At 46.3% G+C, this 72,089-nt stretch overlaps 2 long non-coding RNA genes across 2 annotated transcripts in view; both read left to right on the top strand.

Annotated features, from left to right (window-relative positions):
- LOC139051926 (uncharacterized) overlaps positions 1-972 on the top strand; it is a 1,952-nt gene extending 980 nt beyond the window's left edge. Inside the window, exon 2 of the long non-coding RNA XR_011509616.1 lies at positions 1-972. This exon is cut by the window's left edge and continues 106 nt beyond it. This is a non-coding gene — a long non-coding RNA (uncharacterized lncRNA).
- Positions 973-27,813: 26,841 nt separating this feature from the next.
- LOC135901715 (uncharacterized) lies at positions 27,814-48,933 on the top strand. Its single transcript, XR_010564238.2, has 3 exons — positions 27,814-28,328; positions 45,341-45,694; positions 48,594-48,933. It is a non-coding gene; the product is annotated as an uncharacterized lncRNA (long non-coding RNA).
- Positions 48,934-72,089: the final 23,156 nt, after the last annotated feature.

The following is a 72,089-nucleotide window of genomic DNA, read 5'->3' as shown; positions in this document are numbered from 1 at the left end:
AGCGCAAGACGCTTTACAACGGCGCGCGATTTTTTCCTCCTGTTCTTCACCGCAGAAGTAATAAATACTATCTGCAAGAACACGAATAAATATGCTTGGATGCATATTTTGGAGCTTCCAAGCTATGCTGAAAGAGATGGGTCGTGGAAGGAAGTGACTCCCGACGAATTAGTGAAGTTCATTGGACTGCTCATTTATAGGAAAGGAAAGAGAAGGAAAGAAGAGAAGAGGCGGCGTGTGGACTATCATCCCAATCGAAAAGCCGGTGCTGATTGACGACTATAATTCCGGGATGCTTGGAGTTGATAAGTCGGATCAGCTGATTGCATCCTATAACGTTTTGATGAAGTGCGTGAGGTGGTGGAAGACGCTCTTCTTTCATTGTATTGACATGGCTGTTGTGAATAGCTTCATTCTTTTTCAAGAGCACCGCCAGCAACACCTCTCAACACCGGAATTGCAGAGGAGCGCCCACTTCGACCAACTTTCTTTTCGGATGGAGCTCACCCAACAGCTGCTCGAGCTTGATGATGAAGAGGTTCCCAGAGTGCATCCTGTCCCAAAAGAAGTGCCGCACCATCCGCAAAAGATGCCGAAAAGGCGAAACTGCAGGATGCGCTATCAGGAACGCAAAATCGAACAAAAGACAAACGTTTTCTGCGAAAACTGCGAAGTGCACCTGTGCCTCACGAAAACGCGCAACTGCTTCACCGCATGGCACGAGCGCTGAAGCTGTTCCCGGTCTTTACTTTTTTTATGTAGCTGAAGAACGGCGCGGTACAGAGAATTAATTTTTTTAGACAGTATTCCTGAGTCATTGATCTTCAAAATGTATATTCTAAATTTTCTTTCTTAATAATGTGTATGTAGATATTGTGCCTTTTCTTTCTTGTTTTTATCAACTCGCCACAAAAATGGCACTTTTCCGAATTTTTTGTATGTTCCCTAATAAATTGTTTGCTTTGTAACTTATGTTTTTGGAAAGAGCATTTCATTATGTGCAATTTGGCATGCTGCAACGTGTTCTGGAATATTATTTGTACTGGCAAAAAAATTTCTTCCGAGACCTATGAAAAACGGCCATTTTCTCGCGGTAACGAAAGAGTTAATGACCATCGGTTATCCTCCCTCCTCATAACATGTCCTGCCCATGCCCATTTCTTTTTCTTGATTTCAACTAAGATGTCATTAACTCGCGTTTGTTCCCTCACCCAATCTGCTGTTTTCTTCTCAGATCTTATCCCTTAACGAAGAATGATAGGTGTAACGTTAAGGGATAAGATCTGATCTGGTACTTTAGAAATATCCCTCGGGCATCTCTGATGTGCTGGTTCTTATTCTCAAGCACCTAATGTACACTGTCCTCGCCGAAACTCCATGATATCCTGGTGGCAGGCCCGCATATCGTGTCGTGCAAGTATGACCACGCTGATTCATTTAGGCTGGCATGTACTATGTTTGCGTCACACTTCGGCACATTCATTTTTCAAGCTATGCCAGTGCTCGGTAAGGCCGTACAACTCATTCGGCCGCTTTCGTCTGCCTATTTCCGCAAAGTGTGCGTCTATCGCTGAGGTTACCACACACGCCCAACGGTATGCTACCACTCGAGTCCTTCTGGAGACCTGAGCCACTAAGTCGCCGGCTTTCTTCAAGACGGCGTTGACGTGCAATATGGCTATCCTCAAGTTCATTGAGCGGCCTCAGCTCACCGCTTTCTCTCCAGTGTCATCGCTTATACTACTCACTCGTGATAGACTAAAAAAATACGCTCAACGACCTTAATAAAATATCAATCACACGTTAATTCATTTAGTTGACATGCTGTCGATGTGCATTTCCGCTGATCATCGGGATAAGAGCATTGCTCTGTCGTTGGTGACATTATCGGTGTACATCCTCGCTCAACAACGCCGCTCATCATTCATCACAATTTTTGTCCACAGAAGCATACTGTCTTTCCTCTGAATACACTTTCAGCTTTATTGTGAACTTGCACGCCCGCTTATTCTGTTATGCGGACGGCGACCATTGTCGTCAGACCGCCACTTCATACTGATCTTCGCCATCACCCATGTGACGGCGATGATTTGAGCCCATGTATTCGAAGCATTCTGCATTTGGGAGCACCCCCACCACCTTCGATTTACCTGCCTTCCCACTCCTCGCTTTCATCGCAGACACTGGCAGAACGCACGCAGAAATGAAAGAAAAAATGGAGATTGCTTGCGCGGCTAGCTGACACATGACCTTAACTTTGGCGTATATGCTCTCATCGGAGCGCGTGTGGGATTGCGGCAGTGTGCAGCTCGTCACCATAGCTTTACTGAAAATTAACTTTTACTGACTCTTTTAGGTTAAAACTGAAATGCTGGACAAAAGTGAGAGCTACCGTTGTATTTTCCTTATTTTCTAGGTTTAAATAAAAAAACGCCCATTCCTAACTTTGATGCAGCAAACAGCTTCATCATCAGCCACTTGAACGCTCATTTTCACAAATAGTGAGTTCTTAAGAAATAGCATAAGGATACTATATGTCGAGGTTATGTGACTGCCAATACGGCGCGACGTACGGACGAGTGCACCTCACTGCTGATGCACGCGGCAGGTGCAATGAGGAAAACAGAAAATACGATGGTTATTCAGTTCTAGCAACTTATTATACACAGAACACAGAATGGCGGACAGATGGACATCTTAAAGGGGTTTATTTTTCATAGCAGAACCGCAGAGAGCACTGCGCGCATACCGCGGCTACGCAATGGAGCTGCGCTCTTATTCCTCGAGCAGTGTGGCCACCGGCAGCCTCACGCACTTCCGTAGGCGGCGGCTTAGACTATCATTCATGGAGTTTAAGTATGTAACCTCCTTGAATAGAAAAGACACCATGGTTGCTAATGTAATGTAATGTAGTTTGGATATGTTTGACACGAGGCCCAAGACGGCATCCTGTCTTCTAATGCGTTCTTATAATTGCGTCGCGTCTCTGTCTTGAGGGGACGTGCACCGTAAGATGCTGCAAATGTGCTTGCGTTGAGCTAAGGCGAGAAAGGCTGTTCTAAACTGTCTGTACTCTCACTTGTGCAGTAAACCCTTCTTTATGGCATTCCCGCAATCGCAGAAGTCACGAGTAAGGCAACCGTAACCGCCAGCTTCACGGTATGGTCGCAACTTGTCGCGACATCGCTTTGGGAATCCACAGAGCCTATCACTAAAGAATACGCAAGGAGGTATGACCGATGGATAAGTAATTGACACGATTGGTATATAACCATTCAGTACCAATTACGGCGTGTGCTTGTACTACCGCAAAGGATGGGTGCTGGGGCCGTATTCCGAAACGTTCGCCTTCCGTGAAAGTCACATTCAACAAACCAAGCGACTGCTTACCCGTGACATCAGCGTGCAATAGCAACGCGCGCTCTCGAACGCTTCACATCGCATGAGAGATGGCGCCTGCCGAGTGCAGAGCTGCTCGGGTGTGTTGTTCTCGACTGTAGTGGCCGCAGTACGGGTTCTGCGAACTGACTACGTTTGGTTACGACCTCTTTAGGTAAAATAATTTGAATAAGGAGGTGAGAAATGTTTTTGTTTATATGAATAAACAAATATCGCCGCGAAACAACGCGTGCAAAATGCCACCAAAAAGGCTGCTATAAACTACCACCTATCTTATCTCTACTACGCTCCACCACCAACCGAACGCCAAGAGACGCCAAAATACGTGTTCATTCATTCAATATATGTCGAAAGAGCCCATCGGCACTATTACGTAAAAATTACGTAGGCCGGAACTACTAGATGGCACTGTTTATTTTCCGGTTTTGCTAAAATCGCCAATCAGCGCGCGCCGCTGGCGGCGGCATGGCCAGGGCGCAACTTTCGCGGAAGGCGAATGATTCAGAATACGGCCCCTGGTAGGTGACTCCAATTATTTACTCGCCACATCACACATCTACACTGCAATTCAACTGGTTTCGCCAACTCTCGCTTATGTTCTCTCGACCTTAAACCGCGACTTCGCCTGCAACCCGGACTGCAGCTTTTCCGCTTTTTATCCCCGGCTCCTTTCAAAATGTGCTGATACGTGCTTCCACCGATCTGGGCTCCTCGTTTTTCTTCATTCATTCATTCATTCATTCATTCATTCATTCATTCATTCATTCATTCATTCATTCCTAAATTCCTGCAGAATATAGCGTGTCTTGATCTCCATAACCACCCTGTCTCTCACCTGAACTCTCCCATCGCAAAACAATCTTGCTGTGTTGCAAATTGCTGGGTGTCGAATATACAAATTCCTAGAAATGGCCCGCAGCGCAGCATGCAATTTTCGGTGGGTGGAGAGACCGTATAAAGCACCTTCTCTGCCGCTTCCACACTCAGCGCTCTTCTCCGCGAGCTACTAATAGCCGCTAGAACGAAGTACGAAATGAAAGAAACTTGGTCGGGCTGGTCAGGGCAGCTCTTTTCGGATTTGTGATGCATCGATTTGAAAGATACATTTCTTATTTAAGCGTAAATGGCACCGATATAGACGATGTATGCTACGGTTTTGGATTAACGACGCTCTTTACGCAGCACTTTCGTCTTATTCGTGTGTGTGAATCGGAGTGGAGGGCAGGAGGGTAACACTCTTCTCCGAAATGAAACATTCGGAATAACCCTTCGTTCAGCGGTTGGACATATGTCAAGGACTCATGATACGAGCAACCTTCAAGTCGGCATCAGCTTGCAGAAGGCGGACTCAGATGAAGCGTTTTCAAGCGGACAGGCTCGTATCATCCGCCGAGGTTGCTCAGTGAGCACGAGATCGCGGGGTCAAATCCCGGCTACGGCGGCCTCATTTCGATGGGGCCGAAATGCGAGAACACCCGTGTACTTAGATTTCGGTGCACGTTACACAACCCCAGGTGGTGAAAATTTCCGGAGTCCTCCACTACTGCGTGCCTCATAATGAGAAAGTGGTTTTGGCACGTATAAATCCATAATTTAAAATAAAGGCTCTTATCGTAAAGGTACCTTTAGTTTAAATTTACTCCCTTGCCATGAGGTGACAGGTGAACAATGAACATTAATTTTTTTTTTATTCTGATGACGTCCAGTGAATATAAGGTAGCCGTCTTTTACAACCTCAAAAATTAGGAAGAGACAAAGCCTCGTTAAGAGACAAAGGCGGCAATATCATTACTAATATGGATGAGCTGACGAGTTCTATAGAGATCTATACAGTACCAGTGGCACCCATGACGATAATGGAAGAGAGAATAGTCTAGAGGAATTCGAAATCCCACAGGTAACGCCGGAAGAAGTAAAGAAAGCCTTGGGAGCTATGCAAAGGGGGAAGGCACCTGGGGAGGATCAGGTAAGATCAGATTTGTTGAAGGATGGTGGGCATATTCATTCTAGAAAAACGGGCCACCCTGTACACGCAATGCCTCATGACCTCGAACGTACCGGAATCTTCGAAGAAGGCTAACATAATCCTAATCTGCACGAAAGGGGACGCCAAAGACTTGAAAAATTAGAGACCGATCAGCTTACTGTTCGTTGCGTACAAACTATTTACTAAGGTTTACTTAGTAAATACTTAGTAAATACTATTAGTAAAACTATTTACAGCAGGGGTGCAATGCAGGATGCGTCGAGTTTCTCGTTCACCCGAGTTTTACCCGAGTTTGCTCGACGGCAGTCAGTGAACGGAGATAGCGTGAAACGCGCGAAGGCTGCAGGCAAAAAAATATGTAGACAAAAAGCCGCGTATGACAACATGAGCGCACCCTGCGCGGCACGCTGCTTCTACGTTTCAAGCGCAGACGGCTGCACGACGAAACGCGCCAGCGCCGCGTATTGTTATCAACGGATTATCGCAACTTAGCAATACCGTGACTGTCCCGCTGCCTGTCTGCACACTTGCCGTGAGCCGCTTGCCACGCCTTTCCCGGGCGCGTCAAGGGCGTGCCTCTTCTTTCGGGCGCTATCTTTCTATCCTACATCGAATGCGAACAGGGTACATGCGGCGCATTCTTGCACCTACACTTTCACTCAAACGAATGCGTTAAAATACAACAAATAGAATAACGAACATTTTTATTTCTTTAAGTATCTGTTTTTCGTTTTCAACGCTAGAAATTTGTGATGACAAACGCAGATCGAGCAAATTATTAAATTTTGCACTTCTTGCCGCGAGTGGCGACAGTGAGGCGAAAGCTTAGAAGCGGATACATTGAAGCGGGTCGCACGCACGAGGCAATTCATACGGTGAGAAGTCGCCTAGGGGCGCTACAGTGCTATTCTCAATAATGTCAGTGATCACCAGTCTTTCTCTATTAGGGGAATGGAAACGCAGCGTCGTGATGCGGCTGTTCATCGCAGGCGCCTTAAGGCCCCCGCTTTACCAACTAAAACCGACGCACTATATTCATTAATACGCGAGCAGCTGCTGTCGCTGTAAAATGGCGGTCCGTAGTGACGCAGTTTAGTGAAAATGTACCAGTTTATCTTTGTGCGCGAAGCCTCGGCGATGCATTGCGAAGAAGTGCGTGCTTCCCATCGACACAATTCATCGCTTGTCATCGCTTGCCCACTGAAAGTGCCTCTGAGCGCATGTACGCAGTATTTGAGTGTTTTGTGCGCACCAAGGTGCTTGCGGATTACTTTTGCTGGAGCCAGCAGCGATCGCAGAAGGATATCGTAACGACACCGCAGCAATCGCATTTTGGCAGGTGAGGGCTCTTGTGTGCGGTTATGAAATGAGACTTCGAACTGAGGAAGGTGTTGGAACTGTTGAGGGCGCACTGTTTGTGAAGAAGAAATGCCATTGCACTGGGTCTAGAAGAGCGAGCGATTCTCGGACGCTGATCGTGTTTACGACGTTGTGGCTCCGATACATCACCGATGACAGAGCAGTCATTCCAAACGACTGCTGCGATACGCACTCCGCAGCATCGTCGTCACCCTCGGCGCATCGACGCCTTGTAAGCAGCTAGAGTGACGTGCCGATAATTATTTACTGTGCGCTACGCGCCACAATGCAGGCCATGAAACCGTGTTGTGTGGCCATCTCAGCCCGAGATGTATGCATAAGCCAGCGACAGTCAACGCTTTGTTTTTGATAGTGGTGCTCAGTACATCACCGATGACAGTGCGTTGTGCGCGTTTTATGTTGGCGGTCAAGATTGTTGATGCCTCTCAGCTCGACACCGCGTCGCTGTTGCCGGAAGATAAGTTGGGCGTGGCCCAATTGTAGTGGGTGCGCGCACAAGAGTGACATGCCTCGCGCGGGGCGTGACCTCTGGCTTTGATTGACAGGCGAACTCGTGCTAAACTCGTACATCGCGAAACCCCTTCCGAGTTCAACTCGGGAACATGGCGGCGGCAGCAGCAGCCTGTGTTATTGCAGCCAGCGGCAGCAAGCGTCAGTATGACCGTCTGGACCCGTTCACGTACATGACCGCCGTGGAGTTTCAGCGTCATTTTGGCCTGTCGAAGACATCAGTGCGCTGGCTGTGTGACGAGCTAGGCGAAGACTCTCGTCTGCGGAGACAGCGTGGCGGGCTTCATTCGCTCACCGTCGAAGAGCAAGTCCTCTGCGCCCTCCATTTCTACAGGACTGGGAGTTTTCAGGGAAGCGTCGGCGCCGAGTGCTACATTGGACGTCATAAAACTACTGTGAGCCTCTGTGTCATAGATTTCTGATGCGCTTATTGACGCGGCAGTGCGGAAGCGGTGGCTGGCTTTCCCGAAGACTGCGGCTGAGCGGGCATTTATAAAAGAACGCTTCTTACTTCGCGGAAACATTACGAACGTTGTCGGGTGTGTCGACGGAACGTTCGTAGGAATTAAGGTGCCTTCAATGTCAGCGTTACTGTGATTAGCATTGAAGCAATGTCAAGACGAACCATATTGCCAAATTTGTCACTTCTGTGTAGCCGACCTAAATTTTGTGTTACCGACATCACACATGCGGCAGCCTATGATACTGACTTTTTCGCTGATTGCTGACGTTTTACCGATTGTTCTACTTGTCTATCAGGGTGCCTTCCAAATGGCTCACTTTTTGGGGAAAGAGGTTAATGAAGTATAACTAGATAAATGGATATCACCAATTGTGTGAAATACTTTGTGAATGTTAATCTCATAAAGAACTTGGGATTTTTTATGAGATTACTTAGTACAAGTTACTCAGTATGCATAATGCTGAACTTTGGTCATGCGTCATCTATCGACCACACTATGAAACAGCAAGGCATTGCACAATTGCAGTGCGAGATGCGGATGTCACGCCAAGCCGGTTGTGACTATGCATGTATGGCAAAATGAAAATGCATTAAGAATCTTAGTGTGCTGGCTTGCATGAAGAAAATACTTCACAGTGTTTGCTGTGTTCACTGTTGGTGCATGTGCCAGTGGTTCAGTGTAATTTCTTTTGGGGAGGGGGGGCAGCGTTATTCTGTATGAACAAATCATATATTTTCCTCTCATAATGGGGCTCTAATTTGTCAGCAGTAGAACAATGGAGATCCAATGCTCTGCAGAACTCGGTGTGCGTGAAGATGTGAACCACCAAGGCAAAATTACATATCGGGAGAAATGTGGTGCAGATACCAATGAAAAGTTGGCCTTTAACCTGTCATGATACAAATAAAGATTGCAGAGCGAATAGACTTTTTTTACAGCTTTAGACCAATGATTACACAAACTGTGACATGCTCAAACATGTAAAAGCTTGCCGCAATGCCAAAGTAGGATGAGCGATATGCAGCATATTTTGGCATTGAACATGCCTTGTAAATGCTATTTTTATTGTAAGCCTCGCTGTCACGCCTTTCCCTCCGGCACTCCCTTTACTGAAACGCAGCACTGTCTTTCTATTGGTGTCATGATGATGATGGTAACGGCAGCAGTAAGGCTGGTTAATGCTTGCCCCTTTGATTCCTGTGAGTTTAGTGGTACAGAATATGGCACGTGTATACACCTGTGCAGCAAAATTTTATGCTTGTGGTGATTTGTTGGAGAGCTAAGTTGTGTTGGGACATTTCAAGGACGTGTGCCATTTTGGCTTAATAACTAGATCATTGTTGAGGTTGAAGGCTCATTGTATTGGTATAAAAGCTTGGAGCTGAATTGCACAACAATTCGACGGGACACAAAGAAGAGAAATACACACAGCAGAACGCTCTGCTGTGTGTCTTACTCTTCTTTGTGTGCCGTCGAATTGTGGCGTGATCCAACTTCAAATAGAGCATTGGGCCTCTTTGGTGCAGGACCGAGGAAGAGAAATGCACACAGCAGAACGCTCTGCTGTGTGTATTACTCTTCTTTGTGTGCCATCGAATTGTTGCACGATCCAACTTCAAATAGAGCATTGGGCCTCTTTGGTGCAGGACCGAGGAAGTGTGAGCTATTGGACACCATGCCGGTGCCTTGCCACACAATTATGGAAGTCTGAGGGTTTGCAAACAAAGCTTTGCAATCAAATCCACCTGCTCATGTAATACAAGCACTGATTGAAAGAACCGTCATACAAAAATAATGGTGAAATGAATGGCCTTTGAAAATTTGTATGTTGACACTAATGACATAATAGGTGCCACAGCGAACTCGACAATTGTACTGGACAGAGCACTTTGTTTCCTATGTGAAGCACAAGCTTCCATTACATGCTGTGCAGATAACCAAGCTCAGTTTGTTTTAACGTGGTACACAACATTCACTTTAATGTGTTTTTGATTCTAAAGTGCCAAACACCACCTCTTTTTCAAGGATGTCATGGGAATATTTGACGAGAACTGTTTACAGCCCCTCATAATGGAAGTGTGGCCAGCCAGCTTTGCTGGAGTGCCTTTATAGATTTCTGTTCCTGATCACTGTGTGCTATCAAATTGCTAAAGGCTATGCAACCAGTGTAAGGCATTACGTGATTCTGTAGTCTGATACGGCTTTAGGAGGCCGCAGAACCTGCACTTTAATGGCAGGTGAACACAAGCCTGCACCAATGGGCACACACTCTACACTGACATCGTGCCGCTGGACACACTAATACCCGCTCACTGGAGAGGGACTATTTCTTTAGACATGGAGGCAATCGGCTGCTGCGCTTTGGTCATGCGAAGTTGTGAAGTTCTGTCTTGTGAAGTTGTATCCGACGAGAGGATGCCACTTTTCATACAACACAAAAGGACAAAGTGTACAATTATGTTGCCTATGAAATGGATACATCACAAGTGAGCTACGCATGGGCTTAAGCTGTGTGAAAATTAGTACATGCAAATATATGACATTGTTAAAGAATATATGGTATCGAACATGCATGTAATGGCACATTTAAATCGGGGAGTGTTGCATTCATGTGCACAGTCTATAGGTGATAGCATTATTAAGGTCATGCCGTTTCCTGTCTTTTCATTGTGAAATACACACACCATTCATATTGTGGCTAATCGACACCCACTGCATTCTTGCACATAGAAAGAACAAACAGCACAATGACGTATATGCTGCATTAGTGTCTTTTTCATTTACACGGTCCAATAGTGGCACAGGTTGTATTACGTGTTTGCCCATTTTGAAGAGACATCAAGTGCATGTTACAAGTGTCCCAATATGCACAGCACAATGTTTACTGCAATAATTTTATTCATGCTCTTGAATAATAAACAAAATAATAAACTGAAAGCTCCTTTGTAAGGTGTGTTCTGGGGGTTCGACTGGAAAGCAGTGAGGGCACTGATCCTACTGTTGCAGAGCTACTGTTGCCACACTCAAGAGCATGTGCCTGGCGCTCGCCTACTGCCACCAGGCGGTTGAATGCCTCCAGCAGCAGAATGTTTTGCTGCAAAAAAAGTGGATTGTTGGAATGAATCAATCGCATATAAACCATTATTTCCAAATAAAAATGCTCATTGCACTATTGGTACTAACTGCCCTTAACTGTGGAAGCCTTTAGTGTATGCATAATAAAATAATTTGTCGGGATAACATTGCTTTATTTTTCATAACAGTTTTTTTTCAGAGCCAATTGTAATGTTTATTAGTGTGCCAACAGCTGAGGTGTCCTCGCACCTTCACGTGTCTCTACTGTCAGCACCCCAAACCTATTTTTGTTCACTGCAAAATCAATGGCGCTCCCTACAATTCCGTCTTATGCGAGCTGATTGCATCCTATGCCTACAAACATCATATTTTTGTCCCATTACGCAATTTTCTACCATCCTCAGCTGCAGTTCTCTCTCCTTGACATCCATTCTCTCACGCTTATGTAATCACCTGCTATAAATTGGCAACAAGTGATTGAAGACGTGCATTGCCTGCCCACCGATTCCATTTTTTTTTTCTTAATCTCAACTAGCATATCAGTTGCCACGGTTTACTACGCCACTGTCTTCCTGCCTTAATGCTATGTCCAACAATTTTTGTTACTTCGCTTTCTGCACAGTCCTCGACTTCTCAAGTTTCATTGTTAACCTCCAGGTTTATGTCCCATATTGGATAACCGGTAGAATCCAACGATTCTAAACATTTTTCAAGGATATCGGTAACGTGGCGATCACGATTCGGAAATGCCTCCCATGTGTTGTTCAACCCATTAAATTTTTGTATAAGTTTTCTGCTTTATATCAGTACCTGCTATTGATATTTCACTTGGACAAAGATAGTCTTTTATAGATTCTGCGGGCTGAATGTCGCTGATGAATTTCTGTTATACCACTAAGTTAGTGAAGGTTACCTTTATCTTTTCCATATTTTCGCGGGCCCACGTACATGTAATAGCACGAGCACTCATTGGCTCTCAATGCCTTTTTTAAACTGCTGGACATTCAGTTCGTTACTACGAAAGTGACTTAAACCGTGCACTATTATTATGCTAAATATGAAACAGTAGAAATATACTTATCTGCAGTTTGTCGATGCCTCCTTCACTGTGTTGGTTGCGAGATCCATGTTCGGCACCACCCCTTTGTCGCATCGTAGCTATATCGACTGTCTTCCTTTTGCACACACTGTGCAATATTCGTGACGCTCGCAGTCACGCAGAGTGGAGGAACTCAGCGCACTCACATAAGCAGCACCGGATAAGTTGTTTGTTCAGGATTGTGCCGTGAACAGTAGGTGCGCGTTGCGATCTGTAAAATCGCCTAAGCTATTGGCAGTCTTTCGGGGTGCACGGAAAGATTGCTCACGGAGCAACAGAACTATCCAAGAAATAGTGGCCTTCGTCGAGCCTGATCACTACGTCGCGCACTGCAAGCTCGTAGTACGAGTTTGTTTACACTGGGCATCGCCGATGCTTAGCCGCCATGCTCGCCCGATGAATGTATGTGATGACGCCACCACAGCGTTCCCTCGTGGTATAATGCGAAGCGTACTAAATTACAAATTAGTCGAATATACATTCAGTGTACATCTTGTAAGCTTTAAAATGCTGTTAAACGTTAAACTAACTAATAATATTGTACTAAATGCATTTGTTTTATAACTCGCTTGTGCGTGTGATGCACTCGGTGGAACGACAAACAAGTGAAAGAAGGCGCGACCATGCACCGACGGTACGATCACGTGAGCCCCAGTTTGTCGACCGCCCAGAAGGCAACGCCCAAAGGATGATAGCCAGCCAGAGTGAATCTAGATCAACCAATAAAACTGGAGGCTTGTCGAAAGATAAACTGTGTCTCGGTACCATTCGTGCTTTCATCTTGGGGTGTCGCCAGAGCTCGTGAAGATCCCGAGTTTCGCCAAACTCGACGCATCCTGCATAGCACCCCAGGTTGCCATTATCCTTCAAGAGAAAAGTGTATAATTGCTGTTACTTACCAGTACTCACCTACGGGGCAGAAACCTGGTGGCTTCCGAAAAGGGTTCTACTGAAATTGACGATGACGGAACGAGCTGTGGAAAGATGAATTATGGGTGTAACGTTAAGGGATAAGAAAAGAGCAGATTGGGTGAGGAAACAAGTCGAGTTAATGACTTCTTAGTTGAAACCAAGAAAAACAAATGGGCATGGGCAGGGCATGTAATGAGGAGGGAAGATAACCGATGGTCATTAAGAGTTGCGGAATGGATTCCAAGGGAAGGGAAGCGTAGCAGGGGGCGGCAGAAAGTTAGGTGGGCGGATGAGGTTATGAAGTTTGCAGGGACAACATGGCCACAATTAGTACACGACCGGGGTTGTTGGAGAAGTATAGGAGAGGCCTTTGCCCAGCAGTGGGCGTAACCAGGCTGATGATGATGAAATTAGAAAGTAAGATATGAATAATAATTTAATATGCCAGGTGTGTAAATGCACACACACCAAAAGTCGTAGTCAATTTCCCAGTATTCACGCAGTAAAAAGATACAACGTCTATCCTGTCACGTTGTAGTGATGGGGAGAACAAGGCAGTTCCAAAAAAGTTAATCCTAACTCATTATAAGGCAAGCTTGCGTTGGAAAAAAGTGTAACACACTGCTGGATACGGACCCTTTTCCTGGCATCACTCAAGCTCCCCGACCACATCCAATCACCGTCGCACTCCATTTATAGTGTGCGGGACGCCTATACCGCTTTACCGGACCCATGAGACAGGTTGGTGACCCCCGCCTCATGCACCGCACGTTGAGCTAATGTCTCTGCGCCCCCCCCCCCCTGCTTCACTCTTCGCGAAAGTGCAACGGGAGGCTGGCACGGTTCCAGATAGTTGATCTTGGTCCCGAGCAAAGCTGTTTTGCTGCTATGTAGGGTCGTTCGACAACAACCCGTCTCCTCCAGCTTAGCGCTTCCAGGCGATGAGGCGACGCAGGAGGCAAGTCAAACCTCGGACAATGGAGTCCTTGGAGCGTCCCCATTGGAAGAATGTGACGGCCGTTGCACAGGTGCCTACCATAGGACGAAAATGACGAGACCTGAGTTGGCTTGTCGATTGGCTGAAAATGACGTGACCCCGGGAGACTGATGGTGTTAAAAGCGAGAAATAGGGAGAAGAGCATTTCTTTTTGTCGTCCTTGACATGGGCTGCAGCGTCCCATTTGCTGGCAGCCGTCGATGATTTTACAACTGTTCCTTACTTTCTTTTATTACTGCAAATAATGTAAATAAACCTTCAATTCTTAAAATCCTCCTCAGCATGGTTCAACTCCCGCACTCAACGGCAAGATCGAATAACTGGTGGCAGTGGTGGGATGATCCTTAGTCCAAAGAAGTACTGAGGAGCTGCGAACTGCCGTTCGCAGTTGCTCATAAAGAAAGAGCCGTCAACCCAGGGAGTCATGAGGAACCGGGAACAGCGGACAGATGAACAGGATGGCATGGTGCTGCATCCGTGAGTGCACGCGTGGTTGTGTCCTTTTGATTCGCCAGACTTCCGATCTTGAGTGTTTACTTTGATAGTACTAGGAATCGGGAATTTGTTGCACATTTTGTGTGTGCACAAATTATTTAAGGAAAACAGTTCTAACCACAAGTCGGGGCAGCTGTCATGGATCTTAGAAGGTTGACGAGGTCAAACTTGCTATTGCGCGACGAATTGGGAGTTGAGGCGGACGAAAAGATCGAAAAGCCAGTTATCGAACAGCCAATTCAAGATAGTGGCAACTTGGCGCATTATAGTCTGCACGGCTGCTGCGCCATAAAAATCCCAAACCAAGATAGGGGCAATGATGATGGAAGAATTAAGACTGTTTGGGAGGGGATACAAGAAACACGGGAGTGCGAGCGTCAAGAACGTGAGAGTGAGCGTGAGCGTAAGCGAGAACGGTAAAACCACCTACAAAGAAATGACAGAGCTACAGGTTGAACGTCAGAAATCGAGTACAGCGGCGGGCAGTGAAGGGAACAACCGTAGCAGATCAAGCGAAGTCGAGCCATGTCGGATGGGCCAGTCGATGAAACCGTACAACGTAGGAGAGGACATTGCCTCATTCCTGGTTCATTTCGAAAGAACTTGTGAAAGTTGTAGTTTCACTCAGGGCGCCTTGCCACAGTGGTTAGTGACTTGGTTGCCTTGCGAGGCAGCGAACGCAGTCCCACGATTAACGGCGAATGGCGCGGAAGACTACGGAAAAGTAAAAGACACGCTGTTGAGGAGGTACCGAGTTTTCCCGGAAGCATTTAGGCACTGGTTCAGAGAAGGGAACAAAAAGAGTAACGAGGGCTACTCAGGACTACAAAACAAACCTTGTTGAGTGGCTCAAAGGTGCAGAAATTTGAGAAAGTAGAGGCAAAATTATAGAGTGTATTTGTCTCGAACAATTCAACCACCGCATTCCACAGTCAGTGAGGTGTTCGGTGCAGGGTCTACCCTGCACCGAACACCTTACTGACTGTGGACACCTCACGATGCACCTCACGATGCTCTAGACACGGCAGAAAAGGCGACTAGGCTAGCTGATGAGTACGTGATGCCACGAAAGCTCACTACCGACGACGAGCGTATAAATGGAAGGGATAATCCGATAAGGTATATGGACCACAAAAACAGACACAGGTTAAAGCTACGAAGAGGGCCAAATCAATGAAAAAAACTCGGGACGGGAACAGCGATAAAGGAGCTCGGAGCCCTCCGGAGGAAGGGACAAAGAAGGTTGATGCACGAGAGTTTGAGAAAACGCGACCAGTCCGATGTTATCTATGCCAGGGCCTAGGTCGCTATTCCTCGGATTGCAAAAAAAGCCGGTAGTACTTTCCTACGTGGGTGGCAGCGACGAAAGCTTGTAGCTTCCACACCTTCAGGACTTACGGATTAGCGGAAAACCTGTGAGGTGTTAAGGGACAGTGGGGCAACCATGGACCTAGTTCACCCTTCTTTTGTAAACGCCGCGGACTATACAGGGAAGGTAACTTGGATCAAGTCAGTGCAAGAGGAACACAGCGAGTGTCTGACAATAGCACGAGTGACAATTTCCGGTCCTTTCGGAGAACTAGAGACAGAGGCAGGCGTATCGAAGGCGCTAACAATATACTAACTGTATCTCTTTTCAAACCATTTAGAGCGTTTGTTACGGGAGCGGGGTCAGGAGTACGGAGAAGGAAGGGTGCAGGCCTTAGCCCGCTCGCCAGCACGCCAAATCGCCGCTCAGATGACCGAGGACCCCAGCGCAAAGGCGGCGGAACGCGAGGAAGCGCATTCCCTAGTAGAACTTCGGACAACGGAGGAAAAAGAAAACAGCGTGACAGCAGAGGTGCCAATTAAAATTATCCCCGTAGAAAACTCGCGTCCCAAAGAAGGGCTGTCAGCGGAAAGGGAGAGCAGCTCCATACTTTCACCTGCCTCTGGGGGCTTTGACAGGCTTCTCCAGGTGGATTCGCTCAGCGCGGAGCAACAGAGGAAACAGACTGGGACACATTTACACTACAACGTGAAATAGGGCATAGCTAGACGCAACGTTACCATCCACGAAAAGGGAGGACTGCTGTATAGACACTACCGAAATCGTAGGGGCCATAGTTAATCGTTCCGGAGAGGTATCGGGCGGATCTCCTGACTTTGTGTCACGGAAATGGTTGGTCGGGCCATCTAGGAATCAACCAAACGAAGGAGAGGTTCTTGTTAGAATATTACCGGCCAGGAGGCTTGAATGATTTGGAAAATTATGTAAGGTCTTGTGACGCCTGTCAGCGAGATGGAAAGCCGGGAGATAAACGCCAGGCACCTTTAAAGTTCGTTCCCTTAATCACGGAGCCATTCCATCGGCTGACGATGGACACAGTCGTGCCTTCGCCGCCGAGCTGATCAGGGTGCAAGTACTTTTGAGCATGCTCTGTCCGGCGACAGCTTCCTGAAGCGATTCCTTTGAAGGAACTGAACAACATCGAGAATGTCGGCGCTCTTTTGTCCGTGTTTGCGCGAATAGGTTTTCCTTCAGAGATTCAGGCTGACGAGGGGATGGTATTTACGAGTGCGTTGACCACAACTTTCCTAGAAAGGTGTGCTGGGCGGCTGATACACAGCTCCATGTACTATCCAAAATCAAACAGCGTTGAATAGATCCACTCGGTGCATAAGAGCGTGTTACGTGCATTGTGTCATCAACAAAAAGCAGACTGGGAGCACTGTTACCCGCAACCCTGTTTGCGTCGGCAATGGTCCAACATAAGGCAACGGGGTTAACTTCTTCCGAGCTGGTGTACTGTCGGACGATTCGTTCCCCACTCAGAACGTTAAGAGTTATGTGAGAACAGGTGAAAGCCAGGTGGTGGTGAGTTACGTTATAAAACTGCTGGATCGGGTAAGGGTCTTGTGAGGACTGGTTGAAAAAAAAATAACCTAGAAGAGGCCCAGAAAACTGAAATGACAGAAATGCGCGTAGGCGAACATTTAAGGTAGGCGAAAGGGTCCTGATCCTAAAGCCTTCACGAAAAAACAAACATGAGGTACAGCGAGACGGACCCGTAAAAGTTACCCAGATGATATCGGAGACTACTACACCCTAGAGGCTCCCGGAAAAAGAAATAAAGGAATCATTTACCACTGCGAATTAACGATACCTTATTGTGGAAAGGAAGAGGTTGACAACATGGTGCTAAACGCGTCTGAAAAAGCAGCGGTCGAACTTCCAGTTTAGCGACAGTAACAGATGCGGAACGCTCTATAGAGGACCGCCTGAATCTGTCTGTGAACCGGCTGGCTCTCGAGGCCGATCAAATAAGCGACCTCCGGAAACTCTTTGAGGAATTTCGCTAATGCTGCAGTAGACGGCCGGGGAGAACGGCGCTCATTACTCGTGAGATTGAGTTGACATCAGACGAGCCCGTCCAATCCAAGCCGTACTGGGTCTCACCTCGTCAGCGAGAAATAATGGAACTATATATCAAACGAATGCTTGAGCTGGGAATCATTCAGCCAGCAGACAGTGAGAACACTTCCCCGATTATTGTCGTAGAGGCGAGCGGGAAAGAGCCGCAGCCATGTGTGGACTATACGAAATTGAATGCGATTACAAGGTACCAACTTTACCCTATACCTAACATAGAAGAACGAGCTGAACTGGTGGGCGGAGGCCAGTACATATCAACAATCGACTTTGTTAGGGAGTACTGGCAGGTGGCCATGTCAGAAAGCTCAAGTCGCCACTCCGCATTCACTTCCCCGTTGGGCACATTTCGACCACTAATGTTAACGAGGGTTGCAATGTGGGCTTGTTGGTAATGCATCTTCAAGGGGAGTACGGTAGCGCGATTAAAAGACCGCCGAGGTAATACTGATGTGGTTTTTTCAGCATCCAACAAAACTAATCAGCCTGTGCAGGAAAACAAAACCAGAAAAGACCCTAGCTGCCAAGTTAAACACAGGAAGAAATTTAGAAAATGCAAGACATCAATTATATATCGTATACCCTTATCGTGTGGGAAGTATTACGTCGCACACATTGGCAGATGCATTAATGATAGACTGCGCGAACACAAAAATAAAGTCGACAAACTTGTATCAGATGGGTTTCTTTCCCTACAATGCCTGCTAGAGCATCGCAGGAATGCTACTTGACTAAGTGCATGGCGCTGGTCCTTTAGCCGACCACATTCGCCTTTGCTCGCACAAGCCACCATGCAAGGCGTTTTTCGAACGAACACGTGTGTGGCGCAAATATAGCAATGAGAAAAACCGGGAAATTTTGGAAGCCTTTTGTATCTCCAATGAAAACGAATACTGTGTCAGAGCTCCTTCTGTTCTACTCGGGAAAAAAAGAACTTGATTATTTCAGGGCAAACGGGTGTGTCGAATTAGCTAGGTAGCGCGGGAGATGAGCAAGATTGCACTGAGTGATGTAAAAAAGAGGGGAAGAAAAGAGAGGGAAAGGTTTTTGCACCTTTTTTTTTCACTTTTTGCTTTTATTCCTTTCTGCTTTTGGTTTGACACTTCTGATGACTGTTGCCTGGACCAAAAAAATATTTTTGGGTGGTCCTGCGCACTAGCAGCCCCCCCTCCCCCTGTGTACATAAAGCCCTGTTTTCCACGAATAAAATTCAGTTGAAGTCCGGCATTCGTGTTGTCTTTCTCTTCTCGTCCGTGTTCAATTGCGCGCTGGAACGATGTTTCATAGTGACTACGAGAGCACCTGACGGTATCACTTGATCTTCCGACAGCTTTATCGACTTCGACTTCAGGTCGATGATTGCCCCGTGTTGGTTCAAGAAGTCCATGCTAACAATGCGGTGTCGTGAATACTGTTGGAGGATAACGAGGGTGTCAGGGTTAGTCCGGTCATGAATGGTAATGTTTGCCATGAAGATTCCAGTCAGCGTAATAAGGTGTCCCCTAGCGGTCCAAATTTGAGGGCATTCCCATGCAGTCTTAACTTTTTTGAACAGGGCGGCAGTGGGTCCACTCATCACGGAGTAATTGGCTTATGTGTTCACTAAGGCGGTGACTGCGTGGCCGTCAAGAATCACGTTGAGTTCGGTGGTTCTTTTTCTTGCGTTACCGTTAGGTCTTAGCGTCTGGTCACGGATGCGTCGCGTTGACCAGTGGCTGGTTCGTGGCGTCTTCAGGTCGTCTTTTGTCGGCGTATTCTTTGCTTCCGAACTTCGTAGGGATGGGGGCGTCTCGTTGATATGTTGTCTAGACAGGATTTTTGGCGTCTTCATCGGCGGCGGAGGATCTTCGTCAGTTCGACAAACAGAAACCGCACCTCCATCGGTTGTTGCATTTAGTTTTTTGGATATGGGCAAGCGGAGTGACCCCGGGTTGGGCCAGTGTATGGATGGCGCGGCGGTGACAGGAAGCGGTTTGGTGATGGAAAACGAGACGGTCGTCGAGGACTCCACTATGTAGAAGCGAGGTAGTCGGTGATATCGCGAGTGCGTTCACCTTGCTGCGGACGCGGAGCGTTGACGGCGAACCCTCGTAGTCCCATTTCGTGGTATGGGCATCAGCGGTAGACACGTACGGCTTCGCCGCTGTGATAGCAGAGCGGGCGGTGGTCGGCGGCCCGCCAAATGTCCGTCTTCCTCGTGTGGCTGCGCTGGGCGACAGGGTGGACAGGCTGGCGGCAGCGGCGGAAGGCGACGATATTGCGGCGTTGCAGGGACCTGGCGTGGTCGCGATGGGGTACCTTGACGACGGCTGACGGCGCCGTAAGTCATTGCTTCCGGCACGAGAAGCAGCGATTCGGACTGCACTCCGGAAACGGCCGTGATCGTCGTAGGTCGTCCTTGACGATGTCAGTGACTGAGAGTACCTGAGGTTGCGACGAAGAAAATATCTTGCGCAGTTCTTCGTCGCGCAATGGCCCTGATAGTCTGTTGTAGGTCACCGGAGCTCAGTGCTTGGATAGCGCATTGCGGCGTGAACACTTGGCGGTTATATTGCCTAGTGCGCATTTCTAGAGTTCTCTCAATGATCGTTGCTTCTGTGAAGAACTCAGCTGCAGTGTTCGGTTGGTTGCGCATCAGTCCGGCGAAAGGTTCTTGCTTTACGCCTCGCATCAGGAAACGCATTTCTTGCTCTTCGCACATTTACGGGTTGGTGTGCCGGAAAAGACGGGTGATCTCTTCTGTGAAGATGGCGATGGTATATTTTGGTAGTTGCCATCGGATTTCCAACAGAACATCGGCCCTTTCTTTTCGGACAACGGTAGTGAATGTCATCAGGAAATTACTGCGGGAGAGGCCCCATGTTGTAAGTAGGTGGACTCTCGTTTTTCGAACCAAGAACTGGCGGCATCTTCCAAGGAGAAGCACACATGTCATAGGTTATTTTCAGAGGTCCAGTTGTTGAAGGTCGAGATCGTTTCGAAGGATTCGAGCCTCGTTTCCGGATCCTCCGACGTAGCTCCACGGAAGATAGGGTATTCTCTGGGCTATTGAAGCAAGATTGGGGACGCTGGGGCATACATTGTGGTTGTTGAGCTGGCCATGGTCTTTCTGGTCGTATCAGGCTGAAGTCCATGATCTGGGGGCCATCCTTGCAGTGTGCGGCTCGCTCGCTGGTCTTGGGTGACGTTGGTCTTGTCCTCAGTCTTCGGGCTTGGATCGTGGCTTTGCGGGGGCGTTCGGTACATGAGCGCATAGCACCTCCACCAGATGTCACGTAGTAGTGACGGTGAAGAAAGCAGCAAGAATGCGAATGACGAAACTAGCGTATTATTGGGCGAACTTGTACCCTCAAAACAGGCTACGCTCAAAGAACGGTGACGGCGGCGAACACAGTCAGTTGACGATCGTCGAAAATCTCATCTGCGGGTCAAGCGCGTCGGCTTTTATACATCAGTCACCGCAGGTTCCAGAGCAGTCGCTGGTATCCGCGTGTCTTCCAGAAAGTTCTACTCCATTCGCGTCGCGCATACGTGCAAGCCGATTACGTAAGGTTCGGTGACAAGAGACAGCGGATGGAACCATCGATAACATTTCAGAAACATCCATACATGCAGGCGCGTGCTGCGCTGAGCGACAACATGGACCATGAACACTGTCACCCGATGAAGAAGCACACGTCTTAGTATATGCAGCAAAACTCTCATCATAATATTTCAATGATTTTCGTTCTAACGTACATGTCCGCGCTAATCCATGTGTTACAAAGTACTGAAAATGTATCCAATGCATTCAACCAGGCAGCTGTTTTTCTTGCTAATGCTGCCAGGAAACAGAGCCTGATGCCACCGATGCTCAGAAATCTAATCGGGAGCGCGCACCATTATCTTGCCCACCTTGTGTGATGTACGGTAGCGCTGAGGTGCTTCTTGTATAATGTAGGAGAATCGGTTGTAAAGGAAGACGCGCTCGGTTGGACGCACGCGTCTAAGCTCATGAACTTGATTTGCGGCAAGTTAACCTGTCCAAGCTTTCACACTTGCTAAATAAGAAGCCTGTACTACTTATAATAAGTAATAATAAGTAATTACTAATAATTACGTACTAATAATAAGACTGTACCAAACAAATCTATTTAACCAATACAAATATAGGTGACATCATTTTATCGTTCGAGTGTTCAGATTGGTAACGTCTAGATGCAGAGTAAGTTGTGAAGTTGTGTGTGTAATTAACGAAGCTACATTAATTCAATTTTCAATAATTGATCCTAAGTGACTAAAGAAAATCGGCAGGTTGGAGACCGTCCTCGAGAATACGTAACTGAGTGAAGAAATTTTTATTAAACATGCTTCGGGAGGAGCTATGCGGACCAAAATTTTTCTGTTAAACGCTCTTGGGAAGCGTAACTGACGCCCAAAAAGAACATCTGTAAAGAGCAGTGCTTCAAGACGGCACACAAAGCGGAACCACACGCACACAGACTGAGCGGACTAAGACGTTCAAGCGGTGTTCTTTCTGTGAGAATGAACGAACTAGCCCGTAAATCAATTCTTGCAAAGCATTAAAGTCAAACACTCGCCGTAGTTGCTCAGTGGCTATGGTGTTGGGCTGCAGAGCACGAGGTCGCAGGATCGAATCCCGGCCACGGGGGCCGCATTTCAGTGGGGGCTAAATGCGAAAACACTAGTGTGCTTAGATTTTGCAGCACGTTAAACAACCCTAGGTGGTCGAATTTTCCGGAGTCCCCAACTACGGTGTGCCTCATAATCAGAAAGTGGTTTTTGGACGTAAAACTCCATAATGTGTAAATAAAGTCAACCTGACCACACTCAGCATTTTTTTATATTTATAAATCGTATAGCTCCGTGAGCATGTTCATTGTGGCCAGTCCATTTTCCAGTTTTATTCCCGCCATTTTTTTCGAAGGCAATCAGTTTACACTTTAATGTCAAAATAGCAGTGAACGTGTGCCGCCGAAAGCTTGCTTGATCGCAAAAAGCGATGCATGACGCAATAGTGGTGCAGATTTAGCGCGTCGCTGGCATCGAGATAATGGGCTGCCGCCGATGGAAGGAAGATAACGAAAGTAAACAGCTCGGTGTCTGACTACGGAGCCGTGCCGATTGTGACGGTGCCATCGTGATGAAATTTGGGGCGGCCATATTGATGGTTGGGGCGTTTTTATGCCTTTTTTTTTTACAGCGAAGCAACGAAAGGCTTGTTTGTCCACTGTCGTGTCCGCGGGTCGAAGAACACCCCGAAAATAGTGCAATGCCGGGCCGAACCATGGTGGCGGTGCAGTTCGCCATTGTGAAGTTCGCATTGTGGAGCAGCGTATGTGGGATCTACATACGCTGCTACGCTGGTAATAATTCTTCACAGAGTGCAAAAGGAGTGTGTTCTTTATTTGCGTTGATTTCGCTATTAGCAAGAGATAATGTTATAAATGCAATGTAATTCGTTCTTGTTTCGCAAATTTAAATATGGGTTGAAATAAGCTTTATATTCTATTCATCCCCAAGAATAGGTGTAAGTGGGAAAATACTGGCCAGCTCACTCGCGCGAGCGCGTGCGCCTACACACACACACACACACACACACGCACACACACGCACACACACACACACACACACACACACACACACACACACACACACACACACACACACACACACACACATACGCACACACAGGCAGAGAGAGAGAGATAGACAGAGATACGACACATGTTCACCCGCATTCACATTCACACGCGTCCACGCACGCACACGGAACTGCACGCAAACACAAACAGGCGTATGCTCGCACACGCATACATGCACTCCTGCGCACGCATATTCAAATACGGATTCACAAAAACGCGCGCCAAGCAAATGCAAGTACACACGCACGCACGCTCCAGGCATGCACACCCATATACATTCCCACTCCTTCGCTGTTGCCTCACAAAATCACGCACGTGCAAACAGACTGAATTACAATAGCACTGCAGTTACCACTCAAACTCCAGCTGTAATAAATCGCTTCGTGGTTTAAATTGGGCGCCAATTCAAGGCGATGCTCCTTCTGCTAGGCGCTTATTCAAGGCAATGTTCCCTCTGCTGAGGGGGTGCAAAACCATTTGCTCCTCTCCTGTACCATAATCGCCCATCCCCGACCAAAACACTGCTTTAACGCACCACCAATGTTGCGAATAAGTGCCATAATGGGATATGTTGTGAGAACGGACTACGCTCTTCGTGCACACAGTTTAAACTTGTTTATACTCGGCTATTATATAGGAATAAAATGGTTTAAAATTTTGCCAATTGAGCTACGCATGTATATTGCTGTGAAGATCCACAGGATGGTGAAGGTGTAATATCCAGAATTCCTGTATGTCCACGCTATAAGGCACGAAAGTTTCTTTTTTTTTTGCGTAGCACAAGACATGCGCATGCTTGTTCTTTTGCCGAAAAAATATTGATAATAAAGTGATGACTTCTTAACAAATGAGTAACCCTCTGCTACGTATTAGGAAGCAAAAATAGAAAATATATGAGAAGAGCACTCCTGAAAAACCAAAACCGACACCAAATCTTGAGTTTTGTGCTTCGGCTATCGGGTAGGAGACGGTCGAACTCAGTCCTAAGTAGCGTTTAAAAAAAGGGCATCACAGTGCTCGGTACTGAACCACTGCCAGCATGACACAGTACGATAAGTGCGAGTGATTGAACAATTCGGCCACGGCTTCCAACGCTTGCGTATATCATACCCTCGGGTTTTTATAGATACCACGCAAACTTTCACGACTGTGTTTGAAAAATCGCTTTTATGAGCAATGTTACACCATCATTAGAGAGTCGAAATAGGCATCATTCGAAAGCTCAGTCTCCGGATTACATACGTTGCCGCGGATATTACGATAGACGTCGTAGTTTAATCACAGCTACTGTATTGGTCTTAAAAAATTATTACAAATTTTCGTCGTTTCGCTACGCTTCCATTGCTGAATCTTTAACCACTCTGGGAACAATATATCTGCTTGCTACAGCGTGATCAGTGCATTCGGCTCGTGTGAATTGTCTTCCAGAACACGTCTGTCACCTGCCTTTTTCAATAATCGACTTACAGCTTCAGTTATCCGTAAAAAAAGGCCGCTCGTTCCATTGAAAACACACTAGCTCTACACCGGGGCTGCTTTGGGCGCTAGTTGGTACGTGTGCAGAAAAGCTGGACATGATGATTTTATCCTGCAGCATGATAGCTCTCCGAAACACAATTCCAAAGATGTTGCTGCGTTTCTAGAGAGTCGTCACGTCGCAGTCCTCAAATATCCTCCGCTGTCACCTCACCTGAATATAATTAAAAATGTCAGGTTGCTCTCGCCCACCGACAGCTCCGGGCCCTGCATTTTCCAAGAGCATTAGAAGTGGCCTACATCAAACACCAACCTTTGTCGGTCCTTATCAGCACCCTGCAGAACAGTCTGCAGGTTCAGATAGGTGCTGGAGGCGAATCCACCCGCTACTGAAATTGGGGAACTTTCGGAAGTGTACCCCACATGCGAAAGTAATGGGCTTTGCACCACTAAAGCCTCAGTGGCCTCAACAATTTTTGCTAACTAGCAGCAAATTTTTGCTGCTAGTTAGCAGCTCTCTTTGTGGTTCTTTACGCTTTTTGCCTATGCTTTGCAGTACGTTCGCCTGTCCCAAAAGAAAGCTGCGGCGGTGGAAAACTGTGGAGAGCAGGAGAATGACTCACCCATAATAAGACGTTTCAGCACGACGATTAGATTCACGTGACTGAGGGGATGAGCTTCCGACCAAATACATCGTTGTTCAGCTTGCTTAATATATGCAAGCAATGCCTTTCATATAAACAAACACTTGCATTGCGGATTGCACGCATTCTGATTTTTTTTTTCATTGTTACGGCATGTGTTGCTGATTTTGACGAGTTTGCTGGTCCCAAAGTGAATCGCATTAAGTGATCCGCGAGCGCCTTCGAGCTAGACTGAGCGCGTGAGCACTCCGACCAATAAAAGCGAGCCAGACGCCATATCCGGGCACATGGTATTGGTAGCTGCTGCTGTAAAACATCCCATATGCTTTAGAGAGCACATGCAAAAAATAAGGCTTCGCTCCATGACCCTTGTTATTTCCAGAGTGCGGTCAAATGCTGAGAATGCTCCGCTCCGGTGGCTTAGTGTTTAATGCGATTGACTATACTGAGTGACCCAAGTTCGATGCCGGCAGCAGATGCCGCGTTTTAATGCAGCCGAAATGCAAGAACGCCCGCATTCTTCGCAATGTCAGTGCAGGGTAAAGAGCTCCAGGAAATCGAAATTATCCGGAGCCCTCCTCTACAGCTTCTTGACTTTCACTTGAATTTATTAAAATTTAGGCAACATACAATTGTCCAGGTGAACAGGCCCTAGACACCCTGCATTCATGCAGGCACCGTTTCGACATAAAGAATGACGAACTACAAACAGTTTCTTGCAGGAAAACTACGACAATTCACATACAGCAATATACATATGGAAAGTACACCGTACACAACAGGGTGAGTTTAATTAAAAATTTCTGATAACCCCAAACATGTTCACTTGACAAAAAACAAAGTAAGAAATGCTAACTTGATCTCCTAAACAACAATAACAAATGTTCACTTGACAAAGAAACAAAGGAAGAAATACTAACTGGCTTATACATGATTCAAGAAAAAACTCTTTGCCTGTTTTCAGAAAGCCGCCAAAGAGGAACAGGTTTCGATCATGTCAATCAGATCAGGATAAAGGTTTAAGAAATCAGGAATTTGCCAAGTTATTAGCTGTGTTCCGAAGCTCGACCTACATTTAAATTTGATGAAATTCGTTCTCCTCAATTCATAATGAGATTCATGTTTGGTGTACCTTAAATAGAAGAGTTGCGGATTACTTTTGAAATCTGAAAATGCAAACTCTGATAATCGCAGTTTACATAGTGATTCAATGTCCACGGTTCGATTCTGCCTAAAATATACTGATGTTGATTTACGTTGTGGTAGGTTTTCAATAAAGCGCACACTATTTTCTGTAATCGATAGAGGCTTTTCATGTTAGACCTAATAGTCGTGTCCCAGACAAGCAGGCAGTAGTGTAGTCGCAGGTGAAAAGTATTAAAATAAAGTTGACGTCGTAAATAACGAGGCAACAGTAAACGAAACTTCTTAATGATACCAATACACTGTGCAATATTGCGTTTATTATAGTGACCATGACAAGACCAAAGAAGGTTTTCATGTAACTGAACACCTAAAATTTAATTTGTTTTACCTTTTTTTAGCGGTCACGACTCGACTGTCACATCATTATTAATATATACAGGTCTGTTAACAGGGGTAAAAACAATGTAGTTAGTTTTGTCAACATTTATTGAAAGTTCATTTGTAATACGCCAGTCAGATAGATTCTTAAGCCATAAGTTTCCCCGCGGAATTAAGGAACCTAAATTGTCACCAGAAAAATATGTACTTGTGTCGTCAGCGTAAACGATAATAGGAGGTATTTGTGGGATAGATACCATGTAAATGGTGCACGAAAGAAACAGAGTAAACAGAGTATATATATGTTCTTCGTTTCAATAAAAATTTAGTTGAGAGTTAGCGCTCGTCCTGTCTGCTCCTTTCTGTGTCCGTGTTTCACTTCGCGCTAGAAGCCAATATCATGTTACCGTACCAACTCGCCCAGCTGTCTATCCTTTTGAAACAGAGTAAGTCCTAGGATTGACCCCTCAGGAACCCCCAATTTTATTAGCTCAGGATTGGACGTGGCATTCTCAATAACAACCTACTGGAAACGACCGGAAAGGTAGTTGTACAATAATTTCAGTGGAGTGCCTCGTAATCCATAATACGAGGCACTAATAATACGAATAAGTGGGCACGGCAGACCAACTGTGGGCATGTGGCCTCACAAGCCTTTCCTCTGCTTCATGCAGGTGCTCGTTTTTGGTTTGACCAAAGCGACGTATCACCAAACAGTTATTCTACCGGATGTTCAAGCTGCCAAAATGTGCCTGTTCCTTCCGCGTGTTTTCTTAACACGTCAGCAACGATGGAGAGTTATCACGAAACACCTTCCTTCCACGTCACGCCAGCTCTGGTCCCGCGCAATCCAACCATAGCGCCACCTACACATCATGTGACATCATTGGGCTGCTTTACAAAAGGACGAATGCAGCTGCACAATTTCAGTGGGCACGGTGGACCAACTGCGGGCATGTGGCCTCACAAGCCTATCCTCTACTTCATGCAGGTTCTCGTTCTTGGTTTGACCGGAGCGACCATATCAGCGAAACAGTATTCTACCGGATGTTCAAGCTGCCAAAATGTGCCTGTTCCTTCCACATGTTTTCTTAACACGTCAGCAACGATGGAGAGTTATCACGAAACACCTTCCTTCCACGTCACGCCAGCTCTGGTCCCGCGCAATCCAACCATAGCGCCACCTACACATCATGGGACATCAGTGGGCTGCTTTACAAAAGGACGAATGCAGCTGCACAATTTCAGTGGGCACGGCGGACAAACTGCGGGCATGTGGCCTCACAAGCCTTTCCTCTGCTTCATGCAGGTTAGTTACTACTCTGCCTCATTTAAGAGCGATTGCCGCTGTCTTTCGCTCTTGCCGGGCCCCCGGCGTTGTGCTAGTATTGCTTACAAAGTGTACTGTATGTGTTTACTTTTGCTGTGCGCTGACGTTGTGACAAATCCAGGCCCCGATATTGAAAAAGTGCTGCAATAAACACTGGCAGGACAAACTAAGTTAGTCGAAGATAAGGCGATGCTTAGAACGCAGCAGAATAATATGGAAAAACTTTTCACTGATTAGGGCAATCGTTTCGCTGTTTTAGAAAAACGTGTCGCCCGTGTTGATGAGCTCGAACAAACCGTTAAATCTCTAGAAACCAAGATAGTAGAATTGGAAGATAGGAGTAGGCGTTCCAATTTCATACTATTTGGCCTTCGGGAGGAAGCCGCTGAAACAGAAACCGAGCTTAAGCAAAAAATTGTGACTGACATATTTTCCCATATGCTAAACGTAAATTGCAGCTCGATTGGAAGAATCCACCGTTTAGGAAAGACTGGTAAACAAAGACCCGTTATTATGTTCTTTCAGGACTTCAATGAAAAATGCAATCTTAAAAAACGCCCACAAGTTAAAAGGGACCAGAATTTCTGTACAAAATGATTATTCGCATGAAACCCTCAGAAAACGTAAATTGCTTTGGGACAGCGCGAAGGCTGAAAAGAAAGAAGGCAAAAAGTTACTTTGACAGACGCCAAACTGCGGGTCAACAATGGATACCTTATATGGAATGATGCCACGAACACCAGGATTAAAATCCACGACTATCGCAGTACTTCAAAAAAGGATTGACTTGCTCCCCCTCAAGAATTCCGAATCTTAAATATCAATGCACGCAGTGTTATCAACAAGAGTGATCAGCTTGACGCGATAATTCTTGCGCGTAACCCACACATTCTCGTCATCACAGAAGCATGGCTCCATGACGAAATAGAAGATACGGATGTCTTTCTCTCTAATTACCGTGCTTTCCGTCATGATAGACCTGCTAGAGGTGGCGGTGTTACTAGTTTGGTGAGACAAGATATTTCGGCAGTTCTCCTACGTCAAGGTGATAATCTTGAAGCGATCTCTTTCAAAATTTTATGCCATAATGCTTCTGTTTTGATTTTTGCTGTTTACCGCGCTCCCGATTCAGCTCCGCAATCTCCAATGATCTGCGTGATCACATGGCGTTTGTGCACGAAAACTTTTTTCTCATAGGTGATTTCAATCTTCCGGGAGTTGACTGGATTCACGGAACTCCTAGCGCTGATGGTAATATAAATAATGAGCAATTGCGTACCATAATCTTGATGCACAACTTGTCGCAAGTGGTCACTGAGCCAACACGAATTAGCACTACTTCTGCCTCAATACTTGACCTTGGGTTTATTAGCCGGACTTTAGATAATTACTTTGTCTCTGTTGAACATGGCATTTCTGGTCATGAACTTGTGGCTTTTTTCTTGCTACCTTGATCCTCTCGGATCTCCTCATTGTAAAACTATTACTGTAAAAGATTTTTCACGCGCCAGGGTTGAGAACATACTGCATTATCTTGACTTCGTCTTAGCGGTTTCGGGGGATATGACACCGTTCAACTTTGGGATGAATTTAAGTATATTTGTACGCACTGTATTGACAACTTTATTCCAAATAAAACCAAGAAAACATATAGAGCTACTCCCTGGATGACGCGTGACCTAGTGCACACAAAGAGAAAGGTCAACCGACTAAGACAACAGGGTATTTCTCGTGACATAGTAGAACCCCACCAAGCAAAATTAAATGAGGCTATCAGTCTTGCTAAACTTCGCTATTACCTGTTCACCCTTCCTAACTTCATCAGAACTGCTCCTTCCATGTTTCGGGGTTATCTTAGTAAAAAAAGTAAATCAATTGACCATACTATGCATGAGGGCAATCCTGTCGTTGCTAAACAAGATATCGCTGTTCACTTCAATGCTAATTTTAACAGTGTCTTTTCGAATTCGCCCGTTTCCGCTCGTGTGAGTGGTGTAGCAGACCACAATGATTTTAGTTTTATTTCTTTGTCTGGCGTCTTTGCTATGCTTCTGAATATTAAAACAAAATCATCTCCTGGGCCTGGTAACCTACCAAACGTGTTTCTTCACAGGTACGCTGAAATGCTATCTCGCTCTCTCGTAATTATCTTTCGTGCATCCCTTTCATCGGCGGTGCTTCCTAACGACTGGCTTTCTGCTCGTAGTGTTCCGATACTAAAAACAGGCGATCCATCACTAGTGGCAAACTATCGTCCCATTTCACTAATCTCATCTTTTGCAAACTTTTAGAACATATTATTGCTTCTGAAATCAAAACATTTCTCGATTATAGAGCCATTCTATCTCCTATGCAGCATGGTTTTCGAAAGGGCCTCTCCACTGTAACCCAATTAACCACTGTAGTTCAGTCTCGCTAGCATTATCGACAAATCAGGGCAAACTGACATCATATTCTTGGACTTAAGGAAAGCATTTGATCTTGTATCGCACGCAAAGCTAATAGAAAAACTTGAACATTTCAACATTCCTTCACATCTCGTAAATTGGATTCGCGCTTATATTTCTAACCGTACGCAATTCGTAGTAGTTGATAATTGCTCTTCCAGCACCCTTCCTGTCACTTCTGCTGTTCCCCGGGGTAGTGTTCTTGGACCATTATTATTTAACATATATATTAATGACATTGTAGACACTGTTACTCAACCCATACAAATAAAACTTTCGGCTGATGACTGCCTCCTCATTAATGAGATCACTTGCCGACAAGATCAAGTTACTCTAAGCTCTAACCTTCAAGACGTACTATCGGCGTCAAATGAAAGTTGAACAGCGGAGCGCGCGGCCCAAGCACAAGTTAGGACAGTGCGCGCCGTCCAGTCATCACCACTGACAGGCGCACACATCCGATGTTGCCGCACTGCGCGATGCCCCTCTAGTGAGATAATTTCGCTTCTGTCCTGGTTCTTGCATTTGAAAGGGAGGATATGAAAAATAAAAACGAAGGTAAAATATTTCAGTTTACGGCGAGTCTTGTCGCACAGATCGCCGAAGCCACAAGTGCTGTCAACAAAAATAGCGGTGCGTGTGGTGCAGTTTGCACCGTCATCGCAAGGTAGATTCGCCCGCGCGGTGCGAGCGATGACGGTGCAAACTGCACCGTCATCGACAGCACTTGTGGCTTCGGCGATCTGTGCGACAAGACTCGCCGTAAACTTAAATATTTTAGCTTCGTTTTTATTTTTCATATCCTCCCTTTCAAATGTAAGAACCAGGACAGAAGCGAAATTATCTCACTAGAGGAGGATCGCGCAGTGCGGCAACATCGGATGTGCGCGCCTGTCAGTGGTGATGACTGGACGGCGCGCACTATGTCTTAACTTGTGCTTGGGCCACGCGCTCCGCTGTTCAACCTTCATTTGACGCCGATAGTACTAGCTTGGTGTGCGCGCTGGGATATGCAGCTTAACATTGATAAAACAGTATTTATAAAGATCACTAGAAAAATTAATATATTGTCGTTTACCTATGGCCTAGCATCCAAACCTCTTACGGAGGTGAATGAATATAAGTACCTCGGTGTTACAACAGCCTTAGTTGGAACTCGCACATCTCCCATCTTTGCGACTCCGCTTTTAGGAAGCTTTGCTACCTCAGGCATAAATTAAAACACGCTCCTTCTGAAACCCGTCTTATCACCTAGACCTCTCTTGTCCGTCCTAAACCCGAGTATGCAGCTATTGTTTAAGATCCCTATACTAAAACTGCCATCGATGCGCTACAAATGATACAACGTAAAGCAGTAAGGTTCATCTGCTCTAAATATCGCTCAAGTGATTCCCAAACTCAGTTAATGGCTTAACACAACATTCAGTCTTTGCAACTAAGAAGAAAATTTCACAGGCTTAAATTTCTCTTCTTGCTGAGTAACAACAAAATATCTTTTTCCCGCACCTCGCATAACACCCCTTACTGCCCGCCGAACAAGACATCGCCACGCTGCATCATTAACGCCTTATAATGGTAGAACCAATGTCTTTATGTCTTCCTTTTTCCCTCGAACAGTAACGGAATGGAACAGCCTACCCTATAACAAACTTCTCAGCACTGACTCAATAGCGTCAGTTACTATCTAATATTAGTGCTTGTTCTTACGAAGTCTCGTTTCAGTTTGTATCGTTGTGCAATATTTATTGATTTGCGCGCTGTAGTAATCTTGAATTATTCACTCCTCCTTTTGTTCTATTACATTTCCTGTGCTATGAAATTGTGCTTGTGAAACAGTGTTTCAATTTGTATCTGCCACTGTCTATGCATAATTTAGAGGTGGTTTACTCATTATGCAATTGTACTTTCTATTACATTTTTTCCGGAGCTTTTTTTTTTACTCCTTCGTCAATCTATTGTGTTTTCTTTTTATGTATGTACCTTTCCCCTCTTGCCTGGGCCTTCAAAGGCCTGCAGTATTCCTAAATAAATAAGATACGGTAGTTTGCTAAGAAGCATATTATGTTTAATGGAATCAAATGCTTTGCTGAAGTCTAGAAAAACACCTAATGTGTACATATGATTTTCTATGTTGTTAGTAAGTTTATCCTTAATACTGAGCAAGGCAGATTCAGTGGATTTCTTCCTCTGAAGCCCGTACTCGCTGGGAGAAATTAACTGGTTTTTGTTAAGATAGGCAGTAATCCCTGTATTAACCACTTTCTCAACTATATTTGAAAACAATGGCAGAACTGATATAGGTCTATGGTTACTACTGATATTTGCAGCACCGCCTTTCATCAAAACAGCAACTCTTGTCATTTTCGATTTTTCGGAGAATATACCTACTGTCCTCCTATAAAATCCCAATAAATGGTGGCGTCAGACAGGCAGATACGATCTCTCCAATGCTATTCACAGCGTATTTACAGGAGCTATTCAGAGACCTGGATTGGGAAGAATTGTGGATAAAAGTTAACGGAGAATACCTTAGTAACTTGCGATTCGCTGATGATATTGCCTTGCTTAGTACCTCAGGGGACCAATTGCAATGCATGCTCACTGACCTGGAGAGGCAAAGCAGAAGAGTGGGTTTAAAAATTAATCTGCAGAAAACTAAAGTAATGTTTCACAGTCCAGGAAATATGAATAGAATTTATTGATAGGAAAGACAGAGAGGTCGACCTGAGCTAGTGCGCTCTAGTCTGCTACTCTGTACTGGGGAAGAGGGAAGGGGAGTGAAAGTAGTGGGATGGATGATGATGATAAGAGAAGTGGTGAGTGCTTATGTACATGAGACAGTTGCCTCACTAGAGCCGCTCGTCGAGCTTGGTGTCCTGCAGGAACTTCAACAATACTTTTGTGGCACGCATTGAAATTGCAGTGTCAGGCCATGCGCCGAGAATAGCTTCCTCCGACAGTAGTTGTCTGCCAACGCTGGCTAGGAAACTGTCTAACGTCCTTCGCTCCAGCATATATGCTGGGCAGTCGCACAGTACGTGTTGCAGTCTAGGAAAAGAACATCAATTTACAATAGGCAGCGAGGCACTGGAAGTAGTAAGGGAATACATCTACTTAGGGCAGGTAGTGACGGCAGATCCGGATCATGAGACAGAAATAATCAGAAGAATAAGAATGGGCTGGGGTGCGTTTGGCAGGCATTCTCAGATCATGAACAGCAGGTTGCCATTATCCCTCAAGAGGAAAGTGTATAATAGCTGCGTCTTACCAGTACTCAACCTACGGGGCAGAAACCTGGAGGCTTACGAAAAGGGTTCTACTCAAATTGAGGACGACGCAACGAGCTATGGAAAGAAGAATGATAGGTGTAACGTTAAGGGATAAGAAAAGAGCAGATTGGGTGAGGGAAGAAACGCGAGTTAATGACATCTTAGTTGAAATCAAGAAAAAGAAATGGGCATGGGCAGGACATGTAATGAGGAGGGAGGATAACCGATGGTCATTAAGGGTTACGGACTGGACTGGTTACGGTGCAGCGGTGCCGCACAATTTTCCACCCGATTAAAGAAAAAATCCACGTGTTCATAAAATTGCACAAACAGGCCCCGAGTGCTGCCTTATCCCGGCCACTATAACCAGTGACGCACTCCCTCACCAGAGCAGGATTGGCCACCCAGGTGCAGTACTTGGCCACAACCTCCCATATGAACACCACAGTCAAACCCCGGCCCTCAATCCCCAGCAGCTGCGAAGCAACTGACCACGGCGCCGGTCAGACCTGCGACGCAGTAGATGGTATTAACAATCCCTGGCTCCGGAAAGGCCGCCATTGGAATCTGAGCCTGGCAATGTTTAACGCTAGAACATTATCTAGGGAGGCGAGTCTAGCAGTGCTATTGGAGGAACTAGAGGGCAGTAAATGGGATATAAAAGGGCTTAGTGAAGTTAGGAGGACAAATGAAGCATATGCAGTGCTAAAAAGCGGGCACGTCCTGTGCTACCGGGGCTTAGCAGAGAGGCGAGAACTAGGCGTCGGAGTCGTGCTTAATAAGAATATAGCTGGAAACGTACAGGAATTCTATAGCATTAACGACAGGGTGGCAGGTCTTGTTGTGCACCTTAATAAGAGGTACAAATTGAAGGTCGTAGATCTGTACGCCCCTACATCCAGTCATGATGACCATGAAGTCGAAAGCTTGTATGAAGACATGCCATCGGCGATCACTGTACTGATGGGCGACTCCAATGCCAAGGTAGGCAAGAAGGCTGGAGGCAAGGCAGTGGGGGAATATGGCATAGACACTAGGAATGGCAGGGGAGAGTTATCAGTAGAGTTTGCAGAACCGAATAATATGAGGATAATGAATACCTTCTTCCGCAAGCGGGATAGCCGAAAGTGGGCGTGGAGGAGCCCGAATTGCGAGACCAGAAATGAAATTGATTTCATACTCTGCGCTAACCTTGGCATCATACAAGATGTGGACGTGCCCGGCAAGGTGTGCTGCAGAGACCATAGGATGGTAAGAACTCGAATTAGCCTAGACTTGAGGAGGGAACGGAAGAAACTTGTACATAAGAATCCGATCAATGAGTTAGCGGTAAGAAGCAAAATAGAGGATTCCCGGATCAAGCTACAGAACAGGTATTCGGCTTTAACACAGGAAGAGGACCTTAGTGTTGAAGCAATGAACGACAATCTTATGGGCATCATTAAGGAGTTTGCAATAGAAGTCGGTGGCAACTCCGTTAGACAGGATACCAGTAAGCTATCGCAGGAGACGAAAGATCTGATGAAGAATCGCCAATGTAGGAAAGCCTCTAACCCTACAGCTAGAATAGAACTGGCAGAACTTTTGAAGTTAATCAACAAGCGTAAGACAGCTAACAGAAGGAAGTATGATGTCACGTGGTCGTGACGTCAAAGAACACAGCAATACTCTGAAATGCAAAACTAGATTTTACTGGGCGAACCTATGCCCACCAAACGGGCTACACTTATAGCACAACGAGAGCGGCGAACAAAGTCGGCGATCGTCGAAAATCTGATCAATGGGTTGTTGTAGCTTGGACGGGGCGGCCGGACGAAAGGTTTACGGCATGAAGCTTAAACGGCCGGGGCGCGCAGTGCCGCAAGATAAGAGCCGGACTGCTTCAGTCGGGGACCGCACGAAGAACGCTCTTTTATTTCTCCGAGGGGAAGCAGGAGGCAACTTACAGCGTTTGGCGTTGAGTGGCGCCCTGACGTAAACGACCCAAAACTGAAACCAGAAGTTAACACAGGATACCATATCACCTCTCCCTTGAAAGGAAAAATGCGCTACTCACTCTCCTCGCAACAGAAGTAAGTCACGGGTTAAAGAACACATGTTAGCACTGTAACAAACATGATTAGTGATGACATCTTTACACAATAGAGACTGATATCTTTGTCTTCCCCATTTAAAAAAAAACGCACATGAAAACTGAATATGAACTATTGCACTCCAGTTCTGCAGTTTCAGTACCCGTCTTGGGAGGACGATGAGATGCAGCCTTGCACACACAGATAACACATAACAAATTCACAAAGCACAAAAGTAGACAGTAACACCCATCTGTGTGCCCCCTGGGACAGCACTGATGGGTGGCTCATTCGCCCTGAGCCTGACTCAAGACAGTCTCTGTGGCTGTCGTGGATTTGGCATTGTGCGTAAAAGCACTTTAGACTCCATAGTCCCTCCGTAAGAATGGTAACCAATTTTAATCTTAGAAACTTTTTGGCATGAAAGACAAATTAGTATGGCGGTCAGCATCGTAGTAATGATGCGCGTACTGCACAATTACGCTACAAGAAACGTAATGTATCCCCTATACCAGGAGTAACTGGAAGAAAAGGTGGGAGACAATCATCAAGGGAAGGGTAGTCACTGAAGTGACTTTTTTCAGTGAATTTTCCAAGAAAATCCTGTAGTGCAGGGCATTTCACAAGTTTGGATGCATTCCATCGTTTGCCATTTTCAAGCGTGAAAGTACTGCGACCTACCCTACGGTACATCTTAAATGGTCCTGAGTATTTAGGATCAGATATTCTCGAGTTGCGTACTCGGACAAGATCTCCTGAGCGATATTGAGGGCATTTTGATGCACGACGACGGTCCACGTACGTCTTAACACTTTTGGCGTAAGAGCCAAATTCACATGCAATCACCTCCTTAATAGTCTGGAAGCTATACTCCGTATCCTGATCCCAGACAAACGGTTGTCCTTGCTTTAGCAGATTCCTAAGCGGCTCTACCAATTCATCGTACTGCGGATCAGCTTAGCGTAGTATCGCGTGACACCGAGAAATAAATGCAGCGACTTCTTGTCAGTTGGCCGCGGTGCCTCAACAACTGAGTGAACTTTATTTTCTAGGGGCGAAATACCTTTTGCAGCGCAGACTTCCTCACGGAGAAACCGAGGTTGAGGACGCAGTTTCGCCGGGACTGGTTGCATTGAAGTTCGAAGATGAACGTCGTGGATGAAGTCCTTTACAAGTCCCGATTGTCCTGAGTACGCCTGGGCGGACTCCGAGGGAGCGTTATGCGGAAGAGACGGAAGCTGAACGCTTGGGTCAGCTGGAACTCCTGACACTTGTTGGCATGTAGCGAATCCAAGCTGCGCACGAGCAGGGGACTGTCGATGCTTTCGGTTCCTAGATCGGCAAACTGAAGCGAAATGTCCTACTTTTCCGCACGCACAGCAGGAAACGTGTTTGGCTGGACAGCCTGGATCAGATGCGATGTGGTGAGGTGAACCACATCGGTAGCAATGGCCCGCGATCTCTCGACTGGCTTCGCGGAGTTCGGGCCGCGCGCCATGTTGGCCGGCCTCATCAGGTCGCAACTTTCCGCCATGCCCCGGAGCGCCATTTTGAAGCCGCCGGGTCGATGGAGAAGGGTGGTGCGAACCGCCATCTTGCACGCCCGGGCGAGGAAGGTGATGGCTGTCGAAGACTTGAAGTTCTTTTTGAACTTGCTGTACGGTTCGACCGATTGCCTGGGCCTTCTTGAGCGTGAGGGACGCTCCTTCGTAGAGTAACCTTTCTCTAATTCTTGTTGATGCGACGCCTTGGAGGATTTGGTCGCGAAGGGACTCGTCATGCCAAATGCCGAACGCAGAGGCAGGCGCTAGTCTTTGTAGCGTGGTGACGAAGTCCTGAAAGGTTTCTCCAGGTAGTTGCTTCCTGTCCAGGAAGATAATGCGGTGCACCAGGGGATTGGTGCATTCTTCGTAGTGCTGGTCGAAGATGCGTAGAACGTCTTCGAACGTAGTAGCCGTCTGGTTCGTTTGCGACGCGAGGTCGTAGTAGAGACGCTGCCCCTCGCAGCCTAAGTTGCTCAGTAAAATGGCTTTCTTCCTCTCGTTTTGTAGTGCCTCGCCTCCGGCTGCCTCGAGAAACGCGCGAAAGTACCGTTTCCATGTGAGCCACGGTACCGCAGGAGTGCCGGGTAGCGTCAGGAAAGGCGGCATGTGGAGTACGAACGCCATGCCGGGCACCGAAAACAAAGGCGGAGGAGTTCCGGCTGACGGAGGAGACAAAGTTGCGGCGTCTTGCATGCCGGTAGCAGGAGGAGGAGCAGAAGTAGTACGGCAAGGGCACGTCGGAAGCAGAGTAATGGTTTACCTCGTTGCTAGTTTGTTGTAGCTTCGACGGGGCGGCCGGCCGGAGGATTTACGGCATGAAGCTTAAACGGCCGGGGCGCGCAGCGCCGCAAGAGCCGGACTGCTTCAGTCGGGGACCAGACGAAGAATGCTCTTTTATTTCTCCGAGGGGAAGCAGGAGGCAACTTACAGCATTTGGCACTGAGTGACGCACTCACGTAAACGACCCAAAACTGAAACCAGAAGTTAACACAGGATACCACGCGGGTCAAGCGCGTCGGCTTTTATACATCAATCGTCGAATGTTCCCGACTAATCGTTGGGACCCGCGTGCCTTCCATAGAAGTTCTACACTATTCGCGCCAGGCGATGAAAACAGATAACATAAGGTTCGGCGACAACAGACAGCGGATCGAAGCATCGATAACTTTCCAGAAACTTCGGATACATGCAGGCGCGTCCCGCGCTGTGCGATAACATTTGTTAGGCGGCGAAACGTTGTCGCCCGATAAAGACATGTGCGCGTGTCATTACCCCCCTCTTAAAAACCATCGACCCGATGCTGCAAACAAACGAAAGTAATAAACAAAAGCACTCGTAGCAAAGAAAACAACAAAATAAGTAAGTTCGTCAGCTTCCGTAAAAGGCGCACCACGTGGACTACTTCAGATCGTGCACGGCGCCGCTGTGAATGCGAAATGCCGTCTGGCACGACCTCATAGTCCAGTGCGCCAATACGTCGGATGACCTTGTAGGGTGCGAAATAGCGTCGCAGTAGTTTCTCACTGAGTCCTTGTCGGCGTATCGGTGTCCATATCCAAACACGGTTGCCGGGCTGGTACTCGAGGTTGTAGTGTCGGCTGTCGGTCCTCTGCTTGCTCTTAATCCGCAGGCGGGCGAGCTGTCGCGCTTCTTCGGCGCGCTGGAGATAGGTAGCGACGTCAAGGTTTTCCTCGTCGGTGACGTGCCGCAGCATGGCGTCGAGCGTCGTCGTCGGGTTCCTGCCGTAGACCAGCTTGAACGGCGTGATCTGAGTTGTTTCTTGCATCGCCGTGTTGTATGCGAATGTTACGTACGGCAGGACGGCATCCCCGGTCTGGTGTTCGACGTCGACGTACATCGCTAGCATGTCGGCGAGGGTGTTATTCAGCCGCTCCGTAAGACCGTTCATCTGTGGGTGGTAGGCCGTTGTCCTCCTGTGCCTTGTCTGACTGTATTGCAGAATGGCTTGGGTGAGCTCCGCTGTAAAGGCCGTTCCTCTGTCGGTGATGAGGACTTCTGGGGCGCCATGTCGCAGCAGGATGTTTCCGAGAAAGAATTTCGCCACTTCGGCTGCAACAGCTTTCGGCAGTGCGTTAGTTTCAGCGAATCGGGTGACGTAGTCCGTCGCCACGACGATCCACTTATTTCCGGTTGTTGACGTCGGAAAGGGTCCCAGCAAGTCCATCCCTATCTACTGGAATGGTCGGCAAGGAGGCTTGACTGGCTGTTGTAATCCGGCTGGCCTAATCGGCGGTGTCTTGCGTCGCTGACAGTCTCGGCATGTTGTGACATAACGGGCGACGTCTGTGGTCAGGCGCGGCCAATAATAGTTTTCTTGTATACTCGATAGTGTCCGGGAAAATCCGAGGTGTCCAGCGGTCGGATCGTCATGTAGGGCGTGCAATACTTCTGGACGAAGTCCTGACGGGACAACAAGAAGGTAGTTGGCGCGGACTGGTTAGAAGTTCTTCTTCACCAGTAGATTGTTTTGAAGCGCGAAGCAAGATAATCCACGCTTAAGTGTCCTGGGGACAACGTCGGTGCGCCCTTCCAAATATTTGTCTAGGCCTTTTAGCTCCGCGTCTGCCCGTTGCTGTTCAGCGAAGTCTTCCGCGCTTATCATTCGAAGGAAGGCGTGGTCATTCTCGTCATATTGCCGCAGCGGGTCAATGGGGGCGCGTGATAGGCAATCGCCATCGGAGTGTTTTCGTTCGTGCTTGTAGGTTACAGTCATGTCGTATTCTTGTAGTCTGAGGCCCCACCGCGCCAGTCGTCCTGAAGGATCATTTATATTCGCTAGCCAACACAATGCGTGATGGTCACTGACGACTTTGAATGGCCTGCCATAAAGATTAGGGCGAAATTTAGCTGTAGCCCAAACGATGGCGAGGCATTCCCTTTCGGTCGTGGAATAGTTACGTCCTGCCTTGAGAGGTGCTGTCTGAAGCCGAACATGGTGTCTGGTAGGTGGCCTTTGTCTTCCAGGTACTGGCTAATGCGGTCGTGAACCATATGTCCGAAAAGCTTTCCCGCGCCCGAGGTGAGGGAAATTGGGCGTAGGTTCTCCAAGCTGAGGGTCTTGTTGGGCTTGGGGTCACGGTGATGTCCGAGTGTTTCCACACAGCAGGCCTTTCTCCCAGGACTCATTGTAGTAACGGAAGAGAGCCTCCGTGGCCTGCGGTGGTAGGTTGCGTATATGTTTGTTAACGATCCGGTCTTTACCAGGGCTAGTTTTTCTAGTCCGCTTGGATAGGGTTACGTGGATTTCGGCCTGCGTGAAGGGTCGGTCAAGTTCAGGATTCGGTTTTCCAGAGTATTCTTTGCTGCGAGTTGACGCGGTAGAGGGCGCGTCTCCGCATAGTTTCTTTTGTAGTTCTCGCAGTAGGTGTTCTTCTGATCCGGCGTGGTTGTGGATAAGACTGTGAAGATGTTGCTTCTGTTTCGTTTTGGTGGGTTCAGTGGCCAGGAGTGCGCGCAGGAGGTGCCAGGTCCTCTTCGTGCTCAAAGTGCCCTGTAGCTTGTCACAGAATGCGTGTCAGTTCTGCCTGGCGAGGTGGTCCGCATAGTCTTGAGCCTGCTTGGTAAGGAGAGCGATACGTGCTTTTAGCTTTCTGTTAAGCTTTTCTCGCTTCCATCTCTTCAGGAGGCCATGTCTTGCCTCCCAGAGTTGGAGAAGGTGCGCGTCGACCGCGGGTGTATCGGCATCGAGTTTTTCGATGGGGGCGAAATGCGAAAACACCCGTGTACTTAGATTTAGGTGCACATTAAAGAACCCCAGGTAGTCAAAATTTCCGGAGTCCTCCACTACGGCGTGCCTCATAATCAGCAAGTGGATTTGCACGTAAAACCCCATAATTGATCGGCATCGAGTTGTATGATCTTGGTGTACCGTCCTGTTGTGTCTAATACATTTTTGAGCCACTCGTCAATCAGTTATGCTTGCTCCAGAATCTAGCTTATCCCTAAAGGATTTCCATTCGGTTAGCCGTGCGATTCCGGTCTTGGTCTGTTTGCGGGTGTGTGCTACATCTAATTGGAGGATATGGTGATCGCTACATAAGGTTTCCTGGAGTCGACTCCACTCTGCCCCGGGGACGTCCGCAGTAAAGGTTAGATAGGGGCTTGTGTCCCTGGAGACGCTGTTTCCAATTCTCCTGGTCTGGAGACGATCATTCCAGAGGGTGAGTCTGTGTTGCTGGGCAGCATCATGCACTCTAGCACCCTTCTTTGTGGTGGTATGATAGCCCCATGCCGTGTTCGAGGCGTTGAAGTCTCCCACTATGACGAGTTAGTGTCCATCCGTGGATTTCCTCATTTTTTGCACAAAGTGATTGAAGTCCAGTAGCTGGTAGCGAGGCGGGCTGTACACGCTGGCCACGAATAGGCTTTTCTGCGTATTTCGTTCCGGTAAAACCTCGATTAAGGTGTGTTCGGTCTGGGTGTTCTCTACGTCATGCTCTTGGGCTGTGAGACTTTTCTTCATCAGTATGGCAGTTCATCGGGTTTGTGCATATCTGGCGTATCCTTGCAGTCGGACGTTCTGCGTGTTGGTTTCCTGTAGTGCTATGACGTCGGGTTGATTCAGCTTGACGAATTCTTGTAGATTGGCGTGTCGAGGGCGGTATACAATTCCATTGCCATATGCGTATAGTTGAATGCTGGTTCTTTCTCTTGTGGTTAGGGGTCGCCATCGTCGTAGGATTCGAATTCGCGTCGGCGATCGCGAGTGGGCGAGACCGAGTGAGAGTCGCTGTGGCTGTTCGCCCGTGCCTTCTTCCGAGTCGTGGGGCGCGAATTGTTGAGCTGTGCTATAGTGATGTAGTTGTTCTTTACTATGCGCGATAAAATTGCTGAGCTGTGGTTCGATCCCAACAATTTTGGCGTTTAACGAGGCGATCTTATTTTCGAAGGTAGCGGCTGCTTTTTCGACTGCTGATTGGACAATTTTTTCAATTGTGGCCTGAATGTTCTTCGTAAAGGCTTCTTGAAATATCAGGCACCTTGCATCTACTATGGCTTCAACGTCAGCCTTGGTCAACGTCGTTCCTGACTGTCTGTTTATGTTTTCGAGCTCCTGGCATTTTTGATGCGGCTTGTTTGTGAGCTGACCGACAAACTGCTTCAAAAATGCAAACAGGGCATTAAAAGAACTTTCGGAATCGTCAAGAATTGCGCATTATTACTAGAGGGATATGACATGTGCTGCAAGACTTGCCTTTCGCTCAAGTATCCCTATGCTGCAGTTATAAGTTTCTGCGAAGTATCCCTTCATCTTGTTGCAAGATACGCTGTCACCTTCTATCTATTGTATTACAGCCTGCACTTCCTTGAAAAAGAAGTGAAGTTAAAGTGGCTGCGGCGCAATACTAATTCACATTATTTGCTGTAAAAATTCTTGTCTTGCGATGTACAATATGATAATTTAAAGTTTATGTAGGCTATGGGTTATAGTTATCGAAATACAATGCACTCTTTCTTTCTTTCTTTTTTCTTTTTTTTCTGAGCCAATATGACCTATGTGCTACTTGCCAAAGAGACAAGTAGTAGTGTGAATCACCCATGGTACCAGCCTTTCAAAACACTCATTTATAATAATAAAAAAACGCTCAGACATTGTTTTCTTTCCATGGTCGACCATTCGTGCAAAAAAAAAACGACAAAGTATGACATTCTTCGCTGCTGAATCTTCGAACATAAGGGCCTACAGTGTTGCTGTTTCTTGAGTTTATGAATTCTGCAAAATGAGAAACGCATCCTTATCACAACGTAAGTTCACATTTTTGCAGCCTAAAGAAACCTAACCATTCTCACTAAAAGGGAGGCGTTAAATTAAGAACAAATACAACGTAAAAAAAACGACATCCGCCGGTTACCCTTGATGAACAGACGCACGTAAAGACGTCCTCATTTGTCAGCGACAGCTTCACGTACCATCTGCAGCAGGGTTCGCGTTTTGCACGGAGCAGACGGCACCGGCACGGCTTGCTTTCGCCGCTCCTCGCATGAGCGATCGCGGCCCCCTGCGGTGCCTTGAGGGATGACCACCCGCACGCCGCACACTCCGTACACTGCCCTACACTGAAGACGAAAACAATTTCTGACCTCATTCACCGCCTGACGGCGCAAAGTACGCCAAGCGTAACCACGTTACTCGAACGTCACCCGGACAGGTACGTGTTTCAAGAAGGGAGTTGAAAGGCGTAACGGACAAGGTTAGGGGAAGCTCTTCACGTCGGTTCCCCGTTTCTTCGGGTGGAGTGCGTCTGCAATAAGAGGGCCATTCTCCTGAATACAAGCTTTAGAGGCTACAGCGAAAAATCACAAAATCATGAAGAAGTGATCTTCACATTACCGACCTCCCGCTCGCCGGCTACAGCACTGATTGTTTGTTGTTCAGTCATCCGCAAGTTTTCATGGTTAGAGCACGTCATCTTGCGAGGACTGCACGCACTGCAAGCACATAGAATTCGAGCAGACCTTCTTGGAGGCAATTTTTACACATTTATCATCTGCTGTCCGTGCTGCAAGTTGGTTGGTTTCACTCCACGTAACGCTCATAACCACTATGGGGGATTGACCAAGAACCGGAGAGCGTGGAGTTGTGTCTTATCTTTCCGTTCTTTCGCTATCCTTTTCTTCAAGCGTACAGCCGAGCCGTCCCTTTCAGGAGACAGTTGCCAGCCTGCTTCCCTTCCAGTGGGCGTTGATGTTTCTATAAATATTATTAATTTTCAGCCTGCTACACGTACGAAACCGGAACAAGACTAATTCTAATTAGAAGCTCGCCTTCCTATTATGTACCATTTACATTTTTCACCACCGAACAGTAAAACATTATTTTGTGGAAATATTGCATTGGCCAGGAATTCCAGGAGGGGTGCTGGGTGATCAAGACCTTCTGTTGTTTCTTAATTCGGAATAAAGATACACGATTAGGCTAGAAAGCAGTGTAAGTACACTGACAGTGTGAAACTGAATTCATTAAAGTGAGTTCACCTTAATGAATTGTGGGACTTGTGGGAGCGGAAAAATTGAACCGAAAAATTTACCCCACTCAAGTTCGCTTTGTGAGATACCGTGGGAATGCAAGTGTAACTTAAGATAGCACCGGATATCATGTGTTCACGTCTCCAGAGAGGTTACAGAGCTACGCTTTGCTTCGCATGATTTTATTGCATTGTTTTCTATTTTGCATACAGCAAATACTATATATATATATATATATATATATATATATATATATATATATATATATATATACACACACACGTCATTGTGCGAATGTTTGTCAAAGCAGCCAACAGCGCTTATTTTCCTATCTCACAAGGTATTCAATCCGGATCATCTCAACCGGAAACTCGACCTAACTTCCGTTTCTGCAGTATGGTGAAAGCGGGAAAGAAACATGGATGATAGATAACGAAGAAATTGGGAAGCAATGCGTGCATTTAGATACTTGATACAGTTCTTTGTTTAAACTGCGAACTTAGTCGACTAGAGGGTAAAGTGTGTGGTACGCCGTTGGCATTGGCGCTACCCCATGCTTCTAAACTAGCGTTTTCATGGAGTACCAGGGGCTGTTCTACGATGAAGCGGAGTGTAATCGGCAGCACGACCAAGATGGGCCGTGCTAGTGTTCGCCGCATCTTTTTCCTGCAGTTCTTCCGGTTCTGGTGCCTGCAGCTCATGGATCCTCTTCCCCTGCACGTCAGTTGCCCCGCCACTGCAGGCCGGCTTGTTCACCCCGTCAGTCTTCACCCTCTTGGCCGCCTTCTAAATCAAGCGACCTGCACCTACAGCCGATTTCGGATTGATCGCGCGCCCTGGCCACCACAGCCTCTGCATCAGCGCATGCCTTCAGCCATTTTTGTCATCGTGGAATGGCCCGAATTCTGGGACCGCGCAATCGCCTGTTTGGCATCACCTTAGAAAGCCGGATCGGAGCAGCGCAGCCTTCAGGGGGTTAGAAGCACGACCAAGAGGGGCAGTGTTCGCCGTATCGTTTTCGTGCAGGTAATGAATACTCACTGCCTTTCTACAAAACGGAGTAGCAACCGCTCGCTTCTCGTGCGGCCGAGCTCAGGCTGCATTTGCACCACTTTGTATGACTGTGCATGCATACTAAGTAATCTTCTGATCTTAGCCGGTGATATTGCATCATACCCGGTCCTCCCGAAGTTTCCCTCGATGTGGTAAAACGATAAAGGAATTACAATCTGGGCAGGCAGCCATACTTGAACAACTAAAATTCAAATGGCATTGGCTGATCATGAGAGAACATTTACCGAAATATAAAGGTCGACTAGAGAAGATTGAGTCTGCCTACACATCTATCGAAACTATCAAGTCCGAAATTCATGAAATGCATGCAGCAACCAATGAAAACACGAATGAACTAAGAATGCTGACCGCCCGGATTAACGATACTGAAAACCTATCTCGGCGAAATAATCTCGTCTTCTACGGAGTTAAAGGTCAGAAGAACGAAACCTGAGTGGACTGGGAAAAGGCAATAATTGATTTCATTGATCGCATCCTTAAGATTTTCCCGTGAAATAGAGCGTGAACAACGCCTCGGGTATTTCCATGGAAACAAATGCAGTCCCATTATAGTGAAATTTTTCAACTAGAAGGATTAGCAGAAAATATTGAGCGTGGCCCGCAAGATTAAAGGCGGCAGTGTCGTTCAGGATCTGTCGGCGCTCACGCGCCTCGTCCGCAAACGCCTCGTTGAGTTTGCAAAGGCCCAGAACCTTACAATCCAGTTACGGCATGAAAAGATTCTCACAAATAACGAAACCTATGTTTTTGACCACTCTAACAATCACGTTATTGAGCGAAATTCCTAGCATTGTCCCAAAACTGAAGAGTAAAACCATTACGCCACATCCATGCACCTTGTCCATATTGCTTGCTATTGTCCGCCGTGTTGTTCCCAAGCGAGACTCGTTATGCAGCCTAATAAGTTCATTTTCATCTAACGTTATTTACTAACCGAAACGTGGCTGAATTTGTCAGTCGATGACAACGAAATATTGTCGTCCACTGCGAAATTCGACATATTTCGCAGAGCCTAATGGCTCACGCGGTGGTGGTGTACTAACCCTAATAGACGGTGTTCGCCTGTGAAAACTGCGTCTCCATTGGAAATGATTTGGTTCAGTTGCAACGCTTCTCATTCATGTGTTCTCATTGGTCTCTGTTATCGTGTCCCTAACAGCGACAACTTCTTTTTGCAACTACTTGACGACGCCCTAGGCACAATAAATGTGACATACCCTAACAGCCCGATTTTTCATTTTGATGATTTCAATCTCCCTTCGGTTGACTAGTCCGATCCTGCTTCAATGTTATTGCAAAATAGCGGCACTAGCGAATTTGTAAATGTATGTCTCACATTTGGTTTGTCACCGTTGGTGACCCAAGCAACCAGCATCACAGATCATTCTTCTAACATTCCTGATTTCGCGCTATATCTACCCATGCTGAACACTTCTCCCCTGTCACCTGCCTGCATGTCCTAAGCGATCACATGGCTGTGCACTCCGCGTTTTCTTGCGACATACTTAAAAGCAGAAAAAACACGAAGATTCTCACGCTATATGACAAAGGCGACTACGCAAGTATTAAGGAGAGTCTAACCATATTTTTTTATAGCTTTCCCTGTGCTTTCCCACAACGCTCCCTTGAAACTAATTAGTTGCTTTTTTAAGACAGAGTTACAAAGCTTAATAAAACTTCACATTCCTAGCATCACAGTAACACAGCAAGAGGGTTCCCGTGGTTTATTGCTTCACTAAATCGTTTAAATAATAAAAAGAAACCTTTGTTCCGAGCCGCCAAAAGAACTAACCGTGGTTGCACATGGGTGAAGTATTACAGCACACCCAAAGAGTTTGACACTTCATCGCAACAGACGAATCGTAATTTTTTTTCCAGCGCTCTACCTTCTATGCTTCAAACTGACCCTAAGCGCTTCTGGAACACTTTAAATGCAAATCAATCTCACTTGATATCTGTTTGCAATGACTGTGAATTTCTGGTTCCCCACTCTGAAATTCCTAATATCCTGAACGATGCCTTCAGTAAAACTTATATGAATGAATTCTTGAATAACGTTCCTGATGCGTCGGTCTTTGTGCTCCCACCAATTAGTAACATCAGTTTCGAACCACATGGAATAGTAAAGGTAATTGATTCGCTAGAAATTCATCTACAGGAATCGACGGCATTGACGCCAAAATATTGAAAATCACTAAACATATGTGCAGCCTTTTTTTGTTACTAATTTTTCTGGAATTTCTTAAATTTATTTTATTTATCTATACTGCAATCCCCACTGGGGCTTTTATCAGGTTGGGAAACAATACATATGTAAAGAACACTATAGCATAGGCAACGAACACACTACAAATCAGGTCAACAGAGTTTGAACATAGCAATGGCACAGCAAGATAACAAATTTTTACTCAATACTTGAAACAAACGCCGAAAGTGATGATATTAAAACTTGGTCATTGGTTAGATGATTTCATTCAACCACTGTTCTTGGAAAAAAGGAATACCTAAACCAGGTATTACGCGTACTAAATGGACTTATTGTTGGGATATGTCGTTGCCTAGTAGCATAACTAGATGAAAAAGTAATCATTCCCGTGAGATCAGTCTTATAATGACCGTTAAGAAGTTGAAAAAGGAATTTTAGTCGTGATATACGGTTTCTTTGCATTAATGGTGGCTGTTTCACTTTTGTTAAGAGATCTGTCACTGAAGTGTGTCCGAAACTGTTTTAAATCGAAGAAGCTGCTTTTCTTTGCACCATTTCTATCTTGTTAGTGTCAGTTTTAGTAAAAACGCCCCAAATTACACATGCATAGTCTAGCATTGTCAGAATTACCACTTTATCTACCAGGAAGAAACGGTGCCGGGATAGAAGCGATGCCATCGACGCCTATCAACTTCGTCCGGATAACACTGGTGGCCAAATGACACCATGGTTATTTCCTGGAGACCTGGCTCCACTAGCGACACCACCTGGTAGTCGCGGTGTGACGTCACCTGAGAACACCACTATAAAAGAAGCACCTCATCCCGGCCACGGCGGCCGCATTTCGATGGGGGCGAGATGCGAAAACACCCGTGTGCTTAGATTTAGGTGCACGTTAAAGAACCCCAGGTGGTCAAAATTTCCGGAGTCCTCCACTACGGCGTGCCTCATAATCAGAAAGTGGTTTTGGCACGTAAAACCCCAAATATTATTAAGAAGCACCTCACCGGTTCATCTTCTGTGGGCACAGCGGACGCGGACTGGCAATGACGCTAACCAGAACTCTGTTCTGCGTTCCGCAGGTTAGTCCTTACAGTAGTTCTTTACAGACTGATTGTCGTGGAATTTTTGTCCTGCCGTGCCCACAGAAGTGTTTAGACTTTGCCCATGAATGTTTTCTTGTGTGCAAGTTACTTCTCTGTGGGGACATTGAATCAAACCCAGGTCCCACGCAGAAGGAATTGTTTGAAGAGTTGCTTCAGGGTAGTAGTAGTAGTAGTATGTTTATTTGGCCATATTATATACAATATGCCCTCGAGGTGAGGCTAAAGGAGGTAGACCAAGCATACCTCTTGACAAGGCCTACACCCCGATCACACATCATGGAAACGGGGGCTGAATGGACAAAAGAAAAAAAAAGAAAAAAAACAAATGAGCAAACATGATCACAATAGAAAAATAGTTAATGATAGACAATAATAAATATCATATATAACAATAAACAGAACATTATACAGAATTATACAGAACAAAACAAGTATACAGAATTAGCTGAAATTTAACCGGGGGGGGGGAAAGAATCGTCAGTTTTTTCTTAAATACAGACACACTATAACTTTTAAAGCAATCTGAGTAAGAGACTGGTAGGCATTACACAATGTTAAAATTTGATAATCGGTTGTTTGTTTACCATAATTTGTTCTGGGTCTTACAGTAGATAGGGCAACGGAACGTAGACCATACGCAACGTTTCTTGAATTATAAGTATTGGAAAAAGAGTTAAAGTCATGCTTGATTTTATAAGAAATGTGAAGAGCCAAACTAAAATTGAATAAATGAAAGAAATTGCGAACATGAAATGTTTCGAAAAGATTTGCTTCAACAGATGAACTTGAACCTAATAAACGTAGAGCTCTTTTCTGGAGAGAAAGCAATTTGTGTGAATCAGTTTTGTTGCATGTACCCCACACTAGGTTGCAATACACCAGGTGAGACTGAACAAGGGCAAAATATAACTGTTTTGTAACTTGTAGTGGGAGGAGATGTTTAACACGATAAATAACAAATAGATCTGGCCATTTTTAGTCTAATGTAGTTTATATGATCACTGCAACCCAAATCGCTACGAAAAAACACACCAAGGAACCGGCAACTATGAACTTGCTCGACGTTAAAGTCATTAAAAAATAGTTTGATGTGATTATCTAATGGTTTGTTTTTTGGATGGAAGAGCATAAACTCTGTTCTGTTTACGTTTAATTGAAGTTGATTAACATAGAGCCAAACCGCTAACTCCTCAAGCCAGGTATTACATTGGTGTTCAATTACTTGGAGACTGGAGCCGGAAAAAAATACATTAGTATCGTCAGCATACATCATGATATTAGGAGTTAATGGAATGTTTACAATGTTATTAATATAGAGAATAAATAAAAGTGGTCCCAGAATTGAACCCTGAGGGACACCGAATTTTATCATACCAAAACTGGATTTTACATCATGAATCTGAGTGTACTGTATCCGTGCAGTTAAATAACTTTCCAAAAGTGAATTTGCCACTCCACGGATCCCGTAAGTCTTTAATTTGTGGAGCAGTATTGTATGTTGCACAGAATCGAAAGCTTTGCGCAGGTCGAGAAAAATTCCAACAGAAAAAAGCTTAGTTTCAAAATTGTTAATTATAGAGTTTTTAATATCTAACAGAGCAGATTCTGTTGATTTACCTGCCTGAAAGCCATACTGTTGGGGCCAGATAAGATGTTTAGCTTGTAAGAAATTGTTTAGTCGCCTATAGAGTATACGCTCAGCTAACTTCAAAAACAGAGGCAATGCCGAAATAGGACGGTAATTATTTGGCTCGTTTTTATTGCCTCCTTTGAATAAAACGGTAACGCGCGCGATTTTTAATTTGCTAGGGAATACACCAGAAAGAAGCATTTTGTTACAGATATGCGTAAGAGGGCCAGCAATAATATTTACAGTACATTTGATAGGAAAAGCAGCAACTTCGTCATCTCCAGGTGAGCAGGTGTTCCTGAATGAATTAATCATAGAAGTAACTTCATCCACTGAAGTAGGGGTCAAAAATATAGATTCAGTACTGCAAGAGGGTAAGTATGAGTCAACAGACCGAGTTGAATGACAGCTAGCAGAGGGTCGGTATGCTCCGGCAACTAAAAAGTGTTCATTCAGCATATTGGCAAGTGAAACTCCAGCATAATTCACCCCATTGACTTTCAGCTCAGAGGGAAGACAATTCTTCTTGTTCCCTATAATAACGTTAATACCTTGCCAAAGTAATTTAGGATTGTGTAAGATTGACGAAAACTTATTAATATAGAAAAAAGATTTAGCTTTCTTTAGATCTGAGTTTAATTTATTTCGAAACTTCTTAAACTTAACTAAATCATCCGGGCATCGCGTTTCCAAAAAACGAGAGAACATTTTGTTCTTTTCTTTATTTTGTTTCAAAAGTGCTCCTGTCATCCATTCTTTTCCAGCCTTTCTATGTATTTTTATAGTTTGAGTTGGGAACGCAGCGTAATAGCATTCAAGCAGCTTCTGAATAAATATATCATAAGCACGGGACGAGTCATTTTCACCATATACATCTACCCAATTAACTGTAGACAACGAGTGACAAAATCTGGAGATGCTCTTTTCATCATTAACTCTACGAGCGTGAACGCGTTTATTCAATTTGGTCGTATCAGGAAAAAGTGAAAAGCAAGGCAAGTGATCGCTAATTCCAGAAGAAAAAACACCGGATATGCAACTCTGAGGTGGGAAATTAGTGAAGCACAAATCAATTAATGTTTCAGAGTGCAAGGATATGCGAGTAAGCAATTTAATAGTACTGTCACAATCATTAGAGAGCATTATTTCATTTAAGTTAATCTTCAGAGCGTTATCCTCCAAAAAGTTAATATTGAAGTCACCTAGCACAATGATACGCCAGTTGTTTTGGTTAGCAAACTGCAGAAAACAATCAATGAAGCGAAAAAAATTGTCAGAATTTCCTTGAGGGGGGCGATACACAACCATAATAGCAACTCTATGAAAAGCAATGCAGACAGTTTCAAAATCAGTACAATTAAACAATTGAATAATCCGACAAGACCTCAAAGCACAAATAATTTTGCACATATAAAGATACCCCACCACCACGCTTTCCATCTCGAAATACTGAAATGGGTTTGTAACCAGGAAACTCGCTGACACCTGCATTTGAGGTAAACCATGTTTCAGTGAAGGCAATAAGGTCAAAATTAAAGTTCAGTTTAGTTAATTCAGCTTCTACTTCTCCTGATTTATTTTTTAGGCTTTGACAGTTCAAGTGGTAAAGAGATAGTGTGTTGCAAGGATTGTAAGCACCATCCTTTAGAAAGTCGGTGAATGACTCGGCAGTAAAATAAGCCATTGTTGAGCAGGTGTACTGCGCAGTCTCGCGGGAACAGTGATTCAACCATCTTATCAATGTCCTCCTCGCAAGCGATCCTGATGGCTCGTGCACCAGGTTGCTTTCGAGCGTAGATCTTTCCTTCCTTTGACCAGACGAAAGCGTACTTCATTTCCTTGACCTTCATTTTAGCGAGCCACAGTAAATTCCTGCTAGAAGCCGTCAGGTTATCAAAGAATCGAATGTCATCTTCGCATTCTTTGCGCTTTGAAATCCAGTCTGTTTTTGTGGATCGGTTGGCAAAACGGATCAAAACCACAGGCACCTTGTCTGGTTGAGATGGAAGGCGGTGTAGCCCTTCAATGTCATTAAATCATGACGTCATGAGTCAAACTGCTATCCGTAACGGTATTTCAGAAATGAAAGTCCAGCTGTCTAACATAGAAACATTGATAAATAACCTTCAACAGACGTACACTCAACTTGACAAAAGGTTATCTGAATCTTCTCCGACGGAAAGGGATCAGGTTCAAACTTCTCTCAAGTCTATAGAAAATGTTATTGGCTTCCAGTCAAAGAAACTAACTGATTTCGAAGACAGAAATAGGCGTTCAAGCGTAATAATTCATGGCGTTTCTGATTGTGTCGACGAAACGGAAGCAGCCCTCAAAGAAAAAGTTCTCACCGAGGTAATGAGGGATAAGCTGCAAGTACAGTGCAAATCAATCGGCCCCATTCACAGGCGAGGCCGACAAGGCAGCAAACGACCGGTCATAATCTATCTGCAGGATTTCAACGAAAAGAAACTTATATTTGAAAACTGCAGCAAGCTCAAAAATTCAGGCATGTCTGTACAACATGATTACTTACAAGCAACGCTAAAAAACCGGAAGCTTCTGTGGGAAAGCGCGAAAGATGAAAAACTGCAGGGTAAAAAAGTACGCCTGCTTCATGATAAACTTAGGGTCAATAATGATTTGTTATTTTGGGATGAGGCAAAAAAACATGCGCGTCAAGATAAACAATCAACGCTCTCAGCAGCCCGACCATTGACGCCTTTCCAAAGAACGTGACAAGCACTTGCGCTTAATCACCGTAAATGCTCGTAGTGTAGTTAACAAAACGGAACCCTTTGAGGTTTCTTTACTAGAACATGACCCATATATTGCCGTCATAACCGAGACGTGGCTGCGGACTGAAATAGCCGACGAGGATGCATTACCTAATTGTTACCAAGTTTTTCGTAGGGATCGGCCTTTCAGGGGAGGTGGCGTTGCAGTTCTAATTAAAGACCACATACAGGCTATTCTCTTGGAGGAAATTCCCGACCTTGAATGTTTGTGCATAAAGATCTCATGCTGGGGCCATACCTTGATTCTGTTTGCCATATACAGACCTCCTGATGCATCAGCTGATTATCTGTTAAAACTTGAAGAGCACATGTCTCGGTTCCAGAGAAACAAATTGGTACTTAATGGTGACCTAAACCTGGTAGGCGTTAACTGGGAGCGTTATGAATCCCTTCCTCAAAACAGCAACAATTTAAACAGTGTACTTAACATAATGTTAACACATGACCTCATACAAATAGTTCAGGAACCGACACGTGTACAAGGAATTAGCAAATCTGTACTGGATTTGGTATTTTTGCCAAGAGGATTACCTGATTACACTGTTGAAATTGTGGAAGGCATCTCTGACCACCTGCTTGTCAGTGTTCACTTACTCATTGTCGCTTGTACTCTACCTAATAACACTGTGAAACATTGTTATTTCAAAGATTACTCACGTGCAGACGATGCATCCACTATAGAACATCTGGAAACATGCCTTATCGATTTCAATGATACTGATTTTTACACACATTGGCACCGTTTTAAAGATATGTGCCACTTCTGTATCGATAAGGTTGTGCCGTGAAAACGTAAATTTGTTCGTAGACAAACGTCATGGATGGCGCGTGAAAAAATCCACTTAAAGCGAAAAAAAAGGTTAAAGAAACAGCGCTTGCATTTAGGTCATTTAAAGGATTTAAAGGAAGGTCTTGCACGTGCAGTACACTCTTCGAAGGAACATTATTTTAATACAGTGCTGCCAAATTTCATTGTAGAGGAACCAAAAAAGTTTTGGAATTATATAAGTGAAAAAAAGAAACCAGTGTCGCAAATTTTGGTTGATGGTTCTGTGGTTACCGATCACGGCAGGCAAGTACCCAGGGAGGGGCCCGGGGGGGCCCGGGGGGGCCCGGGCCCCCCCCGAAATCAGGTGGCATACACCCCCCCCCCCCCTCCCCACCCACGCCACCGCTCCTCACATATTCCTAAAGCGCCGCCAGATCAATGTTGAGACTTGGCAGCTGTTCATCGGTCAGCATTGTGCTGCCTTTTTCACTCCTTTTAGATGGCGGTAGTTATCGGCATCTCTTGTAATGTGAAGGACAGTTTTCTCGCGGATTCCGCACCCGCGCGATTAACTCGAGATGCGTTCAGTTGTCACCATCTATTCAACCGTCACGCGCATAGCTGTTGCTTTTGTTAGTTCAACCTTCTTTGTTTAGGCTGATCCTGGGACCAGGAGAGGGATGCGGCTGTTACTCAGCTGGTCTGTGCTCTCATGGAACGAGTTGCGGCCGGAGAAAACGCCAATTGCGTTTAACTTATCCCTTTGCTTAATTATTTCGTTGAGTTACGGCTCGCCGCGACGCTGGCAGATGCCCGGAACCATTTACACGTGATATGGGTTAGATAAGGTGGGAAATAAAATAATGTGAAAGAGCGCGCGTCCATCATGAAACCCTGCAATAACCCCTAAACCCATAAGCAAGATGACTGTTACCCGTTACCTCGTCTGTTTTTCCCTAATTGTATAGCTTTTTTCGTGCAAAATTGGCAACTGGAAACAAAAATCGCAAGGGGTTGAGAAATTAAGCGATCTACTAAGGGAGAGAGCCAAGGCAACAACCAAACTGCAAGCAAAAGCGAATAATAAAAAAAGTTAACCGTTGTTTATGAAAATATTTATAGATCAACATCTTTTTATTTAAAAAGGAAGTAGAGAAAACGCCGCCGAAAGTGGAGAACAATTACTTGTTTTGAATGACGCTTCTACAGTTATCGGTCGAACCGCCTCACGTAGCCACTTCTCTGCTGTGCTTATGTGGGTTTTTTTTTAACCTTTCGCGGTGAGCGCAGTACGTCTAGAACCGCAGAGTCCTGCGCTCTACGCGGTTGTATGGGATTGGCGGCCGCACAGCTTTACGCTATTCGCGGAACTGTCAAAACTGATCAACAAGGCGAAAATAACTGATATTCGAAACTATAACATGAGAAAGACTGAAGAAGCCGTAAAAAAAATGAACGCAGCCTGAAATCAGTAAAAAAGAAACCTGGCATAGGACAAACCATGATGTATGCACTAAAAGATAAGAAGGATAATATCATCAGCAATCTCGAAGATATAGTAAAAGCAGCGAAAAAATTCTAAGCTGAAGTGTATACAGTACCCAGAGGAGTCACGATACCTCACTTAGAAGCAGTAGTGAACAGGATACAGAAACTCTCCTATAACTAGCGATGAGGTCAGAAGGGCCCTGCAAGACATGAAACGATGAAGAGCAGGAGGAGAAGGTGGAATAACAGTTGATTTAATCGAAGATGAAGAAGACATAATGCTTGGAAAACTGGCGGATCTTTATACGAAGTGTCTATCAACTGCAAGGGTCCCAGAAAACTGGAAGAATGCAGACATTATACTAATCCACAAAAGAGGAGAAGTTAAATAATTGAAAAATTATGGGACCATTAGCTTGCTCCCAGTATTATATAAAATATTTACCAAAATAATCTCTAATAGAATAAGGGCAACACTGGATTTTGTCAAGCAAGGGAACAGGCTGGCTTCAGGAAGAGATACTTTACAATGGATCACGTCCATGTCATCAATCAGGTTATCGCGAAATCTGCAGAGTACAATAAGCCTCTCTATGTGGCTTATATAGATTACGAAAAGGCATTTGATTCAGTAGAGATACCAGTAATCATAGAGGCACTACGTAATCAAGGAGTACAGAACGCTTACGTAAAAAGCTTGGAAAATATTGCTACATGCGTGTGGCATTTGTTTGTTTGAACGAGGCGCGTAGGAGCCATCACTCCAAAAAAGAGGAGAAAGAACGAACTGCGCTCGCGCTGTGAATCTAACCGGTCAGCGCTGCAACCGTTGTTGTAAATATATTCTGTAAATAGTTTCTCGTCTTACTGACTCGTTCTTTGCGTAAGAATATCTACACAGGTTCTACAGCTACCTTAATTCTACAGAAGAAAAGCAGGGAGATGCCTATAGAGAAAGGGGTCAGACAGGGAGGCACAATTTATCCAAAGCTATTCACTGCGTGCTTAGAAGAATTCAAGCTATTAAACTGGAAAGGCTTAGGAGTAAAGATCGATGGCAGATATCTCAGCAACCTTCGGTTTGCCGATGACATTGTTCTATTCAACAACAATGCAGACGAGTTACAACAAATGATTGGAGACCTTAACAGAGAGAGTGTAAGAGTGGGGTTGAATATTATTATGCAGAGGATGAAGATAATGATAAATAGCCGGGCAAAGGAACAAGAGATCAGGATCGCCAGTCGGCCACTAGAGACTGTGAAGGAGTACGTTTACCTCGGTCAATTAATCACAGGGAACCCTGATCATGAGAAGGAAATTCACAGAAGAATAAAAATAGGTTGGATCGCATACGACAGACATTGCCAGCTCCTGACTGGAAGCTTACCATTATTATTGAAAAGTAAGGTGTGCAATCAGTGCATTTTGCCAGTGCTGACATATGGGGCAGAGACTTGAGAGCAAGTTAAGGACCGCGCAGAGAGCGATTGAACGAAGATTCCTGGGCATAACGTTAAGAGAGAGAAAGAGAGCGGTTTGGATCAGAGAGCGAACCAGTATAGACGATATTCTAATTGACATCAAGAGGAAAAAATGTAGCTAGGCAGGTCATGTAATGCGCTGGTTAGATAACCGTTGGACCATTAGGGCTACAGAATGGGTACCAAGAGAAGGGAAACGCAATCGAGGACAAGACACTAGGTGGAGCGATGAAATTAGGAAATTCGTTGGCGCTAGTTGGAATTGGTTGGCGCAGGACAGGGGTAATTGGAGATCGCAGGGAGAAGCCTTCGTCCTGCAGTGGACATAAAACAGACTCATGATGATAATAATGATTGATGATGATGCTTATGATGATGATGATGATGGAGGTGGTGGGCCCCCCCCCCCCCCGAAAAAAAATCCTGGGTACGTGCCTGGATCACGGGGATATTGCGCACCAATTCAATGACTACTTTCACAGTGTGTTTTCTAAATCAGGTGCTTGTCCATCCAATGACGCAGTGTTTCACCCCTGTGATGTAAATTTTATTTCATACCCTGGCATAGTTTCTATGTTACTAAATTTAAAAACTAAATCATCATGTGGTCCTGACAACCTTCCTAACGTGTTTCTGAAGAGATATGCGGAATCTGTTGCAAAGTTTCTAGTTATTTTATTTCGTATTTCATTACTTCATGGAAAAAAAAATATGCGAGTAGGCGTACAGTGGAAGTAGAAAGTTTCAAAGCCCTCCTTAAAAAGAAGCTTGCGGTTAGCATTATCTAATACATATTCCATGTGTTCAGTCCAAGTAAAGTCATTTGTGATCCAGAGTCCGAGACACTTATAATGTGTTACTTCAGAAATAATTATGTTATTAGTACCGTATGGAAACGTTTATTTATGCTTCTTACGGGAAATGTACATAAAAATAATTTTATCGAAATTAATCGACATTTGCCAGGCATCGCACCAATCGATAATTTTCCGAAAAGCATCGTTCAGCAACTCTTGGTCAGTAATACTGTCTGTTTCTGAGTACAATACACAGTCATAGGCAAAAAGCTTCACTATAACTGGAATACCATGCACCATATCATTAATGAATAAAAGGAACACAAGAGGTCCAAGGACCCAGCCCTCGGGAAGAGCAGAGTCTAGCGGAAGTCGTTCAGAAGAATTATTATTAAAAACAACAAATTGTTCTCTGCCGTCAAGGTATGCTGTGAGCCAATTAATTAGTCGAGTTTTTTAGCATCTTGCTCCATTTGTAAAGTAGTGTTTTGTGAGAGTCCTTGTTGAAAGCCTTTGAAAAGTCCATGAAAATAGTATCTATTTGGTTCCCATTGTTAATTGCTTTCGCAAAGTCGTGCATTGTTAAAACTAATTGGGTAATTGTAGAGTATCCTTCTCTGTGTCCGTGTTGATGCTTTTTTTATTTCATAATACCCCTAAAGGCCCCCAAAGGGGTATTACATAGGGGGTACCGATACATGAAAAAAACAGGAGTTTTGCGCGTTACGGAAAAAACAACTGAAGTACACAAAAGTTATACAAACTTTCTACAAAAGAAAACAGGAAAGTTATACAAAAGTACGATACCTAGCAAAATACGCAAGTAAAGGAATATACGAAATACATTAGTCAAGTGAAACTAAGATAGAAAATACAAAACTGTCTGAGAAAATAAATTAAGGGAATTAAACGGGCACAATGTAAAAACTGCGTCAGTTGTCACGTCAACAAATTAATGAGACATGAATCCACTTGTACAATGTGCATGCAGAACGGTAAGACAAATGATCAAAACAATATATACACTGAACAACGTAAGAAGAAAGGGTACATGAGGGATATTTGCACGTAACTATTGCGTGAAAGTTTTTTTTTTTAATGCGAGGATAAATGCCTCAGGGCATACAAGGGTATGGGATGGGGGTGAATAAGGATGATTAAATGAATGAAAATAGATTTGCTGACCTAGTGAAGTCCAAGAGGGATCGATAATGCGGTCCCTGCGTCCAAGCAGTGTAATGGCTCAGATTGTGCGGCGAGAGTCCCGCTGCTGCGAGGTGCCGGAGCCTCGTCGGTTTCAGTGCAGGGCAAACCCACAGCAGGTGGTGGATGTCGGCTTCAACATTTGACGACTTGCAGAGTGGACACTCAGGACGAGGATATAGCGGGCGAAAGTGCGGCCACTTCCTAGTCACGGCAGGAGTGAGGGCAACCCCGACCCGGATCCTCCGAAGCGCAACCTCCTCTGCACGGGTAAGACCGCGGGGAAGGTTTACCGCACACGGAGGTATGAGAGCACGTGTGCGGCGCCGGAGGTGCTCCTTTCTTGTTAAAAGGAGGGTGGCATCATCTAGGTGAAAGAGTTGAGGCGGTGACGATGGAGAGGTCGTTAGACGGGTCGTAGAATCCGCACGGCTTTGGAAGCTTAGAAGGTCTCGTGGGATCCACGCGACAGACATTGACTGCGGGATGCGTGCCGCCAGAAGATGGATCTGTTGGCATATGTCAGGGCTGCGACTGACGTGTTGCAGAAGCCGCGTCGCCTGGAGGGCATCAGTGCGGATGACGATGCGGGCCGTGGGGACCAAGGGAAAGGCGGCCACAGAGCACAACGCTTCTCGGACAGCAAGAAGCTCAGCACAAAAGGAGGATGGAGGTTCTTGGACTTGAAACCGGGTCGTCTTATTAAGGGCAGGTGCGCATGGGCAATAAATTGCAGTGGTTGTTTCACAGCCCTTAATGCTTGCATCAACGTAAAGGACGATGGAGCCAAGCGGCAGGTGGGCATCTTGATCTACAATTCGGTCACGAAGCGATGCCGCCGCGTGAGTTGATGTCGGGCGATCTATATCAGTTGGCTTGTTGTCACTCAGCTGTACAAAACTCCAGGGAGAAAGAACTGGCGATGGTGGTGGTAGAAGCGAGTTCGAGAAAGCGTAAGCCCTGAGAGCACTCGTTGCGTGTGAAAGGCTGGCCTTAAGCCTGCGAGCATCACGCCGCTGCTGCACCAGCTCATCTAGTGTGTTGAGCTGCGCATTTTCTTGGAGAGCCACGATCGGGGTGATGCGGGGAAGGCAAGTGATGACCCTCATTGCCTCGCGATTAACAGCCTCAAGGCGATCCCATTGTGCCCTCGTCAAATGCTGGAATTGGGCTTGATAAATAAGGCGTGGTTGCACTACCGCCTTTACCAATTGTCGCGCAACATATGAGCTGACGCCGCCCATTTTAGGAGCAATGCGCCTAATCAGACCCAACGTTTTAATTGCCTGCTTTTTTGCGCTGGAAAGCCAAGCAGTTCCGGTTCCCGACTCGTGTACCGTCAGACCCAGAATTTTTATAGTTGAACATTGTTGAAGAGGGGTTCCGGATAGATGAAGACGAATGGGTGTTGCAGAGAGTTTACGCCGGCCCCAGCGATTGGCGACTGACATGTAAGCAGATTTGCTGACGGAAAGCCTAAGGCCGACCGAAGAAGCGTAAGTCGCCGTGATATCTAAAGCTGATTGAAGGGCAGCGGCTTGAGTCAGCAGGTCGTGATGAGTGCTCCATACCGTGATGTCATCAGCGTACAACAAGAACTTTATGCCGGGACATCGTGTAAGCGACATGCAAGCGGGATGAAAGCAATATTGAATAATGTGGGTGATAATACAGATCCCTGGGGTACGTCACGAAGAGGGACAAATGAGCCGACGGCGTCACCACTGAGGCGAATTGCAAAATGTCGGTCTTCAAGGAAAGATTTGACAAAATTCCGTACTCTGGGGGGAAAATTCAGCATGTCAATTGAAGCCAAGATGGCAGCATGACTGATGTTATCATACGCCTTTTCGACGTCCATAGCGAGGACAGTACGGACACTGTGGCTACGAGTTGACGATAAAACCGAGGATGCCAAGACAGCCAGGCCATCTTCAGTACCTATGGATGGACGGAAGCCAATTTGAGCAGGGTGGTAGAAACCGTGGTGCTCTAGCCACCACGACATTCGTGTGACAAGCATTTTCTCAGCAAACTTTCACAACGTTGACGCTAGGGAAATGGGTCGGAAGTTGCCAAGGTCAGTCGGCGGCTTGCTTGGTTTCGGAATCGGGATCACAATAGCTGACTTCCAGCCTGGAGGGACAACGTCATCTAGCCATACCTTGTTAATGGTGTCGAGGAGTTGAGGCAGCACAGCGGAGCTCAGGTTCTTGTAGGCCTCATAAGTAATAGAGTCTGGACCTGGTGCTGTCTTGCGACTGGTACCATCTATCGCTGCAAGCAACTCAGGCATGGTGAAAGAGCTTGCAATCCCCTCGGAGTCTGCCGTAGATGGTAACCTGTCGATATGTGTCGGAATGCCTGCCAAGGAAGCACCATTGGCTGTTTGAGGCAACACGTCGTACTGCGGGAAGAACCTCCGGGCTGCTTCTCTGGCGAAATCATCCGGCGACAAGCCAGCAGCGAAGCAGGCTGTGGCTGCCGCGTCTGGACGGCTACCACCGTGTTCCATGGCGCGGAAGGTTCGCCAGAGAGAAGCATTCGATGTCTTGGAAGAAAACCGCTCACACCACGTATGCCAGTGCCTCCGCGAGAGGTCGCGTTCATATCTGCGGGCTTTAGCAGTAAGGAAATTCAGTCTTGTACGTGCTTGTGCAGAAGTTCCTGCAAGGTTGCGAAATCGGTTTGAGTAGCAATGTGTGATGGTAGGTTATTCCATGCAACATTTGTTCGGGGAACGAAGGAGTTGGCCTAGTTAGCTGAGCGGCAACTGATGAGTTTTATCTTGAGGATATGGTCTGTGCGTGGAAAAAAGGCTGTCGCTGGTTCGAAGATACGGTGAAGGTGCGGATGATGATAAAGTTTGTGCAGCAGTGAGAGGCGGGCAATTCTGCGGCGATGAGATAAGTCGTCAAGCTGAGTGCGAGCTTTTAGTGCTGAAATGCTAGGGTGAAATGCTAGGGTGAAATAGGGTGAATAATCAGAAAAAATGAAACGGGCCGTGCGGTTTTGCAGTGATTCGATTTCTTGGGTGATATATGTTTGAAAAGGATCCCAGATAGCTGATGCATACTCGATTTTGGGGCGTATTAATGTGATGTATGCTAGTCGGCATAGATTAGCTGGAGCATGCTTGAGGTTGCGTTTGAGGAGGCCTAAAGAGCGGTTAGCTGATGCCAACGTCAGGCGGATGTGATGATGCCACGTTAGATCAGACTAAGTGAACACCAAGGTACTTACATGAAGTTGTAAGTTCAATTATGTTGTTAGATATTACATACGATGTTGGAATACGGTTGTTGCGCCTAGTAAATGATAATAACTTCGTTTCAGCTGTATTAAGAGTCATCAACCATGTTGAACACCATGTGTTAATAGCGTTCAGACCGGTTTGAAGAATATCTTTGTCATTGTCGCATGAAATTAATCGATACATTACGCAGTCATCGGCAAAAACTCTGATGTGGGAAGACACACAGTTAGGCAGGTCATTAATATAGATTAAGAACAGTAAAGGGCCAAGAACGCTGCCCTGCGGAACACCGGAAGTTACTTTGGTATAAGAGGAATTACTGTTGTTAACAGACGTATATTGTACTCTGGATGAGAGAAAATCCTTAATCCATCCAATAACGGTTGGGTGTACGTTCAGGTTGATTAGCTTCAGTACTAGTCTGTGGTGGGCAACGCGATCGAAAGCTTTCGAGAAATCCAGGAAGATAGCATCAACTTGAAACCCTAGGTCTAGGTATGAATGTACGTCATGTAAAAAGCCGGCTAACTGTGTTTCGCATGAATAACCACGACGAAAGCCATGTTGGTAATCAACAATAATTTTGTCTTCTTCTAAGTAGTTAATGATTTCAGTATACAAGATGTGTTCAAGTAATTTACAAATAGTACTAGTTATGGAGATGGGGCGGTAATTGAATGGGTGAGTTTGGTCTCCGGTCTTAAAAACGGGTATGACTTTTGCCACCTTCCGATCGTGCAGAATAGTGTTAGTTGATAAAGACTGCGAGAAGAGTGCACATATAAATGTAAATAAACTAAAGAAAATTAAATGATGGGGTTTTACTTGCCAAAACCACATTCTGATTATGAGGCACGCCGTAGTGGAGGACACCGGAAACTTGGACCACCTGGGGTTCTTTAACGTGCACCTAAATCTAAGTACACGGGTGTTTTCGCATTTCGCCCCCATCGAAATGCGGCCACCGTGGCCGGGATTTGATCGAGCAACCTCGTGCTCAGCAGCCCAACACCATAGCCACTGAGCAACCACGGCGGTAGGTGATAAACTAGGTGACAAATGTTTTAACACTTTATTATTAATGCCAGTGCGATCAGAGGTGGAAGAAACCTTAAGTTTATTTAGTAAAGAAGAAATACCTGCTTCGCTAACAATAATTTCTGGCATTCATATGTTACTGAGATTGTCAAGGGTTGGTGAAGACATGGTGTCTTCCTGTGTAAGTACAGGTGAAAATGCGCTATTGAATAAATCAGCACATTCCGAGTGGTGGACCATATCACCGTGCTCATCAACTAGTGTTAAATCGGGATAACTCTTGGGTTTATTACGCGCCAAAAACGTTGAGGATTGTTTGTGGGCACAGAATATAGTTCATGGGCAAAGAGATGTCGTTTAGATGATTTTAGCAGTGACTAACATTGCTATCGCAGGTCTTATAACGGTGCCAGGAATCTGAGTCGCGGGCTTTATCGGCTTTACAATATAAACGCTTTTTCTTATTATTAAGGCGCCGAAGCTTTACGGTAAACCACGGGGCTGTCGGGGTGCAAGCTATTTTTGATAGAGGAACGAATCGATTCAGTATGAGTAGTTTAAATTTCAGCCCAGTTAAGTTCGATGGTTTTAAATTGGCATCTATTGAGGAAATGTAAAGAGAAGTTAGATAGCACGGAGTTTATGCAGTCCAAATCCGCTCTGTTGTAACATCGGATGTACTTACTTATCAGAGCACGTACGTCATGGAAGGGAAACTGCAAGACTACCTGTTATGATATCATGATCAGATAGCCCATCTTGATGAGTTAAGTCGAAGCACACGTCATACTAGATCTAAAATATTAGCGGATGTAGCCGAAGATCACGTAGGACGGGTGATAAGCTGTGTTAAAGAAAAGTCGAGACATGACTGCAGGAAACTCTGGGCCTCAGATAGGTAGGTTGCTGTTGAAAGTTTAGCCCAATCAACTTCGGAGAAATTAAAATCACCGAAAATTAGTACTAGAGATTTAGAAAAACGAACAGTAATGATTTCAAGGAACCGTTGGAATTCACGAGAAAACGTATTGCCCATGTCGGGAGGTTGATAAAAAGCACCAATGATTATAAGGCCTGCTTTATGTTTTATGGAAACCCACACACACTCTAAAAAAGTGTCAAGGGGAATACGTGTGGCAAAAGATTTTTTTGCACTGCGACCACCACGCCACCACCTATTCGATTTGTCCTGTCACATCGAAAGTAGTTAAACGAAGTCCAGCTTTCCAGAATGCAGGTATCGGGGAGAGTATCGGTAAGCTATGTTTCAGTTAGTTAGTATGGATGATACCTGTACTGTTTTAGAAATGACGCTTCTTATGTTTGTGTAAAGAAAAGGAATGCGGTCTTGGGCGTCATTCTTCGTTGATATCGGTCCAGTGGATTGATGGTTAGTGTGATCACATGACACTCGTCATTCTGTTGCTCTTTCAGACACTCGCTTCGCGCGTTTCTGATCGCTATCCCAGATGTAAACGTCATTAATAATAAAGAACTTGTTGAACACGAGTCGCACACGATCGCCTTCCTTTCGTATTGTTTTGGAAAACAGCAGAAGGTTGCGGCGTCCACTTCCCACTGTTTCAGAGTAGTCACGGGAAATGCAAAAAGGTTTATCGTTTAGTTTGTAACCATAGCCGTAGTGCATCAATTACTTTGTCACTGGAAAATTTTGCAATATTCGGTCGCTTTTTATCGTTAGAGAAACGACCTAATCTGTGCGCTCTTGCTATTGAGGACGCTTTCATACCAAGATGATTGTCGCGAAATTCCTGAATGAGGCGCTCAGAAGTTTCCCATCGCTCGTTCTGTTCAGAGTCAGAAAGCCCGTAAAATGGCAAATAGCACCTGCGGGAGCGGTGTTCTAAATCGTCGACCTTATCTTCGATTTTGAAGATGCTCAATTCATGAGTTGTAAGGGAGTGCGCATTATCCTCCCCTGAAAAAAGCCCTGAAGTTATCTTTCGCTCGAAATCATCGAGTTGATTCTGCATTTTAGAAAAGCGTTCTTCGCAGTTAAGTGCTACTTTCATTGGACAGAAATTTAGTTTCAAGTTCAGAAACACGTCGACTTAGTTGGTCTAGGTCACTTTTTATGCCGATATGGATTTGTAGTACCTTATTAACAGATTCTAAAATACCTATACTATTAGAATCTAGTCTCTGAACAGTGCTGCATACAAAATCAAGTTTTTCTTCTTGTGGTTTACTCATGGGACCCGGGTTTGCCTCTACGTCGCCCCCAAGCAGCAAAAGGCGCCATAGATGCGAGACACAATCCCAAAAACACTTCATAGAATCGGGCGGCCACGACACCAATAATAACACATCGTTGCTACGAAAAGAAAAAGCGCCATTTAGGCTCACCTGCACAAGCATGAAAAGTGAGCGTGGCATCACAGCTGAGGTGTCGTGGCCCGAAGTGCTGTCGGAATGGGTGTACTTTAGTACTGTGCTTGTCGTAGATAAGGCTCCATGTTACCAGCCGAGCAATGCAGTCGTATCCAGAACTGGTGGTTGATCCGGTGACGGACTCGACGATTGACTGCGCATCCAGCGGAAACCTTTTAGGTCGGTGTCTTCATTAGGTCCGGTATTTTCCGATGGATAACCGAGGCGCTGCAGTGCGACGGCCGACGGTGAACCGAGCATCGCCATCAACACCTGCACAAGCATGAAACGTGAGCGTGGCATCGCAGCTGCGGTGTCGTGGCCCCATATTAGTATATTATTATTAGTAGTATATTATTAGTATGTATATATATTAGTATATATGTTATATATATTATATAGTACTATAGTAGTACTATATACTATATATTGACACGTGTACTTATCTCTATCGGGCAACCACATTTCGCCGCCTAACAAATGTTATCGCACAGCGCGAGACGCGCCTGCATTCATCCGAAGTTTCTACAAAGTTATCGATGCTTCTATCCGCCTGTCTGTTGTCGCCGAACCTTATGTTCTCGAATTTCATCACCTGACGCGAATGGTGTAGAACTTTGTGGAAGACACGCGGGTCCGAACAATTAGTCCGGAACATTCGATGACTGCTCTATAAAAGCCGACGCGCTGGACCCACTGATCAGATTTCCGACGATCGCCGAGCGTGTTCACCGCTTTCGCTGTGCTATAAGTGTAGCCTGTTTTTGCGGGCACAGGTTTGCCCAATAAAAGCTAGTTTTGTATATCACCGTATTGCTGCTTTCTTCACCCTCACTACCACGTGACATCTGGTGGAGGTGCTTGTGCGTTCATGTACCGAACGCCCCCTCAAAACCGCGATCCAAGCCCGAAGCCCGAGGACAGAGCCAACATCGCCCAAGACCAGCGTGCTAGCCGCAGACTGCAAGGACTGCCCCCAGAACATGGAGTTCTACCTGAGACGACGAAGAAGATCGTGGTCAAGACAACCGCAATGGCTGCCCCAGCGTCCCCCGTTATCCTACAACAACTTCGGGACCCACCAACCTTCCATGGAGCAGAGATTGAAGTCCCGGAATCATGGCTGGAGACCTACGAATGAATCGCGACATTCAACAACTGGGACTCCGACGACCAGCTGCGGCATGTCTATACTTCGCCTTAGAAGACGCCGCCAGAACCTGGTTTGAGAATAGGGAGTCCACCTTGGCAACGTGGGACCTGTTCCGTAGCGGCTTCCTGCGCACCTTTACAAGCGTCGTGCGCAAGGAAAGGGGCGAAGCTATGCTGGATGCCCGAGTGTAGCTACCAAACGAGAACGTTGCCATCTTTACGGAAGAAATGAGCCGTTTGTTCCGCTACGCCGACCCGGACATGACCGAGGAGAAGAAATTCCGCCTACTGATGCGTGGTGTAAAGGAGGAATTTTTCTGCGGAATGGTAAGAAGCCCACCGAAGACCGTCGAAGAGTTTCTTCGTGAGGCGACGAACATTGAGAAGACACTCGAGATCCGAAACCGGCAATTCGATCGCCGCACGAATTCTACAAACTACGCCGGGGTTCAATCACTGGCTACCGACGATCTACGCGAGACAATCAGAGCTTTCGTTAGGGAGGAGCAGCAGAAGTTCTACCCAAGGACGCAGTCCCAAGTGGATCTAATCGCTGAAATCGTCAAAGAAGAGGTTCAGCGATCGCTTGGAGTCCCTGAGGTGCAACCACGATCACCGCAACCTCAGCCGGAAGCGATGACTTACGCCACCGTAGCCCGCCGTCAAGGTCCCCCTCCGCGACAACGCCAGGGGCCTGTAACGCCGCAATTCCGTCGTCCACATCCGCCGCCGCCAGCACGCCCACCCGTCGCCCAGCGCAGCTACGCGAGGAAGACGGACATTTGGCGAGCCCCCGACCACTGCCCGCTCTAGTACCACTGTGGCGAAGCCGGCCATGTGTACCGCCGATGCCAATACCGCGACCTGGGAATGCGAGGGTACGCCGTCGATGCACAGCGCCCTCGGGAAGGTGAACGCCCTCGTGACATCGCCGACTAGCTCGCCGCTACTCAGTGGAGCCCTCGACGACCGTCCCGTTCGCCGTCACCAGGCCGCTACCTGTCGCCGCAGCGCCGACCATACACTGGCCCAGCCCGGGGCCGGTCAGCGAGTCCATATCCGGAAAACTAAAAGCAGCAACCGATGGAGGTGCGGTTGCTGTTCGTCGAACTGACGAAAATCCTCCGCCACCGACGAAGACGACGAAGAGACCATCTCGACGACATAATAACGACACGCCGCAGTCCCGACCAAGTGAGGAAGCCAAGATTACACCGACGCAAGACGACTGGACGACGCGACGTTCCAGCTTCAGTTCAGCACAACGCAGCCGTGATCCGACGCCAAGACCTAATTGCAATGCCAGACAAAGAACCACCGACCTCGACGTGCTTCTCGACGGCCACGCGGTCACCGCTTTACTGGACACAGGAGCCGATTACTCCGTCATGAGTGGACCCATCGCCGCGCAGTTGAAGAAAGTTAAAACTGCATGGGAAGGCCCTCGAATTCGGACCGCTGGAGGACACCTCATCACGCCGACTGGAGTCTGCACGGCAAGAATAACCATTCATGACAGGACTTACCCTGCTACCTTCGTTATCCTCCAACAGTGTTCACGAGTCGTCATTCTCGGTATGGACTTCGTGGACCAACACGGCGCAATCATAGACCTGAAGTCGAAGTCAATAACGCTGTCGGATGATAAAGCGATGCCGCCGGAAAGCCCTCGTAGTCACCACGCCTTTAGTGTGCTCGAAGATCAAGTCAGCATCCCGCCTCGCCCCAGCATTGTTATTTCGGTCGGCACCGAAACACCCGCTGACGTAGAAGGGGTCATCGAAGGCGACCAACGTCCACTGCTAGACCGTGAAATTTGGGTCGCAAGAGGGATTGCTCGACTGCATGGAGGGAAAACCGAACTTTTGCTGAAAAAACTTCAGCCGAGAGTTCAAGCACATCAACAAGGGTACGACGATCGCGTGCATCGAGGAAATTCTGGAAACTGGTAACGCGTTTGTTATCTACGATTCCGCCGCATCTACCCCGACGACCATAGTTCCCGAACCAGACTGCGACATTAATCCAAGTCTCCCCGTGATTAAGCAACAGCAGCTGAGAAGTCTGCTCCGAAGATACAAAGGCTGCTTTTCGACGTCATCGAGGATTCGACAAACACCAGTCGCCAAGCATCGCATATTCACCGAGGAGTGCGCGCGACCACTCCGCCAGAGCCCTTGCCGAGGTTCGCCACGAGAACGTAAAGCTATAAGAGAAGAAGTCGACGAAATGCTGCGCGACGACATCATCCAGCCGTCGAAAAGCCCGTGGGCATCCCCTGTTGTCCTGGTGAAGAAAAAGGACAAAACCCTACGTTTCTGCGTCGATAATCGTCCTCTGAACAAGATCACGAAGGAGGATGTATACCCCCTCCGGCGGATAGACGACGCATTGGATCGGCTCTGCAACACTAAATACTTCTCGTCGATAGACCTGAAGTCTGGCTATTGGCAAATAGAAGTCGACGAATAACCTGGCGAAAAGGCCACTTTCATCACCCGAGACGACCTCTACGAGTTCAAGGTTATGCCATTTGGACTGTGCTCGGCGCCTGCAACGTTCCAACGCGTGATGGACACGGTTTTAGCAGGATTGAAGTGGCAGACCTGTCTCGTTTTCTTGGATGACGTCGTTGTCTACACAGGAAATTTCGACGATCACCTTACGCGGCTTGCAGCAGTACTAGAGGCCTTCAAGTCATCAGGACTCACTCTGAAACCAGAAAAGTGCCGCTTCGCTTACGATGAGCTTCTGTTCCTAGGCCACGTCATCAGCAAGTCTGGAGTCCACCACGAGCCGCAGAAGACAGCTGCCATCGCAAAGTTCCCACAGCCCATCGACAAGAAGGCAGTGCGTAGATTTCTTGGCATGTGCGCCTACTACAGGCAATTTGTCAAGAACGTTTCACGTATCGCTGAGCCGCTGACACAGCTAACTAAATGTGACGTCAAGTTCAAGTGGGAAACGCCGCAGGCCGACGCATTTCAAAAACTTAAACGACGCATGCAGTCGCCGCCCGTACCTGCGCACTTCGACGAGCACGCCGATACCGAAATACACACTGACGCCAGTAGCCTAGGCCTCGGTGCCGTCCTAGTCCACAGAAAAGATGGACATGAACACGCGATAGCTAACGCTAGCCGGTCGTTGTCAAAAGCGGAAGGCAATTATTCTACAACCGAAAAAGAATGCCTCGCCATCGTTTGGGCTACAGCGAAATTTCGCCCTTACCTATAAGGCAGGCCGTTCAAAGTCGTCAGTGACCATCGCGGTCAGCGACCATCACGGGTTGTGTTGGCTAGCTAACTTAAAGGACCCTTCAGGACGGCTGGCACGGTGGAGCCTCAGACTACAAGAATACGACTTCACTGTAACATACAAGTCCTGACGAAAACACTCAGATGCCGATTGCCTATCACGCGCCCCCATTCACCCGCCGCCGCAAGATGACGAGGATGACGACGCCTTCCTTGGTATAATAAGCGCGGAAGACTTCGCCGAACAGCAACGAGGAGACCCGGAGCTAAAAGCCCTAGTCGAATATTTGGAAGGGCACACCGATGTTGTCCCAAGGGCATTTAAGTGTGGATTGTCTTCGTTCAAGTTTCAAAACAACCTGCTCGTGAAGAAGAACTTCTCACCAGTCCGCGCCAACTACCTTCTTGTTGTTCCGCCGGCGCTGCGTCCAGAAGTACTGCACGCCTTACATGACGATCCGACCGCGGTGCACCTCGGTTTCTCCCGGACCCTATCGAGGATACAAGAAAGGTATTACTGGCCGCACCTAACCGCCGATGTTGCCCGTTACGTAAAGGCATGCCGAGAATGTCAGCGACACAAGACACCACCGACAAGGCCAGCGGGATTACTACAGCCGATCAATCCTCCTTACCGACTTTTCAGCAGATCGGGATGGACTCGTTGGGACCGTTTCCGACATCAACACCCGGAAATAAGTGGTTCGTCGTGGCGACGGACTATGTCACCCGCTTCGCTGAAACTAAAGCTCTACCAAAAGGCAGCGCAGCCGAAGTGGCGAAATTTTTCGTCGAGAACATCCTGCTGCGACATGGTGCTCCAGAAGTCCTCATTACCGACAGAGGAACGGCTTTTACAGCAGAGCTCACGCAAGCCATTCTGCAATACAGCCAGACAAGTCACAGGAAGACAACTGCCTACCATCCGCAGACAAATGATATCACGGAGCGCCTCAACAAGACCCTCGCCGACATGCTAGCAATGTACGTCGACGTCGAGCACAAGACGTGGGATGCGGTCCTGCCGTACGTAACATTCGCTTACAACAAGGTGGTGCAAGAAACAACACAGCTCACGCCATTCAAGCTTGTTTACGGCAGGAACCCGATGACGACGCTCGACGCCACGCTGCCGCACGTCACTGATGAGGAAAATCTTGACGTCGCTACCTATCTCCAGCACGCCGAAGAAGCCCGACAGCTCGCCCGCCTGCGGATCAAGAACCAGCAGGGGACCGACAACCGACACCACAACCTCTGACGATGGTTGGTCGAGTAGCAGCCCGGCGACTGTGCCTGGGTATGGACCCCGATACGGCGACGAGGACTGAGTGAGAAACTACTGCGGCGCTATTTCGTACCCTACAAAGGTCATCCGACGTATTGGCGCACTGGACTATGAGGTCATGCCAGACGGCATTTCGCATTCACAGCGGTGCCGCGCACGATCTAAAGTGGTCCACGTGGTGCGCCTTAAACCCTTTTACGGGCGCTGACGAACTTCCTTATTTTGTTGTTTTCATTGCTACGAGTACTTTTCTTTATTACCTTCGTTTGTTCGCAGCATCGGGTCGATGTTATTTAAAAGGGGGGTAATGACATGTGTACTTATCTTTAGCTGGCGACCATGTTTCGCCGCTTAACAAGTGTTATCGTACAGCGCGGGACGCGCCTGGATGTATCCGATGTCTCTGGAAAGTTATCGATGCTTCTATTCGCTGTCTGTTTTCGCCGAACCTTATGTTATCTGATTTTATCGCCTGACGGGAATGGTG

Source organism: Dermacentor albipictus, unplaced genomic scaffold (assembly GCF_038994185.2).
Source record: "Dermacentor albipictus isolate Rhodes 1998 colony unplaced genomic scaffold, USDA_Dalb.pri_finalv2 scaffold_16, whole genome shotgun sequence".
Lineage (NCBI taxonomy): Eukaryota > Metazoa > Arthropoda > Arachnida > Ixodida > Ixodidae > Dermacentor > Dermacentor albipictus.
Note: the sequence above shows the minus strand (reverse complement) of the source record. Positions and strands in the feature narration are given on the sequence as shown.